Below are 72,089 nucleotides of genomic sequence, written 5' to 3' on the forward strand. Positions count from 1 at the left end.
AGACAGCCTGAATTACAGAAAAGGAGTTTAGTGCTTTCCTCAACAAAACAACTCCCCCAAAACAACCAGTGATTTCTGTGCTTAAAAAATAGTTAAGAGCCACTGAATTTCCAAAGGGTTCATTGCAAAGGGTTCATTGGTAGCAAACCTACAGGCCAGCTGTTTATATCACTGAAAGCTCTATGAGGTTCACCATCATTGGTTGATGGTCTTAAAAAATGGCTAAAATCACTGTCTTAATGGCATATATTTAAAAATCTATAATGGCAATTGGGACTTTCATCTGTCTTTTTTTTTAATGAACAAGCAAGGTGTAAAGTGTGTATTCCTTCACTATGAAAGCCTTGCACAGTGATTGCCAAGTGTTCCTGTTTGTTGTAGAAGATACAGACTATATAGAAAGTTAAGCAAAGAGGAAAGGAAAAAAATTAGGAAACCACCTGCTTAAGCTGAGCTCTAATTCCTTGAACTCTAGTCTTTAAATGATTGAACTTTGATCTTATTTGAGGTGGGAAAATACACACAGGTGGCCTAACTTCTCATTATTTCAAAATGCCCAGTGAAAGGCACAGGTGTCAAAGTCTTAAGGATTCTGGTCCTTCATTTAGTGCATTCAATTTTCTTTTCTTTTAAGCTAAACTCCAACCGTCTGCTAATCCGCAGCCATGTCTGCTTCTTATACTGAGCCCTGTTGCTTATACTAACTTCGCTGGCTGTTCTGATTTGCTGAGGCAGCTGCTGCTCTAAAAACTTTTAATGTTCTCTAAGAAACGGGTCCTGAAGTCTTTGTTACTTATTGAATCTCCTGCTCTACACGTCTGGTGTTCATGTCTCACCTTGAGGCATCCTGATATAATGCATGTGGAGTGTATCATGAGCGCTAGGAGTTTTTAAAGATTCCCAAGATAATTCAAACATGCTGAAAAATGTGAGAACAAATATTTTAGGAAGGTAGAATACGACACTGGTTTCTCTACTCAGTACTGACCCTTTCTACCTTTGACCTAGCATTCATGGATATTAAGTACAGTTTGCTTTTCCATGAGAGTTGCTATCAGAGGAAATTGGCAAGTTTGTCCTCCGTTAGATTATATTAATTTATTGCTCCTACTTTTAGCAGTGATTGGCTTGGGGAAATGGTAAGAATACATAAAAGTAGGTGGTAATCATGATTCTCCATTATATTGCTTTGAAGCCTTATAATGTTTTCATTCATTAGTTGGAATGGTTTTATTCTGGGTTGTTTGATTTTATTGTCTGTGATGGTATGAACAGCTATTTTGAAGAAAACAAGACATTATAATAGCTAGTACTGATTTAATATCATCTTGTTTTGAAGTCCCACCAAGCTTTTGTTCTTCTGTCTCCATCAGTTTTATCATGTTGTATCTTACTGGATTTTATTATACGTGATAGTATAAACAAAATTTTTTATGGAAAAGGAGATCATATAGTAATCATTGTTCGTTCTGTTAGTTGGTTCTGAATACCCTATAATACTTTCATTCTCTTGAGTGGTTTTACACTGTCTTTTAATGTTTGATACTATAGTGTATGAAGGTGTACTCAAATATTTCAAGGAAAGAGACACTATGGTAACTACTGTTATGTCGAGTTGTCTTGTGGTGAAACACTATGTTGCTTAAATTGTTATGTTCTGACCTGTATTGTTATGTCCTCTTTTATCTTAATCTTTTTTTAAAATAAAAAAATATGAAGATCATTTGCAATAGGTGATTTCAGAAAATATAAAGTCTGAAGATGACACAAAGTTACTTTATATCACAAGGTTTAAAAAGAGTTTAGTAGCAAGAATATCTATATTGCCATTTTCATTCTATAACCACACTTATATATGAAGTAAAATCATCATTTCTAAATTTACATTGAATTCCAATTTGTGTGAAATAATTTATAGTAGTAGTATGAAATAACTCACCTAATTATGAGATACATAATTTCTCATGTAAGTTTCCTACTTTTCTAAGAAAATACAATGCCTAGGCAGTAGTGCCTAGTTACAGATATACTTTGAGAGTTTCTTATGCCCATTTGTAATCCTTTAAATTTTATTGTGTAGGCACATTTATCATAACTACATAACAGCACATAAACTTAAACCTGCAAAAAGCCTCTCCATTATAAATAGTCTTGTGTGAGGATACCAGGATATCAAGGTGCTTTCCAGGGTTTGTACACTTGCAGAACATAAATGCATTTACTCTACCAAGAAGTTAGTAGTAACTAGCATCACAGTTGTATAGAAAACTTTTACAACTATTAACTTAGTTTTCACTTTTAGTGTAAAATTTAGATTCTTTTTACAGGTTTATATGGTGTAACTGCACTGGAACGAATGTATAAATAGCTTTAGACCTCTTACAAAAGCTTAAGAAATAGTACAATGACCACAAATACCCAAGTAGTGTATCTGATTTATATAATAACAAAGTAGTGACTTAGTAAAATCCAATAGATGTAGATCAGGTTTTAAGTAGAAAGACAAAATTTAAAGAGATGTCAAAAAAATTTGAACATTTTATATGTTTAAAGTCTAGATGTAAAAGAGAAAGTATTGATTATTTCATAACTATTAAATTTATGTGGTTTTAACTCATAAAGTTTTCAACCTTACGTGAAGTTCAAATTTCCAGCATGTTTTATGTTCAGATATATACACATTCCAAGTATATGGCATACTGTGGCCAAAGATAATAGTTGCTCATTTAAGGCGTTCTAAACAGATAATTGAAAACATTTTAGTTTTGTTTTTTTTTTTTTACAGAGTCCAGATTTATGTTAATTAATCCCTGCAAGTCAGCAGCAGCTCCACAGCAGGGTGTCTGCACCCTTATTTCCACTGAAGCTCAGCCAAGTGCAAGGCAGGAACCAGACCTGCGGATCCCAAAGGGGTCTGTGTGCCCCCTGAACCCTTGACATTGGCTGGGTACCATGAGGTGAATGCAGTAGCTGTTCTGAGTATCGAGGCCAGCTGGCTTCTTCCCAAATTGCTATGGCCCATCCCCCTTTGCTGTGGAGGGGTGAAGCTAATTAGCTCACCAGGCACTGCAGCCCCTGCACCCTGGGCTGCTCCACCCTGCGCTTCTCCACGAAGGCTTCTGGGGCTGCTGGGCTAACCCTAGGTATGCATGCAGCTTGCACCCCCACCTCCCGAGTCTGGGCTCAGGGAAGAAGTGTCTCCTCCCTCTTCACTGAAGTTTTTCTCTCCACCCTCCACATGGGCTTCTTCTCACCTCACATCCTTCCTGGGTCCCGGGACCCCACTTCCCTCCTTCTCTTGCTCACACAGCGGTTCCAACGTCTGGACCCCAAACTTCAGACAAGCTCTGTTTTTTGCTGCTCACCACTCCACCGTCTTCCCAGAAGTCTCCTGTCATTAAATCTCCTTTATTATCCTTTTAACCAATTTGGGTGTTTGGCCTATGCTGCTCTGCCTTTCGGGGTTCCCTTTGTTGGCTTTGGGGGAGTTGAATGTTTTGGAAGGCATTTTGTTATCTTGTCTTCTCAAATTTCTATTGTTTTTGGTATTTGTTTTGCATAGAGGTTTGTGTTAGTGTAGACTAAGGACTTTGTTGCTAATATAGAGATTACTTTAGTTGTCTGTGATGTAATCTGGGCATGTTTAATTATATCCATTGCAAGAGCCTTCAGATCTGACCACCTTGATTAATTTGGGAGGCTGGAATGTAGTGTGTTTAGTCCAACAATCACATTCTCTAGGAATGCACTCTACTGTTATTAATGTTGCAAAGGTAATCTGGGTGTTAGCTTACTGAGAAATAACAATGGCTATATGATGCCTCTGGTGATAATGAGCAAATCATATATATATATACAGTAGATCCTCCAGCTACAGCTGTGCTGTCATACAAACAATTTGGGTTTTGACCCAATATTAGGATTAATTTATGACTAAAATCTTGAGCTAGAACCTGAATGTTGCGCACTTGCACGGTTGTAAAGAAAGACTCACGATCCCAGAAAAGCATATGTAAGCATACGTAAGTGTCAATCTGAGCCCAGATGCGTGTGCTGTGGATGTGACTTGGCTGGTGCTCTATATAACTGCTAAGGTTTTTACTATCACAGTGGCTCCAAATAAACTAGAAAAGAACCTAAGGAAAGAGAGGAAGACAAAGTAATCACAATCCAAAAGAAAGAAATTGTGGGGAAATAGGAGAGTCAAGTTCACGTGACTGATCTTGCTAACATGGACAGCATGTCAAAATCCACTCTCTCAACTATCTTATAGGAAAGGATTTGTATAAGGAAGCTAGTGCTGCTGAACGTGCTACTCAATTAGTAAGTTTGGAGTAACAGTGTTAGATGAAGTAGGAAGGCTTTATTATTGGGGATGAAAGAAATGACATTGTAGCCTGTCTGAGTCTATGACGTGTGAAAAAGCTATGTCTATAAATTCAGATATCATGAAGGATAATCTATCCACAAGTGATAATGGTGAAACATTTTGTGCAGGTAAGTGGTGATTTCTCAATTTTAAAGTGAGAACTGTGGTTTAGCGCATAATCAGGGATATTGAGGTAGTTGGAAAAAGGGTACTGAAAATTACATCAAAAAACACAATCTAAAGATACAGTTTTGAGGACAGACACTGAATTACTCACAGTCATTTAAGGTGCATGGCATGCATGCCTTTCTTCTCCTTTATGTACTTTTGAAAAGAAGTACAGGAAGAAAAAGATGAAAAGAACCAAGAAGGAAATTAAGAATCTTAAGGTCAGATTTCCCTCATGGAAATCTGCCTTTTTACCAAGATTTGGAACTACCAGGAAGGCAGCCCTGCTGTTACCTCAGGGTCAGAAGGAGGAACTGTTCTTCCCTGTTATCCTAGAGTGGGAACTACACAAGGCATGTGTGTTGGGGGTTGAGGTTAGGGACAGCTCTGTCCCCCCCCCTTTTTTTCTGCTGTGACTAGTCTAGCCTTTCCTACCAGTCATGTAAAAATCTGTTACTCATGTCAAGGACCAGACCTTCATCAATATACCAAAAAAAGCAGCAAAAAAAAAATGCACATAAAGCTTGCGCTTTATTCTAAGTTTTATTCCAAAGATCTTTTTTATCTAGGGACTTGTAGCATTTTGGTGGGGGGATCAAACTCATGACTTCATGCTTGCCAGGCACTCACTTATGCCATTGAGCTAAACTTCCAGCCTGCAAGTTGTAACATATTAAAGGAACTCACAGATGGATTTAAAATGTGTGGTGATATCACTTAGCAACAACAAAACAAAACTCATTTTAGATAGGCCAACGAAGCAGACTAACTGTCTTGTAAGTATACCAAAACCAAACAAGCTGGAGGGACAAAGCAAGCTAGCATTAGAGAATCAATCCCCTGAGGACCCCCAAAAATACCTGTGGGCAGAGCTGGACAGGTGGCCCTAGGATCCAGTAAGTCATTGCAGACAGCTACCGAATAATGACATGGAGCCATTCCTTTGGGCTGGTGGACATCTCTCACTTTGTTGACTAATGGCAGAAAAGGTCAAAGGATTTTAGTTTTCTGCCAGATAAAATCCTTGGAGTGGGAGAAGAGACTAGGCAAGAAGGGGACTGAGAATTTTAAGGGAGAGAAGAGGGAAGAAACAAACAAGCAAACAAAAAACCAGTGGGTTCCTTCTCAGTTTGCATCCATGGACTCTTTCATATTCTGAGAATGTCATTTTTTCCTGAATGGCCACTTCATTTTCCATAGTTTAGGGCATTTCCAGCCATCCAGCACAGGAGTTGTGTGAGCTACCAAATGGGACTTATGGCCTTCAGTTCTGCCAGAAAGAGATGTATGCCATGTTAAAAAATCAGTTGGGACTTTCTTCTGTCTAAAATATTTAGAATTCAAAAATGTGCATCTTAGCTTCACATCAAGACAAGTTTTCTCTTAGGACTAGGTTTCCCACACTAGTGGTATGATAAACTTTGCTTAGGGCACTGGATGGATCTGTCTTTTTATGTAGTTCCTTGATACGCAAATGTTTTAGCTGCATTTGACCCAGGAATGCTGTGAGTTGACTTGGTGGAATACTTAATGAAGTCACTACATGTTACAGAGGATATCTCTCAGCATGGCATTCCATTTCTTATTAGAAAGAGGCATTTCTTCTTGTCTTCAGAGCTTTTAGATGTAAGCTTTCATTTTTCTAGGGACTTGGAAGCCTCTAATTTCTGAGAAGGAAAAGCTTAGGGCCACAGAATTTTGCAGTTAGAGAGAAGAAAAATGGAAGTATAAAAAAAACAAATAAGTTAGCAAATTAACATTCAGTCTTAATACATCCAAATTGACTTATAGAGCAGAAACTTGTTTAACATTTTAGGCTGAAGTACTTGAAAATTTATTTTTTTTCTGAAATCAATTGTCAATCTTGTGGGCTGATAGATATTTTGACAATATCATGCATTAAAATACTTCTAATATTGGAAGCAAAGGTAAGTCACATAATAAAATTTATGTGTAGAACCCATCTGTTTAAGAAAAAGTGCCAGCTTGAAAAAGAAATGCACTTGGAAGAGTTTTACTGAAAAGAATTTAAGAAGGGGGATAGTCATGAATATATGGTCAGAATTAAGGAAATCAACAGCAGAGGTTGGAATGTATCCTTCAGTAATAAATGTCAGGAAGCTATAGCAATTGTCCAACTTAATGGCTTATAAACCAAAGTGAGAGACAGAGACATGGGGTGGGAAATGCAATACAGAAAAATCACAGAGAAAAAGAGTGAAAGAAATGGCCCACAGAGAAATAGACAGTATATGTTAGAAAATAGCAATACATAAGAAAAAGCCTAGCTCCAAAGGGTCTTACAATTTCCTGAAGATGAAGAACCGATAAAGAAAAACAACTCAGTGTAATAAGTAGTGTGATGCAGGAGCATGAAAAAGAATGGCTTAGGTGTTACTCACGCTGCCCAAAGGATAAGGGAATAGGAAAATCCAATTAGTCCATAAAGTTGGGAGCACAAATTATTTTATAAGGTATTTGTCATGATTTATGTCAGTGGCCCTCAAGCCTCATGCAATTATGCATTTGTGATTGTTCCATTTTCTAGTGCTTGGATTGGTGGTGTGAGTGGCTGCCTGCCATGCTATGCTGCCTTGGAGCCAGCTGAGCATGGATTGAAGCCTCCAAGAACTGTAAGAAACAAACCTTTCCTTCCTTCATTTTGAGATTGGGTATTTTGTCCCAGTAATGAGTAAAAAGTAATTAGGACAAAATGTGGTATGAGAGGAGTGGGGTCATTGTTGTGACTATACCTGACCATGTGGTTCAAGAACCTTTGGAAATGGCTTGTAGGAAGAGTTTGGGAAAGTTCGGAGATGTCATCTGAAACAGTGGCATTGGAACAGCTTAGGCTGTTCTGTAGGGGAGATTCTGGTCAGAACTCAGGAAACCAGAAAGCTGATAAAAAGCCTGCCAGTAGAGACTAGGGTTGGGAAGTTTCTGCTGGGAAGAAGAACTGCATTGATTGTTGGACTCCAGATCATGTGTGTTATAGCTTGGCCATAATTTGTCTGCATTTTGTTCATGTCCAGAGATTTTGCTGAGACCGAGATTAAGGGTGAGGGCTGGTTAATCTGGCAAAGGAAATTTCAAGGCAGTTGAATATAAAGTCAGTGGCATAGCTATTGTTGGGGGCTTTTAACCAGATTTATGTTGAAAATCAAGAGCAAAGAGCCTAGCAAAGGAAATCTCTAGTAAAGCTGTGGATCGTAAAATAGAACTGAGACTTTGATTGCTGAGAAGGAACAGAGAAATAAGAATGATCGTCAGAGGGCATCCCAGGAAGCAGTGGGTCTCCATCTTTTGCAGCTTAAAACTGCAAAAGTGAAAGAATTTGCTCAGAAAAGAAAGCTGAAGAGAACCATGCTCCAGAATGGTGACAGAGGCCACATGAGGTTCCAAAATGGCGGCAGCCACACCGGGTTCCAGGATGGTGGCAACATAGAGAAGCTTTTCCTTACAATCAGGTTCACAGAGTCCAGTGATCCAGGTACCTGACTGCTACAGCCAAGAGAGTGAAAAGCCTGGGTACTGCTCCAGCTGTGAGCAAACCTTGGAGGCATCCACATGGTGCTTGGAAAATGCACAAATTATGAGGGCAAATGGCTTCCACTTCGATTGCAAAATGCCTGGGGAGCCAAGCAGTGTGCCCCTGAGAGGGCAATATATAAAGATGTAAGGGTGAAGCTAAAGGTGCAGTGGAGACCCCAGAAGTCTGAAAAAGTTAGGAATGTGGATCATCTGTGGGAAGCTGCAAAAACTAAGCAGAAGGGGCTTAAGAAAGAAGCTGCAAGAGCTGAAATCCCTGGACGTGCCATGGTGGGAGGAAATCACCCAAGTCTTTTGGATTGCTTCAAATGCTGAGCATGGGACTCTAGGACTTAATGTTTGCCCTGCTGGATGTTGGATTTGCTTTGTTTCCACAACATTGTATTCCCATTTGTAACTTTTGGAATGGTAATGTTCACCTTGTACCTTTTCATTTTGGAAATGTTTAACCTTGTTTGATTTTATACAGGGGTTTATAGTTACAGTTTGCCATAGATCTTGGAGGAGACTTGGGAAATTTTCAGCAATGCTGAAACTTTTAGGACTTTGGCAACTCTTGGAGATGGACTAAATGTCTTTTGTATAAAGGATCTGCATGAGTCTTTGGAGGCCAGGGGTGGAATGTCATGGTTTATGTCAGTGGCCCCCAAACCTCATGCAATTATGCATTTGTGATTGGTTCACTGTCTAGCACTCTGATTGGTTGTATGAGTGCTACATCCATCTAGGAGTGGAGCCAGAGTGTGATGTAACTGCAGAAAGGAGGTGTGTCTCTCTGGCTGGTTTGTGCCTTGCAGTATGTAGCTGCCATGAACTGTGGGCCTGCCATTCCACTCTGCTTTGGAGCCAACTGAGTATTGACTGAAACCTCCAAGAACTGTAAGAAATATACCCTTCCTTCCCTCATTTTGGGCATTGGGTATTTTGTCCCAGCAATGAGTGAAAAGTAACTAAGACATTATCAAAATACATCACCAATAAACTCTATGTGGGTCAAACATGCCTAATACAAAAATACCAAATCCAAATTTCTCCAAAAACTGAAACCTTTTGAGTACTGACACAATACCATTAGTGGAAAATTCCACACCTGACCTCATGGGACAAACTTTAGACAACACACAGGCACACCCAAAAACTATTGTATAAAATTGTCTTCATTGTATGTATATAAAGTATATATGAAACACAAATAAATTTTGTATTTAACCTCAATCTCATATCCAAGATATTTCATTTCTTAAATTTCTTTCAGTAATACATTTCAAAGTAAATGCTCTCACCTTCCCAATCAAAAAGCACAGAATAGAAGATTGCATCAAAAATAAAATCCCAAAGTATGCTACATACAAAAATGACTTTTAATGTTAATAGAAGATATAGTAAAGAAATCAAAAGATGAAAAACAGTGAACAGTAGCAAGGAGGAAAGGAGTATCTGTTTTCAGACAATGTGGTCTTTAAAACAATACTTGTCAGGACAGTTAAAGAAAGTTACTCCATACTGGTAAAGGGATCAATTCAACAGGAAAAGATATCTTATTTTATATGTGAACTATTTCAAAATTTCAAAAAACTTGAAATACTTGTAGTTCTAAACATTTTAAAAGAGGGATACTAAATCTGTAATATGTATTCTCTGACGTTTCCAAACTTGGTAGTTATCCTGCCTGATGATTCCAGAAATCCAACAAATAAATATCTCAGAATAAAATAGATGGTAGTAGATGTTGTCAGAAATATCATAGCAGTAGACTTTCTTATTTGTATTATATCTACATTATCTATAACTGTTTAGATGATATTGGGCTTTCTATATTACAACCTTGTGTACACTACAAACATTTTCATCTATAAGAAGGAAAACATGAAGTAACACAATTTCCCTGAGGCTGCACTTTATGGGTTTGTATGGGTCACATATATAGCTTCTTTTTTCACTAATATTTTTTGGAAGTAATTTTGTAGACCCAGGCATCATAGTACTTTTATGGCAGATCACAAACAATTCAGCCCCCATGTGACATCTGTCTAGGTGACAATGCTCTTTGTTTTCAGTTCATTTAGAGCCCCCAAGTATTTGACGAATATGACCTGTCCTCTTGAGCAAGAGTTGCGACCTCCTGAATCTCAAGCTTTGGTCTTCCATGAGGTATTTACACCCCTCAGCAAAACACTGAAACTGTTAAGTCCCCAAAGTGCATTCTGGAATGACTTCGGAGAATGGCAGGGGATAGAAAAGACTACCTCTTGTGCCCTGATTGTAAGAGAAATTTTGACTAACTTACTTGTTTGTACTTTAGAGCCCACACTTCTGAGGGCTGATGGAATGTGGGTGAACTTGAGAAAGTTAAAGCCTTGAGCTGTGCTTTCATTTCAGCCTGTCATAAAATTATTTCTTAATAAGACATGTGGAGAAGACTCAACTGAACCGCTGTTCAATTTGACTGGGAAGATTTGCCAATTCTTAGTTTACCACAGCCTTGTCAAGATGAAAATCAATGCTTTGTGTTTTAATGCAACAGGAATCATGGTTAAAGGAAACATCTCTTAGGTCCATGCATGCTGATGTAAATGCACAGGCATGATTCTATTCTCTTCTAAACTCTTCTCCAATAAATGATGCTTCTCAGACTTTGGAAATGAAAAAAAAAAGCAAGAGGAGGATTTTACATTTTGGGAACAATTATTCCTAGAGATCCTGATGTCGTGGGCAGGGATAGAACTCAGAAGTCTGATTTTCTTAGGCACTCTAAGCCATTCTGATTTAAACTTGTTAGACTGGTCTTATAACAGCTCTATCATGTTGTAGTGTATTAGCGAAGGAAAAATTATTGTGTGGGAAACCTCAAGGGAAGGAGAGCAGAAAAAAATTTGTGTGAAAAAAGTCCATGTAACCCCTACAACTGGGCAATGTGGTCACTCCTGAATAGTTGAAGAAGTGATACAAGGTGCACCGAAATACCTTTGCAGCTAATCTATATACCTTCTTCTGGCTTTGGCTTTTGCCAAGTGAGTAATGTCTAGGCGAGACAGGAATCTAATACATCTTAATTCCTCCGTCACCATCATGAAGTTTTAGGTACACATCTAGTCAGACCTGATTGCCAAAACCCTCCTAAGCTAACACCTCATCCCCTAAGCTTTCCTTCCTTAGGTAGCCTGCTTCACGGCCTGAACATCTACCACTGTTATTCTCCATCTCTGATGTGGTATTCATTTCTCATCTGAAATTATTTCTCATTGACTATCTTATTTACAAAGCAAACGCATAGTCAGTTCAGTACTTGTCACTCCACCAATTAAAAGCTTTCTCCGTCTCATTAGAAGCTTGATCATTTTAGTAATATCTTTCATGATAACACATAGGGTTCTTCTGAGCATTGAAGATGATAGTCCATATATGCGGCTGGCGCACATTAGGCAATTAATTTTGTTAATAATATAGTGTCTAGAAAAATCTATAGGTCAGCTTTGCATCACTGAGATAAAATGTATAAGTCAATAACTTGAACATAGGTCTGTTTGGGCTTATGGTTCCAGGAGCTCAGTCATGGTCAATGGCTCCACTTTTTGATGCGTGATAAAGCATAATGTTACAACAGAGAAGGAATAGTAAAGAAAAGCCACTCATCTCATTGCAGCAGAGACAAACCAGCAGAGGAAAGGCTACAGTGTCAATGTGCCATCCAAAAACAGGACCCCCGTGACTTCATTTTCCTTCCACTAGGCAGCTGCTTCTAAAAGTCCCAGCATGCCTCACGAGGATTACAGTCTGGTAACACACAAGCCTTGGGGGACACTCCAGATCCAAATTGCAGCAAGGATTGAGGAAGAGGCCACTTGCCAGAGGTTTTCTTTCTGGGCAGGCAAAAATTTCTCCTTGGCTGTAGTCCTCATTCTATAAGAAACAACACGGCAGAGAGCATCCATTTCATATTGATTTTACCTGTGTTTTACAAAAATAAGAGCTTTAGTCATATGGCTTTCTAGAATGACATGCAAAATAAAACTTAGCATCTTTGAAACTTTATGGGCGCTAACTTTCTGAAAAGTAAAAAGTTTATATTAGTTATCAACTCGGGATAGATATACATATATATGACGTTACACAAAGAAAAGTCATTCTGAGACGTTGTCTTATAAGCCAAGCTGAAATGATTATATGGAAAATTGAAGGAAACCCTGAAACTGAAGAGTATCCCAAGCTGCCACCCATCTTCCCATTTTCTTCTATTCAGTAGAGAAGTTCTGGTATGGTTTTATTTTTTCACTGAGGACTGCACTACTCTTAAATAAACATGATTACAGACTAGAGGAGCTACAGACTGCTTCAGGTGCTAAAAATAAAATGGTTAAAATGGAGAGACTTCAATTAGATGTGGGCTGCTCAACAATTTTACTTCTAATTGCCTTGTGGTTATTCCACAACTAGGAATTGACCGTATTCTGTTTAAAGGAGATTGAAGGTCTCAGAAAAAATAAGAAATGAAATAGGATTTTTGTTACTAAATCCTGATCTCTAGAAAAATGAGTAAAGCTAATCATATTCCTACTCTAATATAAAAATGCAAACTCTTAAATTATGTCTCAGAAATTTCTTTTCAAAATATCCTGGTATGCAAGTCATGAAGTTTAAAGCAAGTTGTTTATTAGAATTAGTGTTTTAAACAAGACATTCACTTTTTTGTGAGAGATGGAAACAAATAGATCTTAATAAAATAAATGTATTTCCAGTTATTTCTTGGTTTTTGCATCATTTGTGAAAACAGCCTCAGTGCCGTAGGTATTAACCTGATAAGTCCTTAAATAGGTTTTAAATCTTTAGATACTTGCCACTGCTTTATCAACCAAAACAAATTCTGACTATTAATGTTTTATTTGGCTTATGATATTGAATTGAAAATATACAACAAACGATTTGGCAATTTTGTTTAAAAGCAAGAAGGTCATTTTTCATATTATGGTTGAGAAAACATTTTAAAAAGTGATGACATGAAAAGTATAACATAATGTACTTAATTGCACACATACAAATGCATACTGCTATGTATACATACCTGCAAAGCAAAAAAGTAAGAATCCTCTCGTGTCAACCTTCACCTGCAGAATAATTTTATCCAGCAGATGTTCAAAGTCTACCTATCAAAAACTGAATTTAAACACTGACGTATAGTTTTCTAAATTGCTATACCTCCCATTATTTCATTTTTAATTGGTGATATCTATTCATTTACCTCATACAATAATTAAAATTAAATCTTTCATCGTCTTTCATTCTTCATCCATGCAATCGATTTCTTAGTGAGTTGAGATTTTAAACTATGTATCTTTTTTTACTTGCATATTTCAGGCTTTCCGGCTTATTGAAATTATGGTACAACTAGAGTTCTTAATCCTTGTTCCCCAAATCCAGAATAATTTTCAGTGACAGCTTTTTATCGTAAATTCTACCTGGTTTCCCATCCTATAAAAAGAGATTAAAATATGAATGTTTTGGGCAGAAATGTGTATCACCTTTCTCTAATCATTAACAGTTCATTTATTTTTTTATTTTACCTCATTGTCCATTTCTCTCATATCATTGTCTCAGCTCCTACTTATTGTGAATAATATTTAATATTACTTAATATTTCAAGGTTAATATTAATATTTAATACCACGTTCATGTTTTGCTCCATTTGAAGAGCATTTGTGGACTCATTCAGAATTAAGGGCTTCATTTTTCTGATTGTATGTCGCTATTTAACAAACTGCTATCAAAACTTAGTGCCTCAAAAAACAACTACTTTATTACATTTCATAACTTTGTTGGTCAGAAATTTGGACAGGTTTCAACTGGCTGATTCTTCATCCTACTTGTGGACAGTTGGTGATATTCACCTGGATACTGGGCAGTGTTAAAGGAGAAACTTTGGAACTTTAGACAAAATAAATTTCAGAAAGTTTATTTGAGCAAAGAATGAGTCATCAATGGGGTAGCACTCGGCACCAAAAGAGCTTCAGAGATTTCTGCCCAGCAATGTGAGCGGTGAGCTTTTATAAGATAAACACAAGAGCAAAATGGAGAAATTTTCTGGTTGATCATTGCTAGGTGTTTGCCTTATTCGAGCCTGGCCTAACTGGTTGACTACTTGTGATTGGCTGAAACTCAGCTGTTTGTGATTGGTCAAAATCTGGCTGTTACTCTTAAAAAAATATGGTCTTAAATTAGGTTTTGGTTTATTTACTTAACTAAATTTGGTTATGGTTTGTGACAGAGGAATTTAAAGTACAGAGACAAATTTAGGCAAATAGTCACCTGTTTATTTAATTTAACAGGAGTTTTAAGGGTCTAACATTTCATTCACAAGCTGGGCACACCGAAGAAGGTGGAGAGGCAGGGCTCAGAGGAAACTTTCTCTTTCTCCATGCAATCTCAAGGTCTCTCCTCATGTTTCTCCAGCAACACAGGATGTTTTGCATGAAGCATCCTGACAGAATAATGTAAAAAGCTACTGGTCCTCTTCGAACCAGCTCAGAATAATAAGGTGAAACTTGATTTGCACTCAAAGTGGTCACAGTCCAGTGCAGATTTAACAGGAGGGAAATGGATCCCACATTTCAATGGTAGTCATGTTGAAGAATTTATGAACATTTCAAATCTATCACCATATTCTAAATCTTACATTAAACCCATGTCTGTACTAATGCTATTTCTGTATAATAAGCTATTTGTTTACATCACAGACTATGAGTCTTGAAGTAAAAAGCATGCTTTACTCATGTTTGTGCCCCTAGCTCCCAGACTGTGCATGGTTTATTTATATTCAGTTTTTCTTCACCCTGTTTGGAGGGACAGCTACTCAGGAGACTGTAGTTTAAATAGTTCTGTTGGACAGTACTTGTAAGTAACTTGGGTTGGTTTTGTTCAATTCTGTATAACATAGGGATTTTTTCATTTCAGTCCTACAGTAGTTTGTCTTTTAAACCTTGCTTTTAGCAACCATATCTCGTAATTTTCCCTCTCACTATCTTCTCAGTGACTCAAGGGTGTATGATATTAGAAGCATAAGAAGAAATTAGAAATTCTCTACTTTCTGATACCGATAACTAAAACAGACTCTGGAATCAGAGAATGAGAAGTTTTTAAGAATGTGATTAACTAACTTTAAAAGAAAATATCAGAAATGGAATAGGGCATATTTTGAAAGAAAGATTGGTTGCAGATAATTTAAGAATTGATGAATGATATAAGTACAATTTGATGAGTGTTCCTTCTTATATTTATTTCTAATCTTGCTCAAAGCACTTCCTTTGTTTCATCACACATAAAACAAGAAGGCCAAGTATGTTATAATAAAAAGTAATAATAACTTTTGTAGGACAATCAAAGAGAAATACTCTTAAGACACATAAGATATTTCCAAAAGTGTCAAGAATGGTTTTGATTGTGGATGAATGACTCTCCCTCTATCTCTCACCCGCTTCATTTTGACATAATGATAGCCCTTAATTCTGAAAGTTGAAGAGGGTTTTCTTTTTCCTCTCAGAGCTTTATCATGTCACTAATTTCATTGAAATAAAATTTACTTCATTTAAAAAAGTAATTCACAAAGAACTCTCCAGAAGGAGGGATCTAAACGTTACCCAAAGTTCATTCTTACAACTGGACAAGTGTGGAAATACTGTCATAACAAATAACACCTGAATTAACGTGAAAGATTAGGAAGAGAAATTTTTAAAAGACTAAAGAATTATTCTTTAATAATTTTACTTGTTAGTTTACTTTTTTCTTTTTTTGTACTGGGAATCAAACTCATGACTTTGCACTTGCCAGACAGGTGCTGTGCCACTGAGCTATATCTCTGACTCTCTTTAATAGTGATTTAGGAATTACTGTTAAAATTATTCTCACAAAGAAAATTAGGCTGAATTGGTGAATTAATTAAATGCATTTCTTTCTTAATAGGATTCAAATTATATATCGAATGGCTGAAAGGGTTATTGATATTTCTCATGTCTATAGGTTGAATATTTATACTCTCTAAATTCGTATCATAAATTCTTTATCTTCAACATGGTAATATTCGGAGTTGGGTCTTTGCAAAGTAACTAGGCTTAGATGAAACCACAAGAATGCATCACTTTGATGAATTTAGTGTTCTTGTAAACAGGAAGAGACATTTGAGTTCTCCCTCCCCTTCTCTCTGTCTCTCTCCTTCTGCTGTGTGAAGATTCCACAAAAAGACAGACACATGAAACTAGAAAATGTGTCTTCTCAATGAATCAAATATGCCCACACTTTCATCTTGGACTTGTGGCTCCCATAACTGTGAGAAACAAAGATCTGATTTTTAAACACCCAGCCTAGGGTATTTTGTTATAGCAATCTGAGCTAAAACATCCCGTTTTGTAGACATTAAAATTCAGACCCAGTTTTTTGTTTTTAGTTTTTATTGAGATTTTTAAAATAGAGTCAGGTACAAGGAAACATCACCATTATTATCCTTTTCTATATATTCTACACAGATGTCACATATTTACTTAAATTCTTGATTCATACTGATTTTTACTTTAGTCCTGATGTCTCTAAAACTTATATTCAGTATATTAAGAAATGCTGAGCATTTGTAGGCACACAGGTATGGTGGTCACAGTGAAGAGTAATTATGGTTTGTCTTGTTAGCACTGGGCTTTAAAAGAGAAGTGAGTGTATTCGACCCAGTTAAATGTATTTTAAAAAGTTATGCATGATTTTAATTAGTGTGTTTTATTAATGCATTCTTTCAGTGTACTTCTAGATATAATGTCTATTTAAATCACTCTATTGTTGATCATTTACTCAGCAGACATAAAAGATTAACTTTAGTTGTTTTTTAAAATTCCTTTTATATTATATAGAAAGCATATTTATATACTTCACCATATGATTCTTTTTTAAAAAGAAAAAGGAAAGTCTCTCATTTAACAGTTTTCCATTACACCATGAGAAACTAAATTTACTTTTTTCTAGAAAACAAAATCAGTGTTATATCTAGAAAAAAACAGTTATAGAAGAGGGTGCCAAAACTAAAATATCAGTAAAAAATAAATTCTATGCATTCAGGAAGTTACAGGTCACCATTTTTAACTGCCAGATATTATATCTCTGTTCTCTAATTCTATTGTTAGAGTTCTTTAGAGGAAGAGAATTGACAGTTTTTTATGTCTATATATATATATACACATCTGCATATGGTAGGATCAAAGTTAGGAGAGTCAACAAAGTCAGGCGTCACTGTGTTGCAGAGCTAGAGAATCCAGAAGTCTCTCAGCTTAGAAGACACAAGCTGTGTAGTACCAGACCAAATTCAAAAGCTTGGAAGCTCTCTGGAGAGTTGTCTATGTAAGTCTGTGTTGGAAGACTGAAGAAACTATTGACCAATGTACGAAGGTTATGGCGGCAAAGCACACACCCACTTAAGCTGACTAAAGCTGTTAAAAAAGAAGGCACACTTCCTCTTCCTGTTTTCTAATTCGTGGCTTTAGGCTTGTCAGTCAGGACACTGTACCGCCGAGCTGTAGCCCCCACCCCCTTTCCTTTCTCTTTTCTATTTCATTCAGACTAAAGCCCAGTGGTTGGTGTCACCCACAACTGGGTGAGCTGGGCCTTCACAGCAGGCAACACTGGAAACACCCTGCAGACACACCCAGAGCCCTGCCTGAGCTGTACTAACCCGCTAGGCACTTCTCACTCCAGCCCTTGGCATATCACAATTAACTGTTGTGAGTATTGGTATTGTTGCCCTATCTCCTCAGATTTTGAAAATCTCATACCTACGTATTATTGGATGCTGAATAAAGTCATAGATTTAAAAAATGTCATACACACTCTTACTAGTGATTCATGTTGATTCTCCTCCAACTGGTATTAGTTTTGGTATGAGCTTTTATGACAAAAATCCTTATAATAATTTGAAATACTTCTAGCCTGTTTCTCTTCTAATACATTTTACACCTTCTACTAATTCAGTCATCATTAAGCAGGTCTAAATGTTTTTGGAAACAAGAACTTTTGTCTTTACCTCAATATTTCCAAAATATATCTTACCACTTTAGTCTGAGCATTCAGTATTTTCCAGGAATATTTCAAGTGTTTCCTGTCTATTTAATGACAAAGCGTTACTAATTGTTGGCTTGAATTTAAAGACTAAAACAATCATCACTTGAAAAATTTCTTCCACTAATAATTAGGTCACCTTCTACTCTCCTAAGAATGACTACATTGTGCAGTCTTAAAAATTTTCTTCACAAAGAACCAAGAAGTGTCTGTTAATATGAATCTACCATCGTAACCAACAAATTTAAAAACTGGAGTGGAAATAAATCCCTCAAACTTGACAATTATTAGGAAAATACTAACTTGTTTGAATATTTTCTTGGTTTCTCTTTTAAAAACAGGAGGGCTGTTTTCTCTTTTAAAAACAGAAGTACTAAAACTTATGCCCCAAACTAAACGTAGCAAGACACAAATAACAGTGTAAGTGTTTTGGTTGTATCACCCTCCCTACACTGGTTGATGAGCTTTGGGGAAACAGATGGTGATGCCTGTACTGTTTGGTCACTGACACATCCAGTGTTATGCCAGCGTGGACCTGGATGGTATGAAGGGCTGCTCTGACCTGTGTCCCATTCATGTTAACATGGAAAATGAGATTGAGTCCATGAGAAACTATTTTCCATAACCTGAGTTCATCTCCAACAAAATTAATTCTAAGGTCATTACATTTCTATAGGGCCTGCTCTCAACTTGGAGTCAAGAACTAGAAATGGGAGTTTATGGACAAACAAATGAAAAGAGGAATCTGTTTGATTTAACAATGGGGCTGACTCTAAAAAGAATGAACTAAATTCCAGCTGAGGACTTAGGAGTGCTTTCCTTGCTTGTAGCCCTAACATTTTGTCTTCAGTTTCTGGGTTGAGTTATTTCCTCTGTACCCTTCTGTGGTGGACTGATAACTGGTGATCAGCTTATAACACCCAGCTGAGCTGAATCAGCATGGTGCTGGGTGTGGAAGGCCTACCTGAGAATTACTGCCAAAAGGATAAAAAAGAGAACTAGAGAGGGAGAAGAAGGCTGTCGAATTTCCTGGAGAAGTGTGCCACTCTGTCTTTCCTGATATAAACTCAGTTGTTGTCATTGGAGTAGCTGAGGACTTCTCTGTCTCTAAGCATGGCTGCTGTTTGGGGAGCTCTGGTCCTTACTCTGAGCATACCTTCCTGGCTTCTTTTCCTTGGGCTGCAGACACAGATCCTTCATTCTGTTGGTGCAGACTTTCTAGCTTCCACTACTGACCTTTGGGGTCTTCAAAGTGCTGATCCTTGAAACAGACTTGTATGAGACATTGTCGTGGGCTCTAAGGCCTCCAGTAGGACTTGATGGGGACATTTTCATGGGCTCTAGATCTTCAGCTGGACTAGTCCAGGATGTTGCCATGGGATTCAGGCCCTCACCTGAACTCTGGGTCTCTAGTATGTGGACAGGTCTCCTGTACTCTTTTGCACTTGTCTCTCTGGGTGAATATCATAAAATAATCCTATAAGTTATATGTCCTCTATTAATTCATTTTCATTGCAAACCTAGACTACAACATTGTCTATGTTACAAGCTCTGTTTTCTCTCTGTCTTCCTAGCTCAGGATGAACTAGAAGCTCTTTAAATGAGCATGCAGCATGATTGACCATTCTCAACAGCCAAGGCAGAATTTGATTATAATATATTGTGGTAAATAATTTACACTAGATTATGTTCAATATATTGTAGATAGAAATCTTTAGAGAAAATATAATAAAGTATAATATAACAGAGTTCTAACTCTCTTCCCTGTTTTCTAAATGCTCTTATCTAGGGGCTGGGTGTCTAACCCAGTGGCTGAGCATGCTCCAGGAATGTATGAGGCCCTGAGTTCAATTCCAAGCAACAAAACAAACACATAAATTAAAAAACAACAAATAGTCTAATCTACAAAGTAGGTAATAGTGAACTTCCTTGAAAATTTATTAAAAGATCAAATGGAAAACTCATTGGCTGTTCCTGAAACTTCATAATCGTTTCATAAATTATAGTTATCATAAAACATTGCTTCTCTATATGCCAACAAATATTTACTGAACATCTATTTTATATAAAGTCTAGAGGTAGAAGGAGTGTAATTTTTGCCCTCAAGATACTCTCAGGCTGTAAGGAGTAATATAATTAATTTATAGAAACACTAAACTCATGAGAAACCATGACAATTTTCAGGAGAACCATCTACCTCAGTCAACGATGAGAGAGAAAATGCGCTGGGGAATGCTGCCTAGAGGGGCTGCCTTAATAAACAAGGTTTTACTAGACAAGGAGGAGACTTGACCATAAGGAAGACAGAAGGAAAACACTGAACAGGTTGATAGATCAGAGAAAAATATATATGCCAGAAAGAGAGGGTTTGCAAAAAAAGTAATTTAGAATCTATAGGGAACTTTGTGTGATAGAAGTAGGAGGTTGAGTTTCATTTTGAAGGAAACTTGAGAGGCCCAGAAATTTTAAGGAAGGGTCAGGTAAGATAGGAGTTTACAAAAGGGGGGTTCTATTAGGGAGCTATTGCTCTAGCACATACTGGAGGAAGTGAGCTGGGCAGGGAGAGGGAAGGCTCAGATTGTTTTACAGAAATGCTTCACTTTTCATGGAATCAGCATGTTCTTATTTAGGTTCAATTTTTCAAGATTTAGAAATTTGTTCATTTTTTTCAATGAGGTTACAGATTTCTAAACTTTTTTCTTTTACTTAAGAATTTCCACAGTTTTATTCTTAGTGAGAACCTGCAAAAAGGGTATCTCAAAGGGATACTAAGATAATTTCTGTAAAAATAAAGAACAAAATAGAGAAACTGAACACAAGAAAATCTGCCATGTTATATTTTTTGCTTGTTTTAAACCAGTAACTTTTCAAAGAAGTTTCAACTTAAAGAAGGTGCTAACACTTGGCAAAACTGGTACTAAGAAGGCAAGAGGTAACTCATTTGTACTTAGCAGAAGTCCCTGAGAAAATTTAGAATTTTCCCAGAGTTGGTGGAGCTGGACCACCATGCCTGCGGTATCTCACAGATTTGGAGATAATGATCATGTCAGAATTTGGGCACTTACCAGACTGGGAAAGGTAACTTGAATTCTTCAGAAAAGGAATGGGAATGGTAATTAACTCTCTGCACAAGGACATCACAGTGTCTTTAAGACTTAGAACACACACTCACCCCTCATTCTCAGTGGGATAAAAAATCTTAAAAAGGGCTAAGGGCGATTTTACTTCCCACCACAGATAGGGTACAAAGCATCTAAAACTTTCAGGGTCACTTTCTCTAACGCAAGTAAGTGTTTTTGTCACACTCCATACTTTTATCTTTGCATTTACTTCCTGAGAAAAATGAATAACATTGCTTGCAGAACACAGGCACTGATGAATCACTTGGTCGTGGATTTTAATCACAGCAGAATGTTGATGAGAGATTCTAGCAGCATGATCACACCATAAAAAAACTGGGTAATAAATAAAGGGGAAAATTCAATTAAAAGACAAAAAAAAACCACACTAATTTCTACATAAGACAGAGTGTTTCTTGGGATTTTTATGGATAAGCGTTGTTAACCCTGCTTCTTACTGCCTTCTGTCCAATTCTGCTTTAAACAATATACCGCATTGTGCTTGGGTAAGGAGTTTGCCTCTTCTGTTTTTAACCTCTACTCTACTCTTGATAACCTTTGTGAGCATGTTGGATACCACGTTTGGTGCACTGCATTTCTGTGTGCAGATTTTTGTCTTGCTGATGTATTAGCATGTTTTTCTCTTTGACTTGAGAAAGCAGATTACAGTAAACTGTCTTGGACATTTACTTCTCAATAATCAGTTGTTTGTGGATTAACGGAAGATTTTTAGCCTGCCAAGCTAAGGAATACTGTTGTCACTCAGAACTTTCAAGCCATTCTTCAGAGATTATACATTTTATCTCATTTCTTCCCCCCTTTTTTTCTTTTGTCATTTCTCTCTTTCATGAACCCTAGAGAGATGTAAAGGTAGGTCTAATGGAGATGAGAAGACATAAGTAATGATAGCTTAAATAACTTGTCAATCAATAAATATAGTTCTGTATACTTGGAATTGCACACCTGTCCATTGACTACTGCTGCTATGAAGACAAGAAATTAGAACAGTTAATAAATATAGAGCAGGGTGAATTAGTGAGATTAAAAACTTTAAATTATTTTTAAAAACTATAGGCCAAGTATATAATATCTGCAGAGTAGTAATGAGGATTGAGTTGAATATAATTCTCTATAAAGATTGAAGATATAGCATAAATATGACAAGGCTTAAATCTGGAATTGGATTATCTCCTTCCCTCTAGTTACATAAAATACTTGCCCCTTTGAGATGATTCTGTTATTTAAATAGTGAAAACATTCAGAAAACATCTATCTATTCTATCTTTATCATCATAAATACACTATTATTTTGTAAAAATTAGTGAAAAATTTTAAGGTTTTCATTGCTATTGAGAGCAAATTAGTTCATGTTGAAAACTCTTTTACTATTATTTACTGGTACAAATTGACTTAATCTTTGGCTAGATTGAGATTATAGAGAATTTTAAAATTAAAACATTTCAGGCTAAGGACTAAACATGGAAATAAAGAAGTCAATTCACATACCACAAGTTCTTCAAACATTAATCAGATAAAATTTTATATAACTGCTATGAGTGATCTAAATATGTGTACTCTATTAACTATATATACATTTTTCCTAATTGATGGTTTTGAAGTTTCTCTTTTCCTAATTCTCACCTAAATTTGTGATCTGCTTACTTTGAGGAATGTCAGAATGCGGTGAACAAATACAAAGTCAGTTTGATGTGGGTCAAACTTAATGTCATTCTAAAGAGGCATCAGTTGATCAGCTTCCCTGTCATGACTGGGGACTTTGTTATCACTCATATCTTTTAAACACACAGCATCCCTTTCTTCCTCCTTATCCAGGCTGTCACCAAATCCTTTTACTTCTTGCCCAACAGCCTCTTAACCCTATCTCTTCTTCGGTCTCTTTTGCCCAAGCTCATACGCTGATTAGGCATTCTCTTAATGTTTTCTTTTTGTTTCTTTTAAACTTCTAGATTCTCCTTTCTCTGCCACTTGACTGCTAAAATTGTCTTTTGTTGGTGGAATTCACACTAAAGTATCTAAAGTTGTTTTTTCCTTTTAAATGAAATTGAAACCATCTATCTAATATCCTCCCAGGAGGCAGGAATAGATATGCACATTTAGTCTACCATGAGTCATCTTCCTAATAGGCTAAGAACGGTTTTATATATTTTTAATATGTGAATTAGAATCTAAAAATATGATATTAATTTTACTCATTTTAATTGGTTGCCTTACATACAGCAGTCACTTTATGTATGCGTTGCTATGTAACCATTAAAACTTGTCAGATGATTACCACCATCTTTCAACATCAGGAGCTTCATGCAGGTAATGTATGTTACCTGCATGATTCACATCATGCTGCCTCCTACTAACAGTTACTCATCTTTTTTGCCACAGTGCTTGTTTCTTTCATTTGCTTGTAGTTGGACAAATTAATTTTTCCTGGCTCCAGAATCTCACCAAGAATTCCTAAAAGCGGTGAGTTGACCTAGAATATGGATCCTAACTCAAGAATGGTCTCTTAGACACCCTGCAGTAAAGCTCTCAGCTGCTGGCACTGTGGAGAATTGAAAATTATTTTCTTTCTCAGCTAGACCTTATCTTTTTTTTTTTTACTTTCGGTTAGTTCATATTAATTGTTCCTTTACATTTAGAGGCAGGAGGTAAAATGTGACATAAAGAAGCTTGTGAAAGAAGACAGTGGTGAATTTAGGCTGTCTGAAAAGGCAGATGTGAGAGTAGCCCCAGACACCACGGGAACTGAATAGGCTTCCATGAAACGGCAGTGAATTAAGCATGAGAATGACTTAGAAATGGCTTAGAGAGCTTCAGATAATCTCCAAGATTTAGGCTTTCCAAATTTATTTCTTTTTCATCTTTACTTATTAATTTGTTGAGATTAATCATACGATTTTACTTTCAGTTAATCTTAACAGGATTGTGTGAGTTTTGTGTTGTTATATTTTGTTTTTAATATATGTACTATATAACTTACACAGGTTACATAATTTGCTAACATTGATTGTTAGTAGTAGATAAAAAGGGAAAATTGAACTCAAAACTCTCTGGCCTCAAAAGTCAAGGCTAGTTACCATTACATAAATTGTTTTCCTCATGCTTTCTATATATTTTCTATGTGTCTCTGTGGATAAGAGAATGAATTAGAAATAAACCCTAAACCAATAAATCTATAGAAGAAAAAGAGAGGTGAACAAAAGAAAGAAAATGATCTATGTGGTAAAGATTTGTCTTAGTGGAACAAACCCAAGATTCTTATTCTATTGGATGATTATAAAATTATTTTTATCCTTTGTTCCACACTAGAGAAATATTCAGGAACAACACACACAAACACACACATGTGTGTGTGCACACACACATACACATGCACACACCATGAAGTTTTTACACGAGCAAGAGGCAGTGTGGTGAGGAAAGTGGACAAATGATACAATCATATTAAGTAATATTCACCTTAAAAATGTTCAAGTACAATTGTAAAGAAGCTTACAATACATTAAACTAAAAGAGCAAGTTGTAAAATAATGAATTCTGCACAATTTTCTTTCTAGAAAAACAAGCATATAAAAGCACCCGATGTGACCTGAGTGCTGGCTCACATGTGTTTGAAGAACGTATTCCACAGGTTATTGGAGGGGATATGACTGGATAGGGGAAGAGACCGGTGATTAGCCTTGGCTTTGTGCACCTCTGAATTGCGTTGTTCCACAGGCCTGGATAAGCATCAGTTCCTCTTGCAATCTGCAAGACATCAAAATGAAGAGAATTGGGAATTGTTTTTTAAATGAAGTAAACCCTAGTATATTGGGTTGTGAGACTGTGGTTTAGTAATCAAATATTAGAGCATAAGAAATGACAAATGTGACTGGTAATTTGTAGGGATAATTTAGAATAGAATGGGATTTTTTTTCAGAAAATTAAGAAATGTTTACTATTATACATGCCATAATTGCGGGGGGGGGGGACTACAAACGAGAAGGAAAAACAGTATTTGTTGACTATAATTAATGTCAGGCCCTGTGTTCAGAATGTTGTAAGGTGATATCATGTTTTCAATACAGCAGACACCCCTACAAAGTAGGCATTGTTTTTTCTATTTTACAGAGAAGGAAGTGACTCAGAGATGCCTGTGTCATGCTCACAATCAGTGACAGAGCCAGGAGCCAAACCTTACCCACTTGGGCATCAAACTCATGCTGTCTTTGCTTTGTGCCACTATGGTTGGAGCTATGCCACACATGCTAATTAAATCAAAACATCAAAATTACGAAGTATTTGAAAAAGCATAAACATACAGTTTTCTTTAAGATGATATGTACCCATGATCTAGGTTGCTTCTCCAAAGAGTACGAACATCAACTGCAGGAGAAATCTGTACTCCTGTAGCTACTTCAACTGGAATATTTTTTTCTGAAATTTTGCTATTAAGGAATTTATATTAGGGCATAGTTTAGTTTTTTAGTCTAGAAAAGAATGACATCTGACACTTATTTAGCATTTTCTAGTAGCACAGTAAATATAATCTTATCTTGATTCACTAGAATAGGGATTCATCTCCTATTTTCCAAAACAAAAAGTGATTGCAAGAATGAATACATTTTCCATAAGTTGTACATCCAATACTGCCGGGAGAGCACATGTAATTTCAGAACTTCGCCTAGAGGATTGTGAAAAAAAATATGAATAAACTTTTCTTTTCCTTAAATTTGTTTTCGAAATAAGTTCATCAGTTTAATTAAAGTGTATCTTTTAAAAAATGTGTGCATTTTACTGATGAAAAATCTGTTGTGGGCTCTTCTGCCAAGATATCATGTTTCCAAAATGATAGAGAAATTGAAAATATAGTATAGAAGATTAAAAAAATATAATTCTTGTTCAACCAAACAACAGCAAGCAATAGTTGGTTTTCAAAATATTTCTCATCCTTTAGAAACTTGTCTTCAGCTCCAAATGCAGAATTTTCCTTCAGTATTATTACTTTTATAGTAGTATTTAGAGATTTTACATATTGGTTGTATTGTTTCTATTAACTAAGACATCTGTATTCAGAATAATCCTCCATAAAACAGCATGCTTCAAAAAATAAATGAATTTTCCTCATCAGTTGTCAAGCTGACTCTTCTATCAATGAAATCGTAAACCCTTCCATCTCTAATGAAACATTTATCCTGTGTGACCTGAAATGTCATTCAAGTATTTATCCGAAGAGGTAACTCTACCCAGAGACTGATCAGAAGAAGGCCATCATGTATGGCTGTTGGCACACGCTGCTTGAGAGAATGTTTAGCTTGCTATCTGCATGTGATCTCCCAAAAGGATGGAAGTTTCTTGTTCTGCTCTACTGCCTGCCAGCTCTGCAGAACAGTGCCTGACACTTGTTTGCTGAAGAAATGAATAATTCTCACTCACCCATTCCAGACTGAGAAAAGTGCAGGAGGCAGACAGGGGAAAGTCTGAATGATAAATGCATAAGGGAAGAACCAATATGTGGGGTGGTGGTCACAGAAGGAGGGTGACAGCGGCTTAAAAAGAGTTTCTGTCAGGAAAGCACTCCGACCTAGGCATTTTTCCACCTGAACACTGAACACCACATCCCTGATTTGACAACTTGTGATTTAATTTGAAGTCAACTATGGCCCCTGTGTTTTCGCTTGTCATGAATGCAGATAGAAGGGATAAAACTAAAGATCCAACCTACACTAAGCAGAATACACCTGGGAAATAAGCTGGTGGGGGAGGGTATTTTACTTTCAAATTTCAAGCCACAGCTATGCCACTTTAATCTAAACAGAGACACAATGATCCCACTTAGAAGCTTCTATTAAAACGACAGTGTTGAATCATCCTCTTGCAAATAACTCATTATCTAACCCATGTTGCTTTGCCTGTATTGTCTTGGACATTTGAAAGTTATGCTAAATGCTGTATCTGTCAAGACTTGTGTGGTCCTACACATATGATGTATAGGATGCATTCATTACTTGTCTAAAATATATTAATGATAGAGAAGTTTGAGTTATACATCTGTGTTTAGTCTTTCTCCACTTCTGTCTACTTTGCAATTGTATTATTAAAGTGTTGGTGATTTTTTAAATCTTCTTTTACTTCTGTTTCTAAGCTTTACAAACAACAGGATTATCTTGTCCTTTCATGGGTTCTTTTATGCTTTGATTGCAGTGTTTGTTAACGAGCTCTGTTTCTGCTCCTGCCCTGCCTCTTATGGCTTGTGTCCCTTCATTTTAACTTGGGAGTGTGTGTGTGTGTGTGTGTGTGTGTGTGTGTGTGTGTGTTAAACATAAAACTGAAGTTTTAATTGCTATTGTTTGTCTCGTTTGATACCCTGACTACAATATTTTGCAAAAACACATTACTCCTTATCTTTTTTGTGTCAATGCCTTTTCAGTTGTACTGTTCAGGGCACTAGGTGAAAGGCATAGAGACTTTCTTTTTATTCCATACATTCTTTCCAGCTACAAATGTGATGCATGGAAGTATAAATTTGAACATAAGTCTTGTAAGAGGACAATTGTACCTTTGTATATGATTAATTTTAACATTTCATAATAAATCACAGCTGAGTATTTATTGCATAAATATGGTTTTATTTTCCTCGTTATTATGTTATCCAAGATACATAGTTGGGGTGTTGCTCATAAAGGTTTTAAAACATGAAGTTTCAATTGTGAAAGTAATTTCATAGCTACCATTTGATTTCAGCATTAGAGATACAGAATGCTGTATTTTTGGCCTAATAACTAGAACATTCTTGGTCTACAAAAGTGAACAGAGAAGGTACTGAATTCTGACCCACTAAGAAGATACTGTATCTTTTTAATAATAATGACAATGTCTTCCCCACAAATGTAAGTTCTGTGAACATGTTGTGTTATCAGAACTTTTCTAAAGAAAACGTTCTGTCCTCACAAAGATGGGAAAAAATTTTTTAAGAGTTTCCTTAACACATCCAAAATTATCCTTGTCTAACTACATAATGGTAGATAAATATAAAATTATTAAAATAATTATTGACTGCAAAAATAATCCTTATTTGTTGAAAAATTATTTTAAAAGATGACAGGAACCCTGTCTCCCTGCTGTAACTTTTTCCAGGTCTTATAGTGTAATAATTTGGTGAATGTCTGTCTCAAGAAAATTTCATTTAGAAGGAAGATAAGGTAGACTAAGAAAAAATTAGAACAACCCGGAAACAAAAAAAAATCAAGTTATTGTTAAGCTGGCAACTCTTTCATAAAGAATGCTTAAAACCCACTAATATCGCTGAACTCATATATTTTCCTGCTTCTCCCTTCTTGCAGAATGGATTATTTCAAATAACCTAGTCATAAAATTGTAGAGCCATCTTCCCCTGCACGCCTCCGACTCTGTCCATCCAACTTGTTGTATCTTTGCAATTATTCGTCCTTGAACAGTTCCCTTTGTCCTCTACATTGCCTTCCTAGTTCAGATGTCATATTTTACTTGAATGGCTATATGAGCTTTTTCATAACTTCGTCTGCCTCTAGCTTTTCCCTGCCCCATCATTGCTATATATTTACAGCCAGATTAGTTTTCTTAGAACACCATTCTTTCTGTATTATTTCTCTAATTCATTTTAAGTTTTATTGAAGCATGATTTATATACTATAAACGTGCCTACTTGAAGTGTATAATTCGATGATTTGTAGTCATTTACAGAGTTGTATTACCATTGCTACATCCAGTTTTAGAACACGGTTATCACCCTTAAAGGACTCCTCATGTGTATGTGTATCTCCTTCCTGCTTCTGTTACGCCTGGCAAATGCTAATCTATGGATATCTAATTGCTGTAGCATGAGTTATAGAACAGAAGATTCTAACCCCATTTTTTGAAAATTGTATGAAAATTGTTTCATAAACTTTTGATGGTTCAACACAATCTGCTGAATCCATTTTAAACTTTCCAGCCTGATACTGATTTTTATTACCCACAGCCTCAAGAATCCATCAAAATTCACACAGTGCATTACTTTTCACTATTTTCTATCACTTTGTGTCAATTGTTACAATTGATTTCCACTGTATGCTATTCTTTCATATTAAAGCTAGTTGTTAAATTGACAACACTATTTTTCCTCATTCCTTGATGTTTAAATCCTATCCCTTTATTCAGTGTCATCATGTCTGAGCAGCCTTCCTCTCTCCTTTTTGTATATCTATAGGTTTCAATCTCCTTATGATAGGTTCTATTTTGCATTATAATTATTTCTGAAAAAGCCTTATCTCCATCATAGATTTAAACATCTTTTAAAAGGAGGATTTTATTATGTTTAACTGAGTCTTATTTCTATTTTTTAATGGATAAGTAAATGAGTAATATCACATGTAACTGTCCCTCTAGGTTTAATAGTAAGCTATTTTGTGATAGTCGAACAGACTGAACTATCTAAATCCAAATCCCAGGAACTTTGCTTGTTTAAGCAGCACAAAGATTCATTAATTCTTCATGAGGACAGTTCAACCACCTTTTATCAAGAGGGAGTTAGTCCGATTAACATGTGTTTTTCTTTTATCAGAAGGCCAAGTAAGAGTCTTATCTGTTGTTTTCTAACAGCATAGTGACTGTTTTTGAACATAGGGATCAAAGAGCTTTGCTTCCTCAGTCCAAACCAATATTTCAAAAGTTGAACGTGAGGAATACTACATTTGAACATGATTTCCTTAAATATAAATCCTAAATATTATTCACAACTACTCATCTGACATTTTGAAATAATGGCAAGACAAAAGTCTTATATTTCCAGGTAATTGTGAATGTGTCCATTGGCTAATCAGAACTTTTTCTTTTAGCAACATTTGGAAAATAGTCACTCTTGAGTCATCTCTTTTCATTAGGATTTGTGTTTTTTAATGCTTTTCTAGAAATATCCTAATAAACTTTCCAAAGAACAAAGTTGTTTTTTTTTTTTTTTCCTTTGTTCTTGACAAAAGATGCTTATAGGAGAACCTGACAAGCAAACCTATTACATTGTGACTCCAGGAATTTGCCAGCATGGGAAAGTCTTTTCAAAAGTGAGGTGGAAATTCAGGACAAAACAGAGAGATTTAAAGCAGGGTGATCTGGAGAATGACAAAAAGATCAGAGTGGTGTGGAGAGGATTATGGAAGAAAGAAGAAAAAGAGAGATGAGATGAAGAAGAGGGTAAAGTCTTTCCATAGATTTAAATAAGCTTTAGTCAATTATCTAAACTTTCAAGGGAATTATCTGCACCACACATCTAAATTTGTTGAGGTTCCTCCATTGTAGCCAGTATCTGGTTAAGGTTTGCACAGTAAACTTGCTTTCTTGTGCCATGAGTGGTTTACAAGTGGAAAAGGCTCAGTCAAATCTTCAAAGTAAATCTGTGTTCACCAAAGCAATTCGAGGTCTGTTTACAACTTTTCCATCTGTCTCGTAGACTGTCTCCAAGGATGCGAACTTTGAACATTGCATCTCCTGTTTGAATATGGAGCTCATTTTGTCAAAAGCCCCAAGAGTGTCCCACGTCTCACAGTTTTAATCAATACTGTGATAAGGATTTCAGAAAATAAAAGCAACGCATAGATACATTTGACTTGAAAAGTTGAATAACTAAACCGATCTGCAAAAATATTTCTTGACTGCTCAGGAAAATCATTCAAAGTGTGGTAAATAATTTTATTCTGTGTATTTTAATGTGGCTAAGAAACGAGATATTCAGGAAAAATTTAAAAGTGAAGCATTATGATAGACTATGAATTGAAAGCAGTATCTAGGAAGAAGAACGTGGCAAAGATGGAGGAGATGCAGGAACAGTGGAAAATTCATGAGAGTAATTACTCCAGGCAGGGAAGATGAATCTTTGAGTTTGGCTGTTACTGCTTGTAGCTTGTTGGTGGCTATGTCAGAACTGAGCAGAGGTTATTTAGATATTCTGTATCATAATCACAGAAACCTTTCTCATTTCACAGTCAGATATTTTGGAACACAAACATGCACACACATGCGCATGCATGCACACACACACAGACACACACAGACACACACAGACACACACAGACACACACAGACACACACAGACACACAGACACACACACACACACACACACACACACACAACCCGGAGTGAAAATGGAATTACTGGGAGGAAACTACTTTGTAGCTACCTGATGAAGCAATAGAAATGACACAACTTCCATTGATCTGCTGGGGAGTAAAGTGGATGGCTACCCTTTGATCTTTTATCCTCGAAATTGGTGCCCCAGGAGCAGTTTTGTTAAACCTGACACATCTCGAATTTGCCTTTTTTAAAATGCAAATTTAGCAGCTAGTGGTTTTATCTTTCCAGCACCTACATTTCCACATTCAGAAGCAACTTTTAATGAGCCCATCGTCAAGTGCTTTAAAACGTGTGACATTTGATTTTTAACAGTTTCAGTAGGAAACCTTCCCCAATGCAGAATGCACACTTATAAAACAAATATAACTTGGAAACAATAAATATGGGATCTCTGTGATGCAGGAGACATATTTTGACAGGCAACAACACTAAGAACCACCAAGAAGTTTTATTGAAAATATTTAAAATAACCAATAACCTGAATAAAGAAATCTCTTCTATGGAAACAATATGTATAATTGTTTTTTAAAGAAACCCACAGCCATTTTGATTTGAATTTTTACACATAAGGTTGATTGAATAATTTTTAGGATTTTAGTTTTAGTTTTAGTTATTTTACCTTAGAAGATAAACTTCAGGCTCAGTGCGTTTTAAAAATTGGTTGTTTTTGCAGAAGCTAATTTAACTTTAATGTGTTGGTTGTATTTCCTTCCTCAATTATTAATTATTGAAGATTAATGAGCTCAAACTAGACCTTTTCTGCATGTAATCCATCTGCCCTTCCTCCTTCAACCTAACAGGAAAGCCAGCTGAAAGAGATCATAATCCTTTCATTTATTTATTTTTGTAACACTGTAGTTTATGCCACTGGGAATGTTTAGTATGTAAGGCTGCAATAAAATCCTTGAGAACAGATACGAAGCACAGAGAAATTAAGCAAGTTTTCTTGGGTGAACGAATCAACTACAGTGTGCGATATTGTATAACACCTATCAAAGCAGGAGTTCCTTCATTAGCCACTTCTTATCTCTAAGTCTTATTAATTATATTAAATCTTACTGAAAGAAGCAAGTTTTTCTTGGGTTTGCCTTGGTAGAGATTTTACCTGCATTATAGATATATAAGTAATTTTTTTTTTGTCTTGTTTTATTTTTTGGAATGGTAGGATTGGAACCCAGTGTCTTGGACATGCTAGACAAGCACTGTATCACTGAGCTATGCCTCTCAGTTATTCTCTGATCAGTTATTCCCTATTTATTTATATCAATGCTTTTTGACATATATACTTTCACAACTTTTACAATTTAATGATAATTTTTGAAGTTTATTAAAAATCCAGTATAGTGATTCACTTTAAGTGGCCTGCAAATTATTTATGTATAGTCCTAAGCCAATATTTTGGTTTTTGTAATAGTTACATCTAATATGTTCAGAAATTAGGAGGGCCCCATAATTATGCAATTTGAATAGAAGATTTTTGAATTTTCCACCAAAAATATCTAAAAAAGTTTTTCAAAGAGAGGCCAGATTTCATTATCTATTACATAATTTGAATGACGAATTACACAAAATATATAAAGTAAAGGCTCAAGTCTGTAATCCCAAGACTATGAGAACCGGAGGCAGAAATTTCACAAGTTCAAGTCCCTTCTGGCAACTTATAAACTATCTCAAAATATAAAAAATATAGCCATTTCTTAGCCATTATTAGTGGACAGGAAATCAACAGAAAGAAGATTAAAGAAAAGAAGGATCTATGTATGATCTTAAAGTGACTACCCATGAATTTCTCATTAGTTGCAAAAGAAAAAATATTAACTGTACTTGGAGATAAAGCACCGCTTTGATCAGGTGGTCGAGGTCAGTCACACTGACAAGAGGCTGGTGACCAGAATGTGCCTCCCAATGTGGGTGGGACGTGGGCAGAATGCAGCACACATAATTATTATGTTCTTTAGTTTTCTTTAATCTAAAGAGTTCCACAGTTTTATTTTATTACACACTTCATGGCATTTTTGAAATAAACCCATCAAGCATATCATAAACTGCTCTTCCTCTTGTATTTGTCTACGCTTCCTCATAAGATCCCGTTTGTTCATCCCTTTAGAAACAGTCCATCAAGGACACTGCATTCTTCTCACTAATAATCAAAAATGTTTCATGTATATATTTTTAAAACCTAGTCTGTCCCATGATATTCTTAACAATTTCACCCTACTTCCAATAGAATATCATGGGAGCATCTAAAAGAATTTGAATGGACAGACTAGGTTTTAAAAACGTATACATGGAATAATTTTGATTTAATGGCTGTACTGAGGTTTTATAAAGTATACACTGAATTTTTATGAAATGAAAGTATGATTTTTATAGTACATTATTTTATGAGTCAGAAAATAGTAAATCTTATATATTACAACCATTCATATTTTATATATTGTAGGGTAGTTATATAACTTTATGTAAATTATAATTATAGTAAATTATATATCACTTATTGCACGAAATAATATGTATTAGTGATGTACAGTATAAAATATAGAATCTATGTTTTACACATTATGTATTATATAGTTATATATTAAGATTGAGCATGAAAATTTTCTGTGTTATTCTTGAACTTCTGAAAGCCTGAAATTGTTTAAAAGTGTTTTTAAAATATGATACAACTACTACATTATTATTTGGCATTTAAAGTATACACACATATGTGTGTGTTTCTATTTTTATTCATTAATTCTGATTCAGTTTTAATTATAAAATAATTTGAGACTTGCCTGTCTGTTTCATAGTAGATACCAATTAAATATTTGTCTTCTGGGTGCAAATTATTCTCATTCTACAGCTCCTTTATCTGATTCTCATCTATTTTTTTCTGCTAATCCTTAAAGAGCTTGTATTCATTCCTGTCTTACGTCACTTTATTGTCATGGAGATTCAATATACGGCACCCACAGTTTAAGAGAGGAGAGTTTATTTTGATTCACTGTTCCAGTGGATTCGTTCCATAGCTGACAGGTGCAAAGACAGAAATGGCGTGGTGGAATGGCCAGCCCTAGGGGAAAGCTGCTCACGTCATCATTGTAGAAAGCAGAGACGGAATGTAGGAGGTAGGGAGGTAAATATACTCTTTCAGACCTCACTGCCAATGACCCACCTCTGACCAAGCCCACCTCCTAACAAGTCATTATTAGTAGACTAATGAGTTGATGAGTGTGACATTTCCATGATCCAGTCAGTCACCTTCCAAACACATGAGGCTCTCTAGGAACACCCCAGATTTAAATAATAAAAACCCCTCAGATGTTTTATCTTGCAGACACTGCAGTGTTCTCACTTGTGCAAGCATTTAAAACTCATTACTAATTACTTCACTACTTATAATGCCTCTGAGATCTTTGTCATCCACCTATTTAAATACATTTATTTCAGATCTAGATTTTAATTCACTGGAAAAGTACAAGTTCAGTGTAAGGGTCTAGTGAAAGTCTTGTTTGTCTCCCTACAGATGCATGCTTCTAACAGCTTTGAAAAAAATGTGTAGGCTTAGAAAGAGTCCAGGCTTTTTGAGTTTATCCATTAAATGGATGAAAACAGATAGAACTGACATAAAGGAAGGAAGAGGATTTGTGGACAACTGCTATTGACAAAAGAGCAGGGAGGGGCCTGAAAAAAAGGAACAATGAATGCCTAAGATTCATCAGATACTCTGATAACAAGGAGCAGGAGACAGAGCCCGTCTTTGTAGTATGCATGGTAGATGCCTACCTGTATGACATCCCTGGTGGGTATCTACTAACTCTAGACCTCATAGGAAAGGAGTTAGCAGATCGTTTGCCAAGAGGAACGAGAATGCAATTTTCCAAAAGTAATCCATGTGAAAAATTGTCTAAAAAATCAGTTTAAAAAAATCAAAATTTTAGGCCCCACTTTCATGTACACTGAATTACAAAGTCTCTTCAATTAGACTTTTGAATCTTTGATTTTACAAAGTTCCCTAGATGATTCCTCCTGGAAATACTGCTTTGGTGGTTAAGCTTCACTGTGTAAATTTGCTTAGCTGAGGGGAGTGGTGGAAAACTTCTTGGTGCTCTGGGTAGGTCATGAAGGCATGACCTCAGGTCTTACTCTCTTGTACTGCAACCCTGCTCTGCTTCCTGGCCTCCATAAACTAAGCAGCTTTACTCTACCACCACCTTTCACCACGATGCGCCTGTCGTGGAGCCAATCAAACATGGACTACATACTCTGAACCTGTGAGCCAAATTTAATCTCCTTCTTTAAGTTGTGCACGTCTAGTATTATGTACCAGTGGCTTAAAAGTTAAATTATACACTACTGAGCACACAAATTTCAAGAAAATTTTAAAAAATATTTAAGGTAAATTGAGAAGTGTAGATATATGTTATTATAGTTCAATTTTGGGTAAAATTTTAAGTAAATAGCAATATTAATATATGATCTATTCTCTAGTCTTCCGGTATTCACAAAACTCCTTACTGATTTTATGGTAAAAATTAATATGCCACAGAAATTATTTGGGGTATTTTTCTTTTTTCTTTTTTTTTTTTTGGTCTTTTTCCTTTTTATTGGTACCAGGGATCGAACTCCCTACTGCCTGCTTGCAAGGCAGGCGCTTATGCCGCTGAGCTAAATCCCCAGCCTGAGCTAAATCCCCAGCTTATTTGGGGTATTTTTCAATGTACGGTATATTCATTGTAATACCTTTCTATAATTTGAAAAGCACTGAATTCAGAAATACATCTGATGCCAAGGTATTTAGATAAGGATTTATGTGCCTATAAGTAGCTTAATAAGGATAGCTAATATGTATTCAAATTAACTATGATTCTATAGAAATCCATTATCACATTTAGTACTTGCAATAACTTTTCAGGTTGGTTTTGCAGTATTAACATTTGCCATTTTAGGGTAAAAAAAGTGAAGCTTCAGGAATTTAAATAACTCAAATGTTCAAGGGCACAAAGTTTATTAAATGACAGAGCAAGATTTCAAACTTAGGCCATCTGACTGCCTGGTACGCATGTTAAACATGCTATTAGCTCCCGTGCTATGGGCACTCTCCATGGTGTGTTAAGAATGTAATACCGCAGAGGATCTTGGGAGTTCAGAAGGTGGCCATGACACTTGGGGCTCTCCTCCTTCCTGAGGCTCACAGTGCAGAGCAAGAGTGATTTCAGAAAGATCAAGGAGCTTTTCAGAGACACCAAATAATGTCATCTGGAATGTCACTAGGTTAGTGCTGAAAGAAAGCAAGACTTAAGTGAAGATTATTAAGAGGGGCAAAAAACAAAAATATCAAGAGTAAACGAAGGCATTGAGCCAGTACTTAAATGATGATTGAAGATGCTAAAGAAGCAAAAACAATGGGAAGAATAAAAACTGCACACAAAAGGGGATAGAAAAATGCAAGAGAAAGAAATTAAAGCTACGGAGTCAACAGGAATCAAAATCAAATGGAAATGACAAAACAAATGAAGAAGACAAGTTATCCATAGCACACGCTGCCTTGTCATTGACTGTAGGCTTGATGATTTGATGGCCTTAAGGTTATTAACAAACTTCATAAACAGATATAGTGATGTTATATAGAAAACCAAAGAGCTCTGCTTACTGTGCAATTTTACTTGGCAAGCCATGGAGGCCTGGTGAAAAAGAACATAGGTGACAATGACAAAGTGTAGGTCACCTGGGAGGATGTCTATCTAGGACTGAGCATATATACTGAAGCGATTACATGAGTCAAAGACTAATGTGATTGGAAGATTGGCAGATCATAACCATTACAAGGGATTCATGTATAAACAAGAATCTGATTACAGGATTGATCATGCCTAGCTCCCACTTGGAAACTTTGTGAAAAGATGAATAGTCATAAAGTTCTGGCAGCTCATCAAATATTTGAGATTATTCTGGAATACCTGGAAAGACGACCTTGGAAGAAACATTTGTTACTATCTTACCCCAATGGAAAGGGGCTGTTTCCACAGACAAAGCCTGTGATGGGTCTTCCAGGGCTGCAGGCAGATGGGACAGTGAGCAGAAATGCAGCAGGAATGAACCAAATCGCCACATCCAGAGGAACCACAGGATGAAGAGACACAGAGTCTGCAGTGACTCCACTTGGGTTTCTTTGAGCTTCAGTCACTGTAAAGGGAAGGGACAAGTGAAGTACTTCCCTGAACAGTCAGATTGAAACAGCATTATTGTCTCTTATTTATATTGTGAGTTTAAAAATTTTTTGAACTAAATAACAAGAAGCTCTTTATACTTTTAGATAAATGTTTTATTTGCATGAAATTGAACCATATATATCTTTTCATTGTGGTTAAGTTTTGAATAAGAGTTTTAGAAAATTTTACTTCACTAAAGGTAGTATACCTTCATTCTCTTTCATTTACTGGAGTATATTCCCCAGAATGTGACTTCTGACCTCTCAGTGTCATTATTTTCTGTCAGATCAGCCACCTTGCTGATGTACGGCTTGTATAGAGACAGAAGTTCATAAATGTACTGCAATGTACTAGTAGAATATTGTGTCCTTTTGCAGCTTTAATTTTCAGCTTAGGTACTGCAAAGAAATACCACAACTCTGGGAACAAACGGAATTTGCTGGACTCAAGTTCGTCTTCTCTGGGGGTGTGGAGTGCTGCCTGTGCCTCTTTTGTAATGTCTCTTGGAAATAACCTAGTAGAGTTGTGTGAATCTCTTAAATACATTCTCTTAATTTCTATAATGGTAATAAATTACTTCAGTTTTACAAAAAATGTCATTATTTGCAGAAAGACCTTGACAAAACATTAAGACTATACATTTTCCTGTATCAGTTGATTTAGAGAGCACTAAAAAATTACGATTTGCATTCTGAGGTGCACTTGAGAAAGTGGAATGAACTGTGGAGGTCTTTTTCCTGTTTTCCTTCAGTGTAAGAGATAACAGGGTGTTGGACAGAACCATCGATGTCTCTAGACGCTTCTCAAGACATCCTTATGCACGACGGGAGAGCAATGGCTCAGAAGCAGCAGATCCTGGTTTCTGTAGGAAATCACCTCTGGAACCAACTACACCTAGTTCAGTGCTTAATTTCATCCAGAGGGAATGGTGCTACCTTTTAGAGTCAGCCCATTCCTGAAAATTGAAATACTCAGTCCTATACTGAAATATTCGGTCTGATAATTTCCCCATTTGGGATGCATTTGTATATTGACAAACAGAATGTTCCAGATAAAACATTTGTTATAGCTCCTAAATCCTAATTCCACACATTCATTCTCACCTGCATGTGCACACTGACCAATGTTCACATAAGATGGGGAAAATGTACTGTAGTAGAATTTCTGTTTACGTTTTCTTTTTTTATTATTCTGTGTTTCCATGTTTAATATTTTATACTGCACACATACATATATTAGTACCCAGTATATCTTAGCTTATTAATAATATGTACACAAAAAGGATAAGATATGAATAAAATTTAAATTCTATGGATGTAGACAAAGAAATAAATGAATATTTTCAGTTAGTAAATAAAATGAAGGGGATAAATATTTAGTATTTGGCATTGCTCTGTAGGGTTTTTTTTTCTTTAAATTTCACATAAAGTGAATATTTCTAATTGTGTACAATTTGCTTTGCACAATTCCATGGGACATGAGTCTTGATATGGTTATAATTGATTTCTATAGTTGTTCTACTTTCCACAGATAATAGTGAAATATCAAAAGAAAAACGGTGTATTTTCTAAGTATTTATAGTACAGTAACTCTATTAACTCTCGCAACTGTCCTCCTGTCCTGAATCTGAATATGGGACTAGAGAGTTGCATTCTCATATTCCTCAATCATGATATACCTTTAGCACTCCAGAAAAACAGTGCTAGATTATAACTATTGTATGTGAAATCTAAATTCATTATATCGACTCTGTTCTCTTAATTTTTATGTAATGACCACAGTGAATTGTGGAAAAAGTATAATATTGCTTTAAATAATATATTTTTAGTAAATTCATACCTATTCCAGTATATCCCTTTAATCCTCAGTTTAATTTGCTAATTTGTAATGTTTTTCTGAGAATTGCAAAAACTTAGTGTTTTCATTTCAGAAATCCACCATTAAGATGTAATATCATCAGTATTCTCTACTTTTTCAGTTTTATTTTATTTCTAAAAGTTTTCTGTATCTTAGAGTTCCATTTAGGTTCATAAAATTAAATCCACTTTATGAGACCCATGTTTACTTTGCACCTCAGAACTTAACTCACTTTTACAGTTTGAATTTTTAATTACGAAGGAGCAAGAATAGCCAGGTGTGATGGCTCATGCCTATAATCCCAGCACTTGGGAGGCTGAGGTGGGAGGATCGTTGTGAATTTGAGACCAGCCTGGGCTGCAAAGTGAGCTCAAGACCAGCCTGAACTGTATAGCAAGACCCTGATTCAAAAAGACCAAAAAAAAAAAGAAACGAGAGGAAATAAAGAAATAAATAAAGTCTTTTCTGCCGTGCATATGCAAACAAAAGGGAAAATTATTTGAATGATGTTTTTTGTATGCTCTTTTAATTTCACATAAAATGTCTGGTATTGTATAGTACAGAACAGTATATAGAATATGGTAGATGTAAAGTTCAGTTAATATTTGATAACCATGTGACTTACAGTAGATATAAAATTCAGATAACGGTTAACAATAGTATGACATTTATTTTTGGGTAATGAACATAATGGATATTGTACTGTGAGCAAATGTACTTAGTTTTAATATAGTCAACAAGAAATAGTGCTTGCAGAACCAAAAGAGATTTAATTAGAAAGGCAAGCATTCTAAAAATTTCATTATTGAAAATGCCCAAAGAAAGAGTCTTTAGTGTGAAGATTTTATGGCTTAGGTTTAATATATGTTCTTATCCAAGGAAATTCTTTTTTTAAAAAAAAACATACCCGGAAAGAAATTCTAACTCTGTTATGTACCAACACAGACTTGAGTAAATTGCTTGCTTCATTTTTTATTATAGCTGTAATTTGAGAAATACAATGTATTCCTTAAAAGTTGTATGTGTGGATTAAAATATAATTTACAAAAGGTGCTTAGATTAATTTTTGTATCTAATTTGTAACTGGAGAACATACATGCATACTGAAATTAATGTTGGGCCCACTTTTTCTGGGCCATCTCAGTAAGGTGATTTCATTCTGTCCTATCACACCACCTTTCCTTCTCTCGTTATCAGAAATTTCAAGAAAACTGTGCTTGGGCTTCCCATACCTTCTCCATCCTCAGATGACAGTATAACTTCTGAAGTTAATTTCAGTTCTGTTTTAGAAAAAAAAGCAATTGAATAAAATGCTGGTGAACCATTCCTGGATTTCATGTTTCCTCAGTTACAAAACCATTTATGACAATGCTTGCTGTTTATCCAGTCTTAGCACCTTGGTTCACTTATAAAGAAAACAATTTTGAAAGAACTACTCTTAGCTAAGACAGAATCTTAACAAGCTTCTCTTGTGGGTGGTATGCAGTCCAAAGAATGATTGTTAAAGCATTTACATAGCACTTGGGATTTAAAATGGTTCATAATTATTTGTATAAATAATTGAAATTCACAAAGACTTTCTGAACTAAATTATTATTTCCATTTTATAAACAGGAAAGCAGAAGTAGTTAACTAAGGTTATATAATTTGTCCAGAGCTTCAAAGGGGAAGTATTTGTGAGCGCTCACTTTTCCAAAGAGGCACAAAATAAAATAGCAAAGTCTTTCTCATCACAGGCACATTTCAGAGCCACCTCTGCGGGTGCAGTGGGCATACTATTCTCCCGGATGGACTTCTAATATTCAAAAACTATTTTGTGTACTAGATGTTTGAAACTTTTGCCTGGCTCATTTTCCCTCATCAGAAATATCTCTCACAAGAATTTAAGCGAAATAAAGATGTTGCTTTCCAAAAACAAACCTTTTCATCATGTATCCCAACTCTTACCACTCTACAATTAGTAGTAAGTTCCCTGTAAGCAGTAGTTTAAAGGGTGCGGTGAGGAGAGAGGGACTTCCTGTGGGAGTCTCAAAGTCCCCAGACTGGTCTAGGAGTAGCATGGCCCCTCCTCCACTGCTCACAGATTGGTCTTTCTTAATCTGGTGGATAAGGGCATTTGTTTCCTTGAAAGTCACTACTTCCCCAGTGACAGATTTTCTCCTGTTAACTAGTTTTATTATCCTTCTCATGTCATCCATATTAATTCGCCAGTATCTAGTATACCATGTGTCCTAAGTTGGTCAGAAATAAGCCTGCAGCCAATAATTATGTAAGAAAAACAAGTAATTAAATATATTTCAGATAATTAAAGTGTTTACTAATCCCTACAATAATGGTTTGTGATTTTCACTACGTATTTATTAATATGCTTGCATAACTGAGTCAATTAAATGTATTACATATTCATATACTTAGTATAAACACATAAATATTAACCTATGCAAAATTATATTTTAATATACTGTATACAACATGAAGATATAATATTTACATATAATGATCATGTTTGGTATAAGCTTTTCATGAGTATATGATATAGTAACATACAAATTATAACATGTAAATCTGTATTATATAAAAATATATAGATATATATGAATATAAATATATGGTATATAATATCTAAACATGTAAAAACTATTTTCCTGAATTTAATATAATTTACATAAATGTATTAGTTTTAGACACAATGAATACATTTATTTATCATTATTGAAACCAAGTTTTGGAAATCAGGACATTTGAAATATCTCAGATTTAAAACTGTTATACATCTAAGAATAAAGATGATTTTTCTACATATCTATATTACAATAATCATACCTGAAAAGTAAAATACCAGTTTATATTGAACATTTTCCAATTGTGGTAAGAATACCTTTGATAGCTGTCTTTGTTTGCACTGTCTCAACTTATTTCATCATCTCTGAGGGCCAGCAGCTACTTGAATACACTTAGACATTTATGAGTATGGAACACAGAATAGTCTGTGAAGAATGCTGATCTAGCATCCAAAGGATAAAAAGTACAAATTAAGCAAAAATTAAATGAATGTTTAGCTGGGAGAACAGAAGCAAGACCAGCCAAAGTCACTACTCATCAGGCGGGATGCAGAATTAGGATGGTTAAATGAGTAACAGGAGGTGCTACGAGGTGAGATGGTGGCACCCAAAGCACATTTTTCTGCTTTATATTTTGCCCCTCTGGATTCAGGCTTCTGTTAGACAAAAGTACTTGAATAGTTAAATTCATCAAACTGAATGGATATGCATGGAGGTAAACACAGATTTACCCATAGAGAGAGAGACAGAGAAAGAGAGAGAGAGAGAGAGAGAGAGAGAGAGAGAGAGAGAGAGAGAGAGAGAGAGAGAGAGAGAGAAAAGAAAGGAAAAAAATAAAGTAAGGAGAGAAAGGAAAAATCAAGAAAGGAAGTGAAATAAATATTTTTATTCAATGTTTTTGGTTCTCAACAGCTTTCTGGGACATCAGCACACATAATGAGAAACTGTCAATAAACCTCAAAGTAAGCGCAATTCTGTTCAGTGCATGAAACTCATAAGCACTTTCCTACGTGAAGAGCCTACGGCCAATCACAGAATCAGTGTGGGGACTTTAGATATTAGGTCTTTGATGAGGTTTTTCTCTCTAGCTCAGGTAGAATGGAAACAAATCGATTCCATACTTTTTAGGATCAGAATGTTGGCGTTGAGAAATTGGAGAGATATGGCAAGAGCTACAAGGGGTAATAGAGGCCCTTTGCAATTCTATGGTTCAATAGTTGTATATTAACCACTTTGTATATATCCAGAAAATAATCATAGTCTTTGGATTATCTGTAAAATGCAGATCCTCACTGACCGTGCGGACTTAGTAAAAGAAGTCCCAGCAGCACACACCTTTAGGTCTCTCGAAGCACAATGTACTTGAAAAATGTTAGCTCATAAATTGATTTTTTAAGCTTGAGTTATATATTGGGAGTGTATGAAAAAGAAGTATTCCACTGAAGGTCAGTGGAACACACAGGAATGACATGGCTGGACAGGTCTCTGTCTGTGATTTGATCTTCATAAAAAATAATAGGACTGTTTGGTGGGAAAATGATCCAAGGTTTTCACCTGATAAATTTCAATTTAATTTTAAGTTTTGCGATAATTCTTTCAAATGTGAGGAATTTTCAAGAATACTTTATATATTCTTCCATGTAATCATTCTTTACTATGACAACTATGATATACCCTTAGGAAGCCAGAAATCTGTAAATATTGCTGCATGTTAAATGGTATTTCAGCTAAAGCTTAAAATAAATATTCACTATTTCAAAAATACATCATTCTTTGCCAAAGAAATCTACCAATAGCAAAGACAAGTTCCTCATTCAAGTCTGATTATAAGGAAAAGAAATAGTGTAAAACAAAAAGGAAAAAACAAATTGGTACTGCTTGTTAAGAGATAATTTTCAAAGTCTGAGCTGAGCTATGAATCCTTTAATAACACAGTAAATCATTTTAGTAATTTTTTTCTTTACACATATTGTCACTTTAAAGAAATTTAGCAAATTCTGAAGGCAAGCATAAAGAAGGCAAAGAGCAGTGAGGAAATGAACTTTTTAATCGTCTTTTTCCCATCTTAAGTATCATCAAAGTTAAAAGTAATTTTTATAATTATTTTGAGTTTGGAATGAAAAGCAGACATGCAGAAGGTGGAAACAGAAAAGAATGCTATGAATCTTTTGGTGATAAAATGGCACACCTAGGAATGAGGGTTTTGACACTGTATGTTGTTCTTTACTCGAAATACTCTTGCTATTCAAGATCTTGGCCTTGCTTGGCCATAATCGGCCATTCTTGCCAAGTGTGTGTGGTATCTTGGGGATGTGGACAGATCGCCACAGGAACTTGGCTGAGACCTAGACGTGTATTTTTACCCCCGACAGCAAACAACCAAGCCATCTTGCTATACCACTTAGCACTTAGCATTGTGACCACAGTGGTCCAGTCTAGTGTGGTCCGTTGTAGACTGAAATGAAGGTACTGTCTTGTACCTTTTAGGTTTTATTATTTTCCAAAAAGATTTTAAAAATTAAATCTGGATAGAACTTTAGAGTTATAACATTATTGTTTAATGAAAGAGGAAAACTTGATTCATGGGAAAAAACATAATGGAAAAAGTAGGAATTAATTAATCATAAAGAGCTGGGAAAACTATTCAACCCTTCTGAGACTTAGTCTGCTGGTCTGAAAATGAAGTATTTGATCACAATAAGTTCTAAGTGTTTTTTGGTCTCTTGTAGCCAAGCTTAAATAATGTAAGGTTTTGTCATTCTATGAAAATGGTAAAATTAGGTAGTTTTTGCTGCAATTATTCATATGAACATGGCATTTGGGTTTTTAAAAATTTTTCTTTTGATTAGGCTTGAAAACTTAGGCCACTATAGAAGTTATCAATCTGTATATCAGAGGTAAAAATTCTAGTACCATCCACTTGCCAATCTGATCTATAACATGTGGATATCGAATACTATGGAAAACAATATATCACACAGAATAATTCAATACTGATGGTGTTGGTTCTAAGTTCCCTTTTTTCTTTTTAATGGAGAATGAGGGTGATGGATTGCGACAAATATATCTTATTCAAACAAGTGTTGATTTCTTTACATATTCATAATGAGTATGAGTAGTATAAAATGTTGCCATATACTAAAGAACTTCCTTTGACAATTTGACCCATTACTACTGAAGCCTCAAATTTATGAAGAAAAGGATATAAGAGAAAGGAAGAAAGTAAACAAATATTATTTCATTTAATATGTGCAATTTTGAAAGGCATGTAGTAATAGTTTTATACTTAGACCTAATAAAATTGCATTGGCTAAAAACATGTTTATTTTGCCATAAGCAGTAATAAAATAAAAGTCAAAAACCCATATTGGTACTGCTAAACTCTGTTGATTATCTACGTTCTAGAAGTATCTGCTTTTACCTGATTGACAGTATGAACCTTTTCAACCCCTTAGTTTGCAAACTAAGCTGTTGATTTTCTGTTCACACATTTCTATCTGTAAAACTGTTCATAGTACCCACTCTGTGGAATAAATTTAACTCAAGAAAATATTTAAGAAATCTTTCCTAACTACTCATCTCTTAAAGATTCTCTCTCTCTCTCTCTCTCTCTCTCTGTCACTATCTCTCTCTCTCTCTCTCTTACTCTCTCTCTCTCTCTCTCCTAAACTCCAACAGTACATATCATTTGTACTTCTATACTATCACTGGGTATTTTATTTTTGTGTTTTTGATTCATGCTCAGTGCTAGGCTTCATACCCATCTAAGAACACTGTGAGGCCTTAAAAGAAGGAAACTTGTAGAATTTAGATAAATTGATAAACCTATGGGGGTAGGTTTCTTCTTTGTTGTTTGAAATTAAAGGGATGTGTGTCCCACTTTTCAGTAGTTTGGGATGCATGAAAATGGTCCTATTTCATCCATTGTACCATCCTTCCATAGTCCCTTGAAAATAATACAGCTTTTTAAAAGGGAAGAAATGAGCATCATACTTGCAGCCTCTAAAATTTCTGCTTGATTTCTCTTTTAATGAAAAACAATAGTTAAAATTTGAAACGTAGGAAACACACAGGTTATATTCATGACAGACTTATTTACCTATTGAAATGTAAACTCTTAGCACACAAGAACTAAAGACAAAAGAAAGAATTAAATAGAGAACATCTTATAACCTGTTCAGAGATGTTCAAAGGAGTCAAAAAGCAGGGGTCAGTGTGGGGAGAAATACTGAATATAGAACCCTTGAAGAAGTTTTGTTCAAAACATGGACTGGCTTCATTGGAAGCACTTCATTCAGCAGTTGAAAACAATAAAAGAAAAACAACTCTGAAAATTATTAATTAACTAAACTTCTTCCTTGTGGGTGTTTAATGAAATAGAATCATTTGAGCAGCTGTAATATCTTTCAGAGGAGGTATTTTTAGAGAAGACCAATGTTGCAGTTAGGGTTAACAAGGTAAACAGTTTAACACAGGACACATAGTTTATTGGATTGTTTTGTAATGTTCAACCAAAGAGTCAAATGCAGAGGAGTGCAGGACATCTAGAGACCCAAAGAATCCAAGTAAGGACCAATATCCCAAGGCAATGTTTCACATAGCATCCAATGGTAAAAAGTACAAATTAAGCAAAATTTAAATAAACATTTAGCTGGGAGAACAGAAGCAAGACTAGCCGAAGTCACTACTCATCAGGCAGGATGCAGAATTAGGATGGTAAAATGAATAATAGGAAGTGCTACGAGGTGAGATGGTGGCACCCAAAGCACATTTTTCTGCTTTATATTTTGCCCCTCTGGATTCAGGCTTCTGTTAGACAAAAGTACTTGGATAGTTAAATTCATCAAACTGAATGGATATGCATGGAGGTAAACACAGGTTTAGCCAGAGAGAGAGAGAGAGAGAGAGAGAGAGAGAGAGAGAGAGAGAGAGAGAGAGACAGAGAGAGAGACAGAGAGAGACAGAGAGAGAGAGAGAGAGAGAGAGAGAGAGACAGAGAGAGAGAGAGAGAGAGAGAGAGAGAGAGAAAGTCGAGCCCATGGAGATGTTCCCATGTGTCCAACAGTAGGTCTAGAGCCCATATCAATGTCTCATGCAAGTCCCGTTTCAAGGATCTGTGCTGGGGATGCCCAAAGGTCAGTGGTAGAAGCTAGAAAGTCTATTGCCAGAAGAGAGAAGGATCTCTGTATCAGCAGGCGGGGATCTGCCCTGGAGCCAGGAAAAGACACTCAAGGCAAGGACTAGAGTTTCCCCAAAGAGAACCACAGCCATCTTCAGTGACAGTGAGGACCCTCTGATGATGAGAACAGCTGAGTTCATATCAGGAAATCTAGCATGACAAGCTTCTCCAGGAGATTCAACTCCCCTCTAGTTCTGCTTTTATACAGTCAGCAACGATCTTCAGACCCAGCACCATGCTGTTCAGTTCAGCTGAGTGTTACAAGTTGGCCATCAGTTAATCTACCACAACCAAATTTTGTTGTAGTTAGGTTCTTTTTAACAATGGGCATAAAAGTCTTTTGTCACAGCAGCCCTACAATCTCACCTAACTTGGTTCAAGTTTCAAAATGTGCCTTACTGTGCATTGTGGGACTAGCTTACATTACTGGAAGACATTTCTCGTGAACTTTGCCTGTGAAAAGTTAAAGTGCAATCCACTGGAGCTATAGAAACCCAACTCAGAAAATAATAAAGATTGGGGTAAAAAAGAAACGTATTGGCACAATGTCTTAAACAATGTCTTTTTTGGCACGTTTTTACAAATAGTCTTGCATCAATGTACAACTTACCATCAGGACCCAAAATGATCATCAGGAGAGTAAGGACATACAATGTGGGCACCTGAGTGCAGTGAAAGTTCTACATATTTGGAAGCATACTCATAAAACACAGAAATTCAAACAAGAATCAGGTTGGAAATGGTCATGAATGTAGTAAAAAACTTGGAAAGGTACAAACCATATATGTAGGATGTAGAATGCTTAGATTTGGTCAGGGGATTTGGACAGATAGTGGTATAGATGGTATGTATTAAACATCACTTCAAATCCATAAATATTGGACTCCTTGCTGACTAACCACCACCTTCTGCTGGCACATTGTTTCTCCAGAAGGCCCAGTAATTGTAACTCTCATTTTGTCTTACTTATAATCACATTCCAGCCATGCTTTCCTAAAGTGTATTCAAGGTAGCAATTCTACTTATCAATTACCTTGGTTTTCTTGGAAATGACTTTTCTCCATCATTATGCGTTCTCTAATTTAATTAACTTCAAGTTTGGTGGAAATCTTGCCATCATTCTTACTATTCACGGCTTTGATGACTTTATTACTAAAATCATGTGAAGTGTGAGCTGAAGCCCACCACAGTGATTCCTACGTAGCTGTGCAGCTGTGGGAATTGCTCAGAACCTGGTAGGGCTCTTCTCAGCATCTCCAAATGGTCCAGGACCTTTGAGTTGTCACTCAGGTCCTGGCTGGGTCCTCCCTGTGATTTCCAGGTAACCAGAAGCTGCCACATGTGAACTGAAGCCTGCCACAAGGAACTGTCCCCAGCTCTACAGCTGCGGGTCTTTGCTGAGAACCTGGTAGGGCCCCAACCAGAGACCCCAAGAAGCTGGGAAGTTTTGACATGCCATGTGGAGTGAGCTGAAGTCGTGCCCAGTGTGCTGCACATACCATTCAGCTTTACCACACCACTCAGAACCTGATAGGGCCCTGCCCAGTGACTTTAAGCAGTCTGGGGGCTTTGGTGAGCCATGTGCAGAGTGCTGAAGGTTCACACAGTGCACACCCCGATCTGGGGAGCCTTTTATTGCCACTAAGGACATGGGAATACAGGGAAATAACAAAACAAAAGAGCAAAAAGAAACCTCAAATCTCTAGCCTATCCCAAACAAGCCTATGAGACGAGGACATAGAAGAAAATATAAGCCATATACCTGAAACTTCTGAAATGATAGCAACTGAAGTAAATAACAACTCCATGAAGCTATAAAGGAACTCAGATCAGAAATAACCTCCCAGGTAAAAGAACAAATGATAAACATAACAAAAGAAATGCTGAACACATCTAAAGAAGACATAGTTAAAAAAATTGAGCAGTACTGCAAAAAGATGGACACACTGCCAAACAATATAAGAAAGCAATAGAATGCATGAAACAGATTCAAAGAGATATCCAGGAAATCAAAAATTCCATCAAAAGCTGGCAATGAATGTGAAGATAGACTTTCAGACCTAAGAGACAAGATTAAAGCTAGTGAACACAAATGGAAAGATCTTTCAAAAATAGCAAGGAATCAGGAAATGACAATTCAACAGTTGCAAGATGATGCAAGGAAAAGTAATATAAGATTAATAGATGTAAACAAAAAAGGTAACAATAAAAATGATTAAATGACTATTTACAGAAGTAATAACAGAAAATTTCCCAAACTTTGGAAAGGAAATTTATATACTGATAGGTGAAGCATATAGAACTCCAATTAACCATAACCAAAATAAATCTACACCCAGATATATAATAATCAACATCTCAGAAATTCAACATAAGAATAGAATATGAAAAGTTGTTAGATAAAAGAGAAAGATTACCAATAAAGGAAAGCTCATAAGAATCACAGCAGACTTCTCAACACAAACAACAAAGTCAACAAGAGCATGGAGTGAAGAATTTTAAATCCTAAAGGAAAATGACTTCCAACCCAGATTGATGTACCCTGAAAAACTGTCCTCCAAAATTGACGAAGAAATAAGATATTTACATCTCAAAACAGCTGAAGAACTTCATGACCATCAAACCAACCATGTAAAGGATACTGACAGATATTTTAGACAGACTTAAAAATAACTAGAACTCCAAGAACACCAACAGAAAAAGCCATGAAGCAAAGGAGACAATTAAACAGAGGGGAAAGGTAAAGAACCAACAGCAGAATGATAACATGACAAAAATGAGCCAATATATATCAATTATAACCATTAATGTAAATGGCCTCAATTCACCAATTAAAAGAAACAGACTGGCAGAATAGATCAAGAAACAACATCCAATCATATGCTGTATACATGAAACCTATCTAACCTGAAAGGAAATTCATAGACTAAAAGTCAAAGAATGGAAAACAATACTTCATGCAACAGGGACCCCTAAAAAGCAGAGTTAGCTGTACTGTTTGCAGACAACGTGAACTTCAAACCAAGAATGATCACCCCTTTGCACAAAGAGACAGATCAACTAAGCGGAAAGTCAGCAAATAAATAACAGAATTCAATCAAACTTATGAATAATAGACATGTACAGAGTGTTCTACCCAACAACATCAAAATATACATTCTTCTCAGCTGCACATGAGACATTATCTAGAATAGACCGTATACTCTACATAGAAGACCTCCACATTTCAATTGAAAGACTTCTAGAGATAGTAAACAAATTCAATGATGTAGTTGGATACAAAATCAACACTCAAACATCAACAGCATTCCTGTATACAACAAACTCATTGAATGAGAAATAAGAGAAATCATGCCCTTCACAATAGCACTGAAAAAATGAAATACTGAGGAATCAATCTAACAAAAGAAGTAAAAGAACTATTCAGTGATAATTACAGACAGTACTCTGAAAAAACAAAATCAAAGAGGATCTCAGAAAATGGAACGACATTCCTTCTTAATGGATAGGAAGAACAAACATTGTGAAAATGGCCATTCTCCCAAAACTGTTATACAGATTTAATGTAATTCCAATAAAAATATCAGTAGCACATCTCAGAGATCTAGATGAATCATTCCTAAAATTCATCTGGAACCAGAATAGACCTAGAATAGCAAAGGTAATTCTGGGCTAAGGCAAGGCAGGAGGCATCAGAATTCCTGACTTGAAGTTATACTACAATGCTACTGTGAAAAAACATCAGTATGGTACTGGAATAAAAACAGACCTGAAAATCAGTGGAATAGATGAGAAGATATAACCACAAATACAAACACAGTCAGACACCTTATCTTTGACAAAGGGGGCCAAACATGTTCGCTAGAAGAAAGACAGCCTCTTGAGTAAGTGGTACTGGAAAAAATGGCATTCCATAAGACAAAACCTAAAATTAGACCCATGCGTATCCCCATGCACTTAACTAAAGTCAAAATGGATCCAAGACCTAAATATTAAAACAGAAACACTAAATCTACTGGAAGACAAAGTAGGTAGAAATTTTGAAGACATAGAGGACAGCAGAAACTTCATGAACAAAATTCAAACTGCATAGGAAATACTTTTCAGAATCAACAACTGAGATATCACCTTATTAAAAAGTTTTTGCGTGTCAAAAGAAATCTCTAACAGAGTAAAAAGAAAACCCATGAATTAGGAAAAAAATCTTTGTCAACTGTACCTCAGACAAAGGACTTCTATCTAAAAAATATAAAGAATTTTAAAAAATCTGGTTCCCAAAATTCAAAGACACAATGGAAATGTGGGCATCTGAGATGAATACACAGTTCTCAGATGAAGAAATATAAATGGCAAATAAAAAATGAAAAAACTCAACATTATTGGTCATTAGAGAAATGCAAATTAAAACAACACTGAGATTCCATCTCACTCTAGAAAGAATAGCCAGGATCAAGATACCACCAATAACAAATGCTGGAGAGGCTGCGGGGTAAAAGGAACTCTTCTGTACCGTGGAAGTGTAGAATGTTGCAACCACTGTGGAAATCAGTGTGGATTTGGAGGTCCCATTTCACCCAGATGTTCCATTTCTGAATGTATTCCCAGAACTGAAAACATCATATCACAGTGATATATGTACACCCGCGTTTATAGCAACAAAATTTGTAATAGCTAAATCTTGGAAACAACCCAAATGCCCATCAACTGAGGAATGGATAAAAAATGTAGTATTTTTTGCAATGCAATAGTACTCAGCTATAAAAAAAGACCACAATGATCCTTATGCAGGTAAGTGGAAGCAATTTGAGATCATGCTCATAAGGGAAGTAAATGAAACTCATACATGTAAATACTGTATTGTCTCCCTATTATAAGAAACTGAAAGAGTAAAAAAGATACAAAATCTTCAATAAATGTTATGAAAGGGTAAGAAACTGTTCAAAGAGGAAAAATAACTCAGGGAAAGGAAAAAAGAAGGAAGAGAAAAGAAATGAAATATAAATATAAATTTGTATATATTCACTTAAGATTACTAAGATGACTGTGCAACTAATTCTGCTAGCTCTTGCAACAAAACAGTTAACATACATAGGATTAGATCAATTTTGCATGACTGTATCTAGTAATTTGAGTAAGACTTGAAAGTAAATATATAAAAAAACAAAATTTGTTATATTCCTACCACCTTGTTTTAAAAGCGTACATTGTTACTGTTTTGGGCTCTTAGTTATAGTTATTTATTTGTTGTTTTATTTTTTCCTCTAATAGAGAAAGGATATATGTACATGTACAGGCTTATATATGCCTAGAACTTCTAAAGGACTTAAAGAATTGATTTTATTGTGTTTGATAGTATGAACAACTACGTGAAGAAAACCAGACACCATGGTAGCCTTGATGATTTCCTATCATTTTGTTTCAAAGTCAGCAATGCTCTTATTCTTGGTTTTGATTGGTTTTAATCTGGTTTCAATTATTTGATTTCAACATGTATGAAGGTAAAGACAGCTATTTAGAAGAAAACAAGATACCGTATGGTAACAGCTATTGATTTCCTAGTGTCTGGTACTGAAAGCCCTTAAGGCTCTCATTCTTGTGTTTTGATTACTTTGATACTATTTGATTTGTATTAACATTGTGTGTGAAGGTATGGACAATTATTTCGAAGAAAACAAAAGACATTATGGTAACCACTATTTTTCTGTTGTCTTGTTCTGAAGTTTTGTGTTATTTACATTGTTTTGCTCTGTTCTGCTTTATTTTGTTTTATTCTCTTTAAAATAAAATCATGAGAATTTTTGAAAATTTCCATTTTTTTCCTCTATGAACTTAATTTTTAAGATTCCTCTTATTTTTCCTCTCAGGGAATTTAGTGTTTCATTATAGAAATTTTAAACTTTACTTGATCTGTGCTACATTTCAGAATCTCAAAATACAGTTATAATGTTTTCTTAAAAAATTTTGTCATCAACTCTCTATGTTCCTTGTCCCCACTCTTACCATGTGCTCATGATCATTCTCATTTTGCTTGGAAAGAAATTCCCTGTTATGCAGCAGTATTATGTTTCCTTATTGATTCACGTGCCTGTTCTGGGAAGAAAGCAAAAAGATTTAGGAGCTGTTTGATATAGTGGATTTAGCTTAGACTCTTGAGTCAGAGTCCTCCGTTTTGCTGGATCTTCTTTTGTGCTAATTTTTAAATCTATCTCTGCTAGAGTTAAGTATGTAGAGAGTAATTTGTCTCTTCCAATGGTCGTATAGTATGTACTGCTGTTAGTGTAACTTTTATTCAGTGATCTCCTTCATACTTCATCTTTTCTGACCATAAATTTCTAGGTCCTGTGCAATAATTTGTTTAGGGATCTGAGATCACTTCTGAAGACATGCTGCCACAGTCACCATGGTCATAACAAAGATGGTGGTGCCTCAAATTGTCTTGTTTCTAGTACTGCAAGCCTAGGAATGAAGAATATACTGTAGCCATAGACAGAGGTTCCTAGAGCAAAGAAATCACAGGAGATGGATGCGATTTTAAGCTGAAATCTAAAGGTGAAGAACATAAGGACAACACATGGATCTTTCATCCTTTGTTCCTTGCCATGCAAGAATGTATGCCAGCTGCCTCTGCTGGAAGCTATTAGTCCAGGAAGTTTGACTGTCCCTAGAAATTCCCTGTGGACCCACATGACTTGTCTGTGACTAGCAGTTTTTTTCCCATCCTTTGTTATGTTCTTAATTTCAATTAACCTATATTTTAAAATGCATTTTGCTTTCTTTGGGATATATTAGTATATGGTAATATTGTATGTCTTAATGCACCCATGTTTTCCTTGTTCTCCAACTGGCTTGATTTTCAACATTTTAACACTGTCTGTCAAACATCCCTCATTTTTAAAAATTCTTGAACTAATATTTTCAATTTTGATTTATCTATTTTTATGTTCCTTTAGCTGACTTTCCTATTACTTTTTGAATGACACTATATATTGGTTGTAAGTCATTTGCTTATTTAGGAAATATTTATCACGTAGTATTTATAGACTTTTACCTCATATGCTTTGGGAATAAGTTAAGCTGTATCTTAGACATTTGCCACCAGTCTACCCCTTTCTCTGTTCCTCACCAAATAAGTTACTACTCAGTATACACATTTTATATTTCCTATGTAAATGTTAATTTTTATCCTAAGGACTTCCTGGTCATTATTTCTTATTCTGTATTATGAATCCCAAATTCACTTTATTTTTCCATGCTCTGTGCCTTGATATATGAAGATCTGAGCCTATAGGTATCTGCATTATTATCAATTTTCTCCCAAATTTATTATTTATGTGTACTACAAGATACTTTTGAATGTTTCTCAGACTTTTCTCCCTAGTTTCTTCTGGCAGTATTTCTGTTTCTCAGTTGATTCGAAGTAGATAGTGGTCTGTTAGTTATGGCATACTGGATATGTGTTTTAGAAATACAATACATCTAGGTATTGATCATTCATTGGCAATGTCAGTCACTGTCAGTATATTTACTATCCCTAGATGAATATCAGGTTTCTTAGAACCGCAAAATTGTTCCTCCTTATTAATCTAAACATTCATTCATTCATTCATTAAACAAATGTTCTTCAAGTGACTCTTGACTGTACCTTCTGTAAGAAACATGAGATTTATTCCTTGTAGATAGGGGTTTTCGACAGTGATTCTGTAATGCAGCTACTCTTTAGTTCCTTCCCTGATGTCTGTACATTTACAGGATTGCTATGGGAAAACTCAATTTTTCTTTCTCTTATTACTTTATATCACATGCTTTTACTTAGTATCCTCTTGAAATGATTTGGTATCTTGCCTGAATAATCAGAGCATGGTTTCCTGACTTCCTGTCAGAATTATCATCACCTCCTTTCGGCTCAGGAACTCATCCTCTGATAAACCAAAATGTCAAGAGGCCTTCTCATCAAGCACTGTGGCCACATAGCTGGTGTTTGCTTCAGAAGGAAGACAAATGTGACACATTGCCTTAAATGGGTTGGAAACAGGCCCCTTCGTTCTATATTTTTTTTTCCTTGGTTAGTGTCGAATCTCAAATGGGATTAGCAAGCTTGTAACTCCCTTGATAGTTCTTCCATAGAAGACTCTCTAAGTGAACATTTCTCACCTGTTTGGTTGAGGCTTTGATCCTCTGGTGTCATAAGACTTTGTTTTATATATAAGCCACTCCCTTCTCCCACTATGCTGAACTGTTTCCCTCCACAAGACAATGCACAGTTGGTTGGCAACTGCCAGCAAATGACACCAATTGCCACCAAACTTCTAGCCTCTCAGAGCAGCCACCAGACTGAAAGAAAATTGCTCACCTTTCCATCCCCCTAGCTCCTGCTGCATGGACCATCTACACTGGTTCATTACTAGGTTCATTATGTTAAAAAATGTCATCCCATAGTGTCAAAGGATTGTAAGCGATAGTGAATGACCGCAGGTAATCTCAGCATCCTAGAGAGACAGTTTGAGGAAAATAGACAAATATCTTATACCTTTCCACATCATCATTGATCTTTTAAAATTTTACTCCTTTAAACTTTTCTAAAAATACACAACTACTTTGTACTCGGTAAAAACTGAATAATAACTACTTGAGGCTTTGTTTGAATGAACTAGTAATACTGTTTAGAGATTTTATCTCTATTAGAAAAGTATACTACACTCCAACACATATTTTAAAATTCAAATGCAAAAGAACCACTTGCATAATACTGATAACTACTAAAAGTACCTCAGTTTAGTCAATAATATTGACAATAAAAAATATGGTTTTATTTACAGTTCTAACAATCTTTCTTGTTTATAGTTTTTACTAGCATTGATATTGATACTAATATTGATGACATTTTTTCAAGTTCACCTGCCTGACTATCATAGGTTGTATCAAAATTAATATAAAACAAATTCACTTCTGTTATTTTCTTGAGAATTATTTTAGTTTAAGAGAATAATCATTTACTTCTACAGAGTTAAAAAAAAAACCTAAATTATTTTACATGATCAGTGTAAGGGAACTGTAACAATTAGTTTTACATATTCACCAAACCAATTAGGTGTTTTAGTAAAAAAGTTATGTAGTTAAGTCTGGAAATAGTTGATCAGTGAATAATATGGGGGAAAATGGTGCTGATGTTTATATGGTCAAACATCAGCATGTAACTTTTTACTTCCCCAAAAGTCAACCACTGTGTGCTATTCTAGTAATAGAATCTTTACTGGTGAACAAATATTTGGTATTTATATGCATTAAATACAACACAGTATAAAAGGGAATTCTGAGAGGTCATTTTTTACTGTGGTAAAAACTTTCCTGGAGAGAAGAACTGCTCACTCAGATTTGATTAACATCACATAGTGTTTTTCAATGATACTCCCAACGCTTGAGCCACTGCAGTTGCAAGCTAGAGGGATGTAAAATTATTAAACAAGGACACCATGTACCACAGTTAATCTCACGTAGCTACCTTTGGATGCTGCATAACTTAACAGCATGCATATATGGTGCCATGTACTGTCTGCATTTGTGTACCTACATTTTGATATTTTAACTTTTTATAAGATTTTTTAAGGGCCGGGATTTAGCTCAGCTGTGTAAGTGCCTGCTTGACAAACATGAGGTCCTGAGTTCAATCCCTGGTACCAAAAATAAATAAATAAATAATGAGAAATTTTTTTACATATCTCATGGAAGCATATGATAAAATAGTCAGTATAAGCTTTTCTGTGAATTTTTGTCAATTGTAACAAATGTTCAAAAACAAAATAGATCCATGTGTAAGTGAACATGCACAGTTCAAATGTATGCTGTTCAAGTGAAAACTGCACATATATAGTTCATCTTAGAGATACACCTAGTTTAATATACCTTATCAATCTCAGAACTAAATTACATATGTATATGGTGGTTTTCATGAATTAAATTCTTTATTAAGCTCATATTTTAAATCTTTCCTAAGGATAAAAATTTACGTAACCATCTTCCTTATTCTAAAAAGTTCCCAGTAAAAGAAACAAGTAAAAATTATTAGGTATAAATAAATATTTGGAAATTAACACCTACTGCATCTTTACAAACATATTTGTCTTCTTTGTTATAATTTAATTTTCTATCAAGTATACATTTAATCCAATAAATACTGAGTTGTCACTAGCAAAATAATATGAGCTTCAGATCAAATCATTTCTATATTAATTCACCAAATGATTTTTAGAACCTAAAATAATTCAGAACAAATATAATCAGAAAGATGGAAAATATTGCCTCAGGGGTCAGGAACTGGTTGTTTGTCTAAGCTTTACTAATCTAATGATCTTCAGTCAGAAACTCAAGTTCCTCAAGCATCAGTTTCTTCATTCGTGCTAGTAAGACCATAATGCACACTCAAGTTTTCTTCTACGATAAAGCTTACCGCAGCACTGCACAGGGTGATAGGAGGAGTGAAGGTGCTACTTACTTCTTGGCCAGGAACCAAAGAGAGAGAAAGAGGAGGGCTCAGGATCCCTACAACGCCGCTAAGCACATATTCTCCATGACCTAACTTCCTCCCAGTTGGCTTAGCCCCCTAAGGATTTCATCACCTTCCAACAGTGCTTCTGGTTAGAGACCAAGCCTTGGAACATAAGGCCTGGACGAGACGTTAAAGGTTCCTACTACAGGAGTAAGGAATGTCACATTCTTTTATTTCTCTAAATGAAATTTAAATTATCCCACTACCTCCTCCCACTAAATAGGTAAGAATTAAGTGAATTAGTGATTGTTGTTGCTGGGATCAATTAAGTGACATAAACAATTTAAGGGAGAAAAGCATTTTAGCTCACACTTTCTGTGGCAACAAGGTGTGGGTGTGTGTATCAGAGCCATAAATAAGATTATTTCTAGGATTTAATGGTGTACATTAGAGAATGCAAATTTAACTTAGCAAGTTGATGTCATAATAACTTCTTAAGCTTTTTATTTATCTTGTAGCTTAGAGGCCCTGGATTCTTTGACTGCCTCACTTCTTAGGCAAATTGTCTATTTTTTTTTCTGTTCTCTTTCCCTTAAACAATATTTCTTTTCATCCTTTTCCTAGATGATTTTCTTTATGGAAAAACCCAGAAGAAGAAAAAGTTGAATGCTGACTTGTGGGTGAGACGCCTCATTACACCCTGTCCCACTCTACATGAATAAATGACCTGGAGCCTAAGAAAAGTTGATTTTATCTAAGGCTAAACTCCATACTTCAGGGTAGGTACTCTACTTTTATTTATGCCTTTTAATTGCACATTCATTTGTTTTGTTATGTTGTAGAATCCCTGTGAACACACAAAACTGTGATTTTGGTTGTTACCTAAAATGTATACCAAAAAGTTCATTGTGTTGAAGGCTTAGCTATAAGCTTTGTGCTTTAGGGAAAAATGCTTGGTTAGGAAGTTTCTAACTTCATCAGTGGAGTAATTCATGACTGAGAGCACAATTTGATGTCGTGACTAACTGGTATTTGAAACAGGAGGTGGACCGTAGTTGAGCAGAGTGGGTCATGGCCTCATGACTTGGGAACCATGCCTGATTACGGTGCAACCTTTCTAATTCCTCTCAGTGGCCAACAAGCGAGCAGCTTTCTTCCACCACACCCTTCTGGACCACACTCAGTCTGCCTCAACTCAGACCCGCAGAGAAGAAACTATTTGATCATGGTCTGAAGCTTCAGAAACTGTGGGCCGAAATAAAGCAATCATTCTTTAAGTTATTTGCATTAGAGATTTTGTCCCAGTGATGGAATCTGATGAAAACATTATATCAAACCTCTGACCAATTAAAATCACAAGAAACAAAGCCTTGCAGCTTGTGTTCATAGACAAGACTAGGTTCTTTTTAAAAAATGTAAGGATCACATTTTGAATATTAAATATAATTTTATGCATAAGGTTCCAGTAATATCTCCCAAAGAACTCATGGTTCCCCCATTTCTCTCATATCTTTGATAGATGGTGCAGGGACATATCAGCTTGGGTTTGGGAGAACATCATTCCTCTTTGCAGAAAGCTGGGTCAGTTGCTAGATATTTCTCCTGGATTTCAGGTCTGGACATTAAACTTCTTATATTCACAATTATTATTTAAACTTAATGTTCTACTAATTTGTACTTCCTACAAAATTAATATTTATGGATTACATGTATTTTAGAAGGCATAGATAGGTGACAGGAACACATAGATTCATTCATTTAAAAATAAAATATATAAATATAAGTAATATAATTTATAAATCAATTTAATATAAAAGAACACTGTGTTATGTTAACTTCTAAAATGATCCCTAGGTATTTCTGAAAATAGTATGATATTAGTAGCTTCATATGCAAGAAATTAAGACAAGTGGTACTTCCGACATGAACATGATTTTATATCCCATCATAATTAGTTAAATTGCATTAAAATAAGTAGTACCAAGTGACAATAAAGTCAAAATCAAATATAGATGGTAAAGGAAACATACGTAGGTTCCAAGAAATAGTTACTAGTAGATTTTCTTTGACTTTTAAAGTTCAGTTAAAATTATTTGCAACTGGTGGAAATATATGCAATAAGAATAGAATGTTAAACTATGTGAAGAGTAAATTTAGACTTACATTTTATAGCCTACATTAAAATCAAATCAAAATGTTCAAATATCTATGTATTAAAATAGAAACACTAAACCCGATGGAAGATAAAATAGGTAAAACTCCTGAAAATATAGGCATATACCTTTGGAAAAGAACCAATTGCGCAAGGAATAACACTAAGTATAAACAAATGGGATTCTATCTAATTTTAATTAAAAAACTTTTGCACAGCAAAGGAAACAAACAACTGAGTGAAGAAATCATCTATACAATGGGATAAAATTTTTACCAGCTATTCCTCAGAAAACTAATATATAAAATATATAAAGAACTCAAAATTAGATTCCCCCAAATAAAAGACCCCCCAAATGGGTAACTGAAGTGAACAGACACTTCTTGAAAGAAGTACAATTGTCAAAAAAAAGTTCAGTATCTTCAGTCATGAGATAAATGTAAATCAAAGGAATACTGATTCCATAACCAGAAAGAATGGCAAACATCAAGAAATCAAAAACAACAAATGCTGGTAAATTTCTGGAGGAAAAGGATCACTTTTACACTGTTGATGGAAGTGTAAACAAGTACAAGCACTGTAGAAATCAATATACAGATTCCTCAAAAAAATAGAAATTCCATTTGACCTAGTTATACTTCTTCTGGGTGTCTTTCAGACAGGATTAAAGTTATTATATTATAGCGATTCAAGCTCTTATGTTTATACCTACAGGATTCATAATAGCTAAATTCAGAAGGAGCCCTATATCCATCAACAGATACATGGATACAGAAAATTTAATATATAAACTATTAAGTATATGGTAATATATATAGCATATGTATGTATATTAAGTTATAAAGGACGGGGCTGGAGATTTAGCTCAGCGGCATAAGCGCCTGCCCTGCAAGCAGGCAGTCGTGAGTTCGATCCCTGGTACCGATAAAAAGGAAAAAGACAAAAAAAAAAAAAAGTTATAAAGAACATATCTGAGTCATTTGTAGAAAAATATATGCAACTTAGGACCCTAATGCTAAATAAGATAATTTATTCACAAAAAGTTCACAGTTTCTTTTATACAGAAGTCTTAAAATGGAAATACATTGAGGAGTAAAATAAAAGAGAAATGGCAGGAAATAAATGAAAACTTTGTGGCTGTGGGAAGAAGACCTGGGGGTGCGGGAGCCAGGGGAAGAGGAAACAAAAATGACTCAGCGATATGTATATATCTTCCCCACATAAATGAAATTATTGTGTATCAAAAACATATACCAATAGCTAAAATGTTAAAGATTTAATGGTTCTGCTGAAAAAACAAAATCAGAACTTGCTCAAAATATGTAGTGCTGCACTACAGACATGGATGTTGATTACAGAGTAAAGTGGTACAGTTTAGGAAAAGAGGAAAGTTTTACAAAGAAGGCAGAAATAAGAGGGAGAAGATAATAACAAAGAATAAAACATATTAAGAATATAAGAGATCAATTCAGGGGCGGATTTGCAAGAGTTATAAATGCCTCTTGGTGGCCAGCATTCCATACACACTACTCATAGGCACATTCATTTTCAACATTTAAACAGTTCCAGAGTCATTTTTAAAAGATATTTTCTCTACACATGAATGAGTTTAAAGTTACGGCATTATGAAAATATCCCTTGGTATATTCATGTGTTTATCATTTACTTTAGGGATTGTCTTTTTTTTTTTTTTGTCTTTGTGGGTTGTATTTAGGTGGTCTTGACTGAGCATTCCACGTCTGTGAGAAATTGTAACTTACTGAGAACGATTTTTACAAGAATTACATTGATTCAAATCTTACTGCTTCTGATTTTCTCTTAAGCAGTTCAGGGAATGAATAACTGAGATTATTTCTACTATGTTATATGATATAAAATAATTAGAATTAAAAATGAAATGTAGTTCAGTGGGGTGATGCAGGTCTATACTGCTAACAGTGAGGAGGCTGAGACAGGAGGATTGCTACAAGTTCCAAACCACCCTGGGCTACACGCTGAGTTAAAACTCACCTGACCTACATAGTGAGACCTGACTCAAAATAAGTAAATAAGTAATCAAATAAGTACGTGGGAATCTAAATTATAAAATTTTATCTTTTACTACCTTAAAAAAGTGCAGGTCATTCATTGTGTATGATGCTTTCAATGTGGTACAACCAACATTTTTTTGCCACTAGGCTTGGGGTGTTTTTTCTTGACAGGAAAAATTATATCTGATCTTCCTAGAGAATCCCATCGGGAGGCATGCAGTGCCCTCTTCGTGTCTTAAGTGATGCTAATATCGACTTATACATGGCCCAGTGGCTGCCATGTTTTCTCACCAAAAAAGTCGACATTTATTTTCTTTGAAAAAGATAAGCATTTTGTAGAGGGAGATACTTTCAAGTTGTAGCAATATCCAGTGACTATTTTCTATCATTAGCATCCATGGATGATGACTGTTAGAATTAAACACAATCATAATGTGTGTAAAATGCTAATTTTCTAGTACTGGAACTTTTATGAATTGAACTGAGTTGAATTCGTCCAAAAGACAGAGTTTTTCTTCTCCTCCTCTTTATTTTTATAATTGTTTATATGAAATGGGCTCCTAAGTTTTTGTTTATTTGATCTGCTACTATCTTTATTCATATCTGTGTTCAAATAGTTTCAAATACATCTTGGTATAAGGTATTACAGCGTTATTTTGTATTTTCCATATTCTAGTTATTTTTCTGAAGTATCCAAAAATCAAGACATTGGTAAAAGGTGTGTTCATTTCTCTTGAGTAGCCCTTATTTTTAAACTTTCAGAAGATAGAGCAGCTAAATGAGTGTACGTAAACACATATATAAATGCACATTAATACAAATATTTACTTTTATCTACACAAAAACATCTTGAATTTACAAGGACCCAGTGCATTCCAGTGCAGGCCTTCAGAGCCATTTCTTGCTGTTCCTCATTTCATATTTGCAAACTCCCTTTTTTTTCCTAGTAGTAAGGAAACTGGCCCTTCCAAATTTAGTTGAATTTCCTTCAGAATTTGGATGCCAAGTATAAAAAGCGTATTTTGTTCTTGATAATATGAACAACAGTAAGTAAATATGTACAACAATATCACCAAAGTTAAACTTAAAACTTGTCCATTGACATGAATGAAAAAAAAATGAAGTGTAATAAAAAATATGGCTAAAATCTGAATTACAAAATATTACAGTAAAAGACATGCTGTTATTAATTCTCCTCAAAATACAAACCCATTTGCTTTTAGAAAGACAGTCATCCCACCTTTCCAGCCATTTTCTGAAGCAGTTAAGCAAGCTCTTTTCCGTGTCTTCAATTTTGCTTCTGTGGCTGCCTTGATGTCCCCAGTCAGCTCAAAACATTTACCTTTCACGGTCATTTTGACCTTGACAAGGAGCCAGAAGTTACAGAATGTCAAGTATGGTGAATAAGTTAGATGTGGACACACCATAATGTTTTTACAAGCCTTACTTTCCATTGGATGGTGTTTGGTAGTTGCATTCACCATAGTTTTCATCACACCTTGTAAACATACTGAGAAAAGAGGACTTCCTGAACTGTTTTAGAAAGTGGCCAGAACGATGAGATAAGCGTGCTTAAAGTGAGAGGAGTATTTAGAGGAGAATCAATTGCAATGTATCTTTTAGCAATAAACATTTAACAGTTTAAATATGATCACATATTTTAATCATATATTTTATTTGCTCATTACAGATCTTAATAGAAAAGGATAACAACTCTAACAAGGCTAAAATAATATAGAGATTCCCTTTGTCCAAATATTCTTGGCTCCTGTAAGTGGGGAATGCCTACATATTTGTTTAAAAATATTTAAATTCCCTTTGGGCTTTGTCTTATGATAAAAATGGTATTGTCTGATCTTTATGATCCTCTATAGGATTCTTGGATTTTTCTCCTTGCAAACCCAAAGGGCATGTCTATGTGACTCCTGCCTGTTCTCTGTATGAATAACAGATTTGAAATAAGACATTCTTTGTTAGAGGACAAGGTCATTTCACAATAGAGTTATTGACGTTAAGCTGGTAATATTTATGAGCTTTTTTAATGAATAGAAACTTTCAATGATCTTTCAGAATGGAATTTGACAAGGGGATACTGAAATTATTTTTGAAATTTGCCAGTTCTGAGGCTTCTCCTCCCTGAAAACACTCCTTTCATTTACATCTTCCTTTAAGACCCAGCCATAGTTGAACTCTGGCATCAAAATTCCACGCTGCAGGACTTCAAGCTCCAATATGTGAGAGCTTCCCTCTGTTTTGACTCTGACTCATTAGAGTCCATAACTTGCCACTTCAAATTTTTATGTGTTTGGAGATGGTATTATTTGTTTTGGGGCCTCAAATGCTCTCAACTAACTGCACCTTTCTTACCTTTGTTTTTGCTACAGTCCCAGTTTGGGAAGGCTGCCTGGCATGGGGAATGCTTTGTGTGCTGCCTTGATCTTTATTCCTCCCTAGTTCCGAAATCGCTGAAAACAGGATAAAGTAATTATTAATACAACCAAATTATGTTACTATGCCTTGAAGAAATGAGTCCATTCCTTATTTCACTTTGGGTGGATGTCCATATTATAGAAATATATTTCTATGTAAAATATACCTGTTTCAATCTGTCCACTGTCATTTCACACATCATTTTTGAGATCAAAGTTTTTCTTAGATTATTTCATTTTCCTGAAAAATGCATTGATTTGATATTAAATTTCTGGAATCAATATTCCCACAGGTATCAATTCATCATATACAAGACAGTTCTTTGTTTCAAGTTTTATCTTATGCACTTTGGTTAATGCAAATTTATAATTTCATAGTTACTGTGAGCAGTTAAAAACCATTTTGATTTGCAGTTTTAATTCATTAGTGTCAAAAGCAATCATAGCCTATAATCTCTTTCCAGGAATTGGTTAAACACCTATTTTTTCTTCTTATTATTGCATTATACCAATAATGAAGTTTCAAGATTGTTCCAAAAATTAAGATTGAACTAAGACTGAATAGATTAGTACTGTTCAGTTGGCCTCATAACCGCTGTGTAGCTCAATGATTACTGGAGAGCTAGAGGGAAAGCAAGAGACAGAGCTGGCGCCAAGCATGGAATGTGATGTCATCGTGAGGCCTGAGCAGCCCCCAGACAGCGCGATCTTCCTTCCCTGGTCCTCAAATATTTCTGCCTCAGGATTTTTGCACTTTGTGCTCTTCCTCCTGTTTGTTAAACTTGATCCAAATGAGCTTATGCAGTCCACCTTCAGGCAAATTCTTTAAAATTTTGATATCTTACCACCATCTAAGAAATATTTTTATTGCTTGTGTCCTTTTCTTTCTCACTAGAATATCATCTCTGCACTGTGAAAGCTCATCTTTGTTCCTTTTCAGTGCACAGCAAAGCCTAGTCCATAACAATTGCTCACTAAATATTTGTTAAGTAGATGCTTCTTGAACTTCCAAGTTTGTGAAAAACTAAACTTGATTTAAAAAACACCAGCACAGCAACTATGTTGATTTAGAAAATTTTTCTTCTGTATTTTAGATTATCAGTGGTGGTCAAGAGAGGTAATATTTTTCTTTATTTTAAAAACAAAGAGGAAATTATACAACTATGCAAATACTAAACATTTTTGTGCCATCATCAATATGAGAAGAGGTGAAAGGGTAAAATGGATTTTTGAAAGAAAGATTCTGTTGGACATAACTTTGATTAATAAAAAATGGAAAAACAACATCTATACTGGTTTCTTTTGAAATCGCATCTTGAAAATATTTGTTCATTGTAAAACATGTTAAAAGGGTTTTTAATGAATGTGTACATATGAGAACTTTCATTTTATCTGTTCAATTGTGAAAATACACAGTGTGTTCCTTGTATAGTACGTAAGTACTACAGAGACACAATGTTTGGGTTGCTCCTAAACTTCAAATTATTTAAGATCTTCTTAGAATAATAAAAATATATAATGACAAAATATGATAAATGCAAGAAATACATCATATAGCTGATTAGTGCCTCAAGTTACTCGGATGTAATGTGATGCGTAATACAGATAAGGTCAGTAGTTAAAAAATGGTATGGAAGGAGAAACTCTAAGAGTTTAGAGGAAGAAAAGATTAGGGAATAATAGTATAGAACGGTTAGGAGAAACTCCAAAATATGTAACATGGGAACTTACAAACAATACCCTTCTAAAACAAATTCAAGTTTGCATTTTTTGATTATGATAAAGGGTACAGGAAATTATTGTATGTCCATTGGCAACTGGAAACATGGAAGTAGAAAACAGATAAGAGATTAGAATTCAAGATGTAGCTACCCAATCCTGCCTCCATTCCAGTGGGAGACACTACCCTGTGGGTGACTGTGGGAGAAAGGAGATGGAGAGCTGCATGGTTAGACACTGCTGGAAGCATTCAGAGTCAATCGTACAAGGAGAAAAAAAGTCAATTCAGTATAGTCACATGTAGCAACGGGAGACAGCTAAATGTCACTGATAGGTTAAGGAAAATAAATATGAGGAAATCATTACTGAGTTTTATAAGAAAGGCATCTTGTAAACGTTATAAGCTGTTTCAGTAGAGAAGCGGTGTTAGGTGATGGCTTTTAAAAAGTTAAGGAAGCACATAAATGGAAAGGAGATCTTTTGGGTCTTGGAGAAGTTGAACAAAGGCCACAGTCTCTTTCTAAAGTCCTGCCTTTTATCTGAACCAAGGAAGTGAAAGAATTGTACAATGAAAACTACGATAGTCTGAAAAGGGAGATTGAAGAGGAAATTGGAAAATGGAAAGACATCACCTGTTCCTGGAAAGTCAGACCAAAATAGTCAAAATGGCTATATTTTCAAAATTGTTGCACAGATTTAAAGCAATCCCAATGATAACACTAACAATGTTTTTCACAGAACTGGGGTAAGAAGTTCCAAAATGGAATAAGAAGAGACCTAGAATAGCAAAAGCAATTCTGGGAAAATGAGGGTGAGGAAGGGGACATCATAATCCCAAATTTCAAGCATTACTACACTGCTACAGTGATAAAAACAATTTAGTACTGGGGGAAAAAAAGCAAAACCAAAATGAAACACCCCAACCCCTCCCCAAAGCAAACAGACTCATGGATCTATGAACAGAATTGAAGACACAGAAGCGAGTGTAGGCACACTGAGCTATGTCCCTGACTGACGCACCATGTTCCTTCGCTGGGGGAAGGATGGGTGCTTTGCCAGCTGGTGCTGGGAAACCTGCTTTCCACATGCCCAAGGCTGACCCGAAACCTCTCACAGCGAAGCAACTTAAAATCTAAACGTTAGAAACATTGGAACAGAAACACTAAATCTGCTGGAAGACAAAATAGGAGAAATGCTTGAAGACATAAGTACAGGCAAAGAGTTTATGAACAAAGCCTTGTTTGCACAAGAAATAATCACCAAATGGGATCACACCAAATTAAAAATCTTCTGCACAGCAAAGGAAACAGAGTGAAGAGAACCTACAGACCCAGAAAATATTATTGCCAGTTACTCCTCAGTAAGTGGGTTAACATCTAAATTACATAACTCAAAAATTAGACCCCCCAATTTAAATAATGGGCGTCTGAAATGAATAAATATTTCTCAGAGCAAGAAATACAAAGGACCAATAATACATGAAAAACTGTTCAACATCACTGACCATTTGAGAAATGTAACATAACACTGAGATTCCATCTTCAGAAACAATGGTTACTGTCAGATCACCTTTCCATTGCTGGTGGAACTATAAACTGATACAACCACTTTGGAAATCAGTATGGAGATTTCTCAAAAAATGAAAAACAGAAATTCCTTTTGATCCAGCTATTCCCTTCCTAGTTATCTTCTTCAAATATTTAAATATGTCATATCACAATGATGTATTCATACCCATATTTATAGCAGTGAAATTCATAAGAGTTAAAATTTGGAAACAGCCTATATGCTCATCATAAATGAACTGATCACAAACTGTGGTATCTTACACAATGAAGTGCTACTCGGCATAGAAGGATACATTTGAGTCATTTGTAGAAAATGGATGTACTTTGAGACCATGATATTAAATTCACACATGCTTAAATAGCTCATGCATTCCTATATATAAAAAGATATATATATATAGATATATAGATATGACAGATAGTAAGGAAAGGTGGGGTATTGTAAATCAGCATGGAAAATGTATCTAAAATTGTACCTTGACTTAATTATAAATGTTTTATATATTTTATATGCTCTTTTGTCTGTTAGTATGGTTTTCAATGTGTATAAATGATAATAAACTTTATAAGATTTTATAAGATGAATAAATGAATATGATGCCTGAATATTGAAACAGGGTAAAGGAAAAGAGAGAAAAGAATTGAAAAGTCGTATGTACATTTACCCTATAGTGACTAAAATCATTATGTACTGCAAACATATACTAATGCAAGAATAAAAATAAACAAAAATAAAATAAAATAAAGTACTTTCATTTTCATTTCTGGTTGAGGCTTTGACTTTTGAGATAGAGGATGACTTTATGATGTGAACTTTGCTTTTAGATTTAGCTTCTTCTGTAGCAAATCTAATCAGAACTATTCTAAGACTAGTTCAGAGACGAGAGGAAATGTTTCATTTGCAAATCTTAGGTTACCATCTTGAGTAGAATATACAAATTAATAATGCTGACTTTTAAGATTAAGTTTATAAAGAAATAAACTAGTGCTACAAAATTCAAATAATTTCAACTGTGACTTAATTATTGGGATGTGTACATTTGTTATTGAGAATTTCCTGAATAAACTATGATACTCTGATCCTCTTATGTTATCTTCAAAATCATTTATCTTATATTTTATTAGATGGCACTAAAATCTATGAATTTCACGACAATATATGAAAAAGTCAGAGATCAGAGGTATCAAGCTATATTCTCTATTTCTCAATAGACACTAATGTATATATAATATTTATAGACAGTAATGTATATATACTAAAAAAGTATATAGAAGTGAGGCAGAAAGAATGCCTGGATTTCTGGACTCTGTTTCACACAGACAGTGGACAGTGTTCTTCCACAGAAATATGACACAAGATAAATATGTAATTTAAAATTTTTAGTAAGTCACATAAAGAAATTAAAATAAACATCTATATTTAATCCAACATATTCAAAATATTACATCTAAAATACAGAGCTCAGTAGTTACATGTAGATACTAGGTATGTATCAGCTAGTATTACTCTAGATAGTCCAGCTGGGAGACTCAGTTTAGAAAGATCAGTGTCATAACTTCTTCTGGTCCCAAGTAGAGGTCTTATTTATAGACACCAATGTATACATAGTAAAAAAGTATATCAAGGTATGTTAGAAATTCTTTTGTCAGATAGCTAATGATTTAGAACTACCCAATAGATGATTCATACTACCCGATATAGCCACTATCTACATGGGATATACAAATTTAAATCACAATAGAATAAAATCTAAATTTATTTCTGTCATTACATTGGCCATAGCTTGGGATCTTCAAAGCTCCAAATGGCTAATGACTGTCTGCTGGGCAGTGTTGCCTTTAACAATTAAGCAGTATGGAGATAACTTCTTCCTCTAATTGGCAGTCTCCATTCCCCATTTGCCCTAATCTCCACTTCGTTTCTAGAAGCGTCTTATAGACCATGTGAAATATATTCTTCTGTGTACTTTGGAAATACATCTATATTACCCTGTGGTTATTTTAGTTTTACTTTTATGAGTTTTAAAGGTTTTTTGTTCATTCAATATTTCCTGGAGAATTTTCACATTCATGTATGTATGTCTGTCTACACCAGTGATTTTAATGGTTTCACAGCGTTATAGTTATTACACATTTTAAGATACCTCTGTGTTTTCGTTTTTTTTTTTTTTTTGTCTTTTTTCTTTTTTATTGGTACCAGGGATCGAACTCATGACTGCCTGCTTGCAAGGCAGATGCTTATGCCGCTGAGCTAAATCCCCAGCCTTCCTCTTTGTGTTTTCAATATTCAAACTTCCAACATTACTAATAAACCATGATCATTGCGTTGCACCTGTAATTTTTAAATCTTTACTGCATGAAGATGCCATTAATTTTCAAATTGTATATTTTAAGAATAAATTGCTCCCTTTAAATGATCACTAACACTAACATATTCCTGTAGTGATTTAGAATAGAACATTTCTAAAATTCTTTAATAGAATTAATATGTTATAGGAATGCCTTCCCAGGATAAGGGAAAGTGAATATCTCAACTATAATTTTGCTGCTTTGATGCCTGGTCAGTTCAGAATTCATGTTAAATATGACAATTATATTTAAAACTTTAGCAATTTAGTCACATTTTAATGTTTAAAAAATCAGTTTATTATATATTTATTCACTTCAAAAGATAAAAACTTTCAAACCTTCTGACTGCTTTTTTTTTTTTTTTTTTTTTTTTTTTGTCTTTTTCCTTTTTATCGGTACCAGGGATCGAACTCACGACTGCCTGCTTGCAAGGCAGGCGCTTATGCCTCTGAGCTAAATCCCCAGCCCCCTGATAGCTTTTCTAATGTCACTTTTTTACTTTGGACTTCAGAACACTTCACGGAAATATTTTGTTATCTTAAGAAAAATCTACACAGTATGCAAGTTTTTCCAATTAAAATCTGAGCTTACTTATTTTTTAAATTGTTACTAGTACAAGTTTGCACTACATAGTGTTTACTTACCTCGTGGGTAGCTGGCACTGCACATAACACATCTTAATATCTTTTATCATCCCTTTCTCTCCCCTCTCTCCCCCTGTTACTTGATCTGTTTCCTCCTTGAGAAAGATCCTTCTCCTTACTTCCTGTTACCTATCCTTTAGTTTGCTCTGTATGTGCAGTTCAGGCACATAAAACAAACCATGCATCATTTGCCTGTGTGTCTGGTTTATTTCACTAAACAGTTTGGTCTCAAAACCTACAAATCACTCAAGTCTGTTTTTACGGCAGAGTAGTACTCATTATGCATAATTTAAAATTAAACAAAATGTTACTTAGAACATTCTGTTAAACAAAAAGAAATTAGAATATGAACTCAACAAAGATGAATAAATTCACAAGCTGATGTAACAATATGTATTTCATTTAGCATTTATTGCACTTTAAATAAGTTTTTGTGCCAAAGTGCATGATAACACTTTGGTCATCTATGATTAATTTAAAAAATGAATATTCTTAGTCTGGAATGTATTGTGTTAGTCTCAGTTTCATAACACTGAAAGAGGATAGCACACTTTTAGAAAAATTTAAATAGCAGTGAGTGTGAAACTCTGATGAGCAATTTCGTATTCTATAGCAATCCAAATGTGATTGATTTTTTTGTTTTCATTCCGTACCAAACAATTAAGAGAGCAACTTGGGAACTGGAATAATTTTATTTGTGCTTTATTTGTATTTTATAAAAATTATGTCGCTGCTTATGCTATCATTTTAAGCAACAGGGCCACAAGAGTGACGGGGTAAATGTATTCCAAGGCCTTGTCCTGCAGTATAAAGTCCTAGTAAATCAGGATTTCCCCTGTGATTTCATAGCTCTACTGGACATTGAGCCGCATGAATGGGGACAGCACAGGCTCCCTGAAGGTGACCTAAGGCTGATAAACTATCATTTAAGAAATGAAAATAGCATATTAAAAGGTAACACTTGGAAAATTATTTGAGTCTGTTTTTTTTTTCTTTTATCCCCTTGGGCCACAAAATTAGTTCAAATGTAATTTTATAGCCTGGGAAGAAGTCAAGGAATAGAAAAAATTAAATTCTGGCTCATATATTTAAATTAATATAATTATATGAGAGACTGTATTGGAGGATTGGGGATTTAACCATGCTTTTCTTTTCTTTATTTTAATAAGCAAATAAGCCTTCATCTTCAATGACAGTATGTTTAGACCAGTGTTTCTCAGTCTTATTTGCTGCTGACATTTGGGCTGAACAATTGGTCTTTGTAGCGAGCTGCCTCAAGCCCTGTAGGAATCACAGCACCAACTCTGGCCTCCGCACATGAAAGAGGCCAGCAGTGCTCACCTTCTGGAGGCCAACGTCTGAACACAGCTCGGAATATCCAAAATGTTTCCGGCCCTTGCCGGCTATCCTCTGGGGAGCAAATAACCTGAACCAAATTTTTGCTTGCTTTCCAAATACAGAAAATTTGTCGATGAAGGAGTTTACACACCGAGGGACATGT

The 72,089-nt window shown here is 35.2% G+C and overlaps 1 pseudogene; it reads left to right on the top strand.

Moving 5' to 3' along the window:
• Positions 1 to 10,174: 10,174 nt before the first annotated feature.
• LOC111757947 (tRNA methyltransferase 10 homolog A-like) lies at positions 10,175 to 37,640 on the top strand (annotated as a pseudogene).
• The last annotated feature ends 34,449 nt before the right edge of the window (positions 37,641 to 72,089 follow it).

This window comes from Cavia porcellus, unplaced genomic scaffold (genome assembly GCF_034190915.1).
Source record: "Cavia porcellus strain 051 isolate PalLab524CR breed Dunkin Hartley unplaced genomic scaffold, mCavPor4.1 scaffold_28, whole genome shotgun sequence".
Taxonomy (NCBI): domain Eukaryota; kingdom Metazoa; phylum Chordata; class Mammalia; order Rodentia; family Caviidae; genus Cavia; species Cavia porcellus.